At 39.2% G+C, this 72089-nt stretch overlaps 1 protein-coding gene and 1 long non-coding RNA gene across 2 annotated transcripts; one reads left to right on the forward strand and one right to left on the reverse strand.

The window, feature by feature from the left end:
• Positions 1-19173: 19173 nt before the first annotated feature.
• On the reverse strand, positions 19174-39731 carry LOC127621146 (neuropeptide Y receptor type 1-like). Its single transcript, XM_052094634.1, has 2 exons — positions 39623-39731; positions 19174-21835 (listed from the first exon to the last, which is right to left on the reverse strand). Exon 2 carries the CDS (start codon positions 21621-21623, stop codon positions 20463-20465), a length of 1161 nt encoding a protein of 386 aa, XP_051950594.1. The 5' UTR covers positions 21624-21835; positions 39623-39731; the 3' UTR covers positions 19174-20462.
• A 7916-nt stretch (positions 39732-47647) lies between these two features.
• On the forward strand, positions 47648-52130 carry LOC127621258 (uncharacterized). The gene is made up of 3 exons (XR_007967839.1): positions 47648-48731; positions 51078-51157; positions 51353-52130. It is a non-coding gene; the product is annotated as an uncharacterized LOC127621258 (long non-coding RNA).
• The last annotated feature ends 19959 nt before the right edge of the window (positions 52131-72089 follow it).

Here is a 72089-nt window from a genome sequence, read left to right on the forward strand (position 1 = left end):
ATAAGCAGCAGCTTAGCAGTGTTTTGTACACTAGGTGGCGCAGTAGGATATATAATATTTGACTAATAAACGTAAGCTAGTTTCCCTTAACTTCAAACGATGTTGCATAATGGCTAATAACAACAACAATAATAATAATAATAATAATAATAATAATAATAATAATAATAAAAGTCAAACAAACATTTTATTTTTCCAACAAAAACTTTTCTCACAAAAAATTTGAAAGGACTTTAAGGATAAAGCAACATATATACTATTCAAAATAAAGAGGGAAAAGTATTTGAACTCTTTCTGCTTGTCAAATGTAATTGGATGTGGACTTGATAATCCATTGTGATGAACCACACCTATATGAGCTTGAGGGGAAGTGAATTCATACATCCAGTAAAAATCTCATTGACACCAGTTTTTAAAGGTGCAGACAGTAATTATTTCCTCATTAAAAATGCTTAACTCCTAAAGATATGAATTGTAGTTTTGCAATATATGTAGTTAATCATGAGCACTCACATTGAAATAAAGACTCCAGTCATATCGGTAATCATATAAAAGCTCCCTAATTGAGAGGGTCCGCACATGGGGGCTGCCATGTTAGAATCACATGACCAGCCGGATACTACTCACTTATTCTCAGTAACCGTCCTGTTATTTCACACTTTCACTCATTGATTAAAGTAATCATGGTTGACAGTGAATATTACATTTCTGCAATGAATTTGAATTTGATTGATTTTAAATGATGCAGCATCCAAGCTGCTAGGTGTCAGTGTAAGTCATAGATGACACAAAGACAAAAATTACAGAGTGCACCTTTAAAGTATGAAAAAAGTTTCAAGGCCTACACTGTGATAAAAGGTCTAGCATAATTTGTTTGGTTTGATATTTTGTTATCTAATTAAATGTTTGCATTAAATTGCATGCATTCTTTAAGCTATGTACTTTTTGGCCTGCTTGCAAACTGTGGAAACTATTATAACTTAGCAGTAACTAGTTTAGAGATTGGCATTGTTACCAGTATAAAAGTAAACAAATGTCCATTATCGAAAATGAAATTGAAAGCAATGCAGTATCACATCTATAATAAAATGTCACACTAGTGTGGCTAATGCTATCTATTGAACTACCACACTAAGAGAGACCTGACTAACTACTGGTCCAATAAAATATCTTACCTGTCCAGCAAGAAAAACTCCATCTCTGGGTCGGTTTTAAATACATTGAGATCTCGGAGTTGTGGCCACCTCTGAAAAGCCGATCTGATGTTGTTTCGGTTTTTATTACAGGCAGTGTCTTTTTCCATTTTTGTTGTAAACTCTTCACAGTTTGAGATTTCTTTATTTTGAAAATGAGTGATTCCCTAGAGGGTTGTCTTTTTGACAGCTCCATGATCAATTGATCTACAAGTTTTCAGCTTCGCACTACTACCACACATATCACCACACATTCATGCGCTGTAATAGCTGGATCTTCTTTTCTTTGTGGAAATGACGTAAACACGCACAGACGAATGATGGAAGTATGCAAAATCCGTCCATTTAGCTCTAAAATATAAATAATTATTATAGGCTTACCATAGTGAATTGGGGTAAGGCAAAAACTTGGTATAGAAGATGAATTGAAGACGGACTTGCTCATTAATGAAACATTTCTAACAGAAAAATCTTACATAGTGTCGCTTTAAAGTGGCTAAATTGCCCAGATCTTTTGAGGCCACTGCATCTGTATATCTTAATATAGTCTGTCTATAAATGTCTGATGTGACAAATGTATTTACATATAGTCAGAAAATCAAAGTAGCTTATACTGTATGTTTACTATTTCACAACCTCACAGTTCATAATTAAGATCACATTACTGTACATTAAAGGAATACTTTGGGTTCAATACAAGTTAAGCTGAATAAACAGCATTTGTGACAATGTTGCTAACCACAAAAAATAATTTCGACTTATCCCTCCTTTTGTTTAATAAAAAGCAAAAATGAAGGTTAAAGTGAGGCACTTGCAATGGAAGTGAATGGGGCAAATTCCTGGAGGGTTTAAAGGCAGAAATATGAAGCTTATCATTTTATAAAAGCACTTGCATTAATTCTTCTGTTAAAATTATTATTTATTTTTATTTTTTTGAGCTGTAAAGTTGTTAAATTGTTATTTCTATGGTAATTTTAGGGTTTGTTGGCATTACACCATGTAAAATTGGCTATAACTTTACACAGAAAATGTTAGTAAGCGATCATATAACTCCAAAAACATGTTTACACTCATATTGTCATGTGTATTTTGTTGATTCATGTTTTTCATGTCTTTTATTTTGAAAAGTTTAGTTCCTGTTTCCTGGTCATGTGATGTACTGTTTTCCCTCCATGTTCATGTGTCTTGTTTTCATTGGTTTATTGGTTGATTATCTTGTTTACAGTTCTGTTTGTTCACTTGTTTATGTTCTCGCATGTCCATGTATTTAAACCCTAATGTTTTCATTGTCCTTTGTCAAGTATTGAGTGTGATTGTAACTTTGTTGGATAGTTCATGCCATGCCATGCCATGCCATGCCAAGTCAAGTCCATGTTCATGTATTGTTCACATGTGGATTTACGTAGGGGAGTCATCCCCTGAAGAGTTATGTAGAGGACTTCTGCAATCTGGCCAGCCGGGTGGATTTAAATGATGCCGCTCTCAAAGACTGTTTCCAGTTTGGATTAAGTGAGCTATTCTCAAATGTAATGCCTGGTAGTCGCAGTTCCCTCAGTCTGGTCCAGTATATCGAACTTGCCCTGCAGATTACGGTTCTACGTTCCCTGTGGGGGAGGCGAATGCTGAGCCAGAGTTCCACATCATGGCCGCCGAACTAGCGCCATCTTTTGCTCCGGTCCCGGAGTCTGTCCATACATGCCTGAGCCTGCTCCATGCCACTTCACAGCCACATCTGAGCAGTTGGACCTCAAGATGTTTCCTGCCCTTGGACCCACCCATAGTTCTGCTGAGCAGGCAAGGGGAACTTTCAACCCTCCGAGCCCGCCTGGATCCTCCGAGCCTTGGACTCCGCCTTGGCCTGTCAGTCCCTCGGCTCCACTGCGGTCCTTCAGCCTGTCGGCTTTGCCTGGGTCCCTCGTCCCTCTGGCTTCTCCTTGGTCTGTCGGTCACCTTGCTCCGCCTTGCCTCTCCGATCCTCTGGCTGCACCTCGTCCCTCCAATTCGTCAGCTCCACTGAGGACCTCCTTCCCTACGGCTCCACCTTAGTCCTCAGTCCCACCAGCTCCGCCTCAGTCTTCCAATCCCCCAGCTCCGCCTTGCTCCTCGAGCCTCCAGCGCCGCCTTAGCCCTTCGAGTCTTCGGCTACTCTCCAGCTATCCAGTTCTCTATGGCTCTGCCCTTGGAGTCTCTCATGGCTCCGCCTTACATGGCTCCACACCTCAAACCTCTCATGGCTCAACCCCCATGGGCTCCACCCTGATCCCATGCTCCACGCCCTGCCAAGGCATGCCTCAATACCCCCCCCCACCCCACCCCCCACCCCCAGCTCCCTAAAATTATGCTATGTTTTATGTGTTTTGGTCATGTGTTGGGGTGTTGGGAGCTGCCCCTTATTGGGGGGAAATCAGGGGTATTTTGTTGATTCATGTTTTTCATGTCTTTTATTTTGAAAAGTTTAGATCCTGTTTCCTGGTCATGTGATGTCCTGTTTTCCCTCCATGTTTATGTGTCTTGTTTTCATTGATTTATTGGTTGATTATCTTGTTTAGAGTTCTGTTTGTTCATTGGTTTATGTTCTCGCATGTCCATGTATTTAAACCCTCTCCTTTGTCCTTTGTCAAGTATCGTGTGTGTGTGTGTGTGTGTGTGTGTGTGTGTGTGTGTGTGTGTGTGTGTGTGTGTGTGTGTGTGTGTGTGTGTGTGTGTGTGTGTGAGCGTGTATTTATCACTTTGTGGGGACCAAATGTCCCCATAAGGATAGTAAAACCCGAAATGTTTGACCTTGTGGGGACATTTTGTCGGTCCCTATGAGGAAAACAGCTTATAAATCATACTAAATTATGTTTTTTGAAAATGTAAAAATGCAGAAAGTTTTCTGTGAGGTTTAGGTTTAGCAGTAGGATTAGGTTTAGGGGATAGAATATAAAGTTTGTACAGTATAAAAACCATTATGTCTATGGAAAGTCCCCATAAAACATGGAAACACAACATGTGTGTGTGTGTGTGTGTGTGAGAGAGAGAGAGATTGTAACTTTGTTGAATAGTTCATGTCATCTAGTTTATGTCAAGTACATGTTTTGTTCATGTTTGGATTTACGGGTTTTGGGATTTCCCTACTGTAAATAAACTGCACCTGGATTCCTACATTTTCTTTGTCATTTTCAGAGCCAGCAGCAACGTTACAATGGGCTGTATGCAATGAATTATAAGAGTACAAATATGGACTTACATTAATTTGTACATTGTTAAATGTAAGACGCTCCTTTTATACACATGGAAAATGTGGTGCAGGAAGTGAATGTAAGCTGCGTTAAATTGTACTGTAAATTGTAGAGAATGCACTGTATGTATTATTAATAATTTTCATCTATTGTCACACAAATCATGGCTAGTATTAACAGTGATTGTATCGGCACACACTTCACTTCTACCTGTTGATTTTGATTTAAAAAAAATTATAATTATTCTTTGAAACGTATAAAAAAATCTAACCAAAAGTATTTCTAAATTAAAATTGCACTTCAAATGAAACAAAATTATCCATTCATTAATTATTAATTATATACAAAAATATAATCAAAATAACGACGTGGTCAAATCATATCAAATGCAAACATTTTAACCTTTCCCACTTCCTCCACCTTCCCTATTTGCAGTGACTTAAAACACTCTACAACAAGGTAGAAAAAAACCTACTTCTCCTGGAATGGTTTCAAACTTTTTCAAAATCCTTTTAAGGTTAAAGTTCTATTCCTGTCATGCTCTATCAGTCCAGCTCAGAAGATAATGTGACTTTAAATGTGCATTGTTGGATATAAATATCTAGATACGGTAAGGAGGAGGCTTTGGAATGGATTTAGTGTATGCTGCCAAGTCTTTTTGATTTTGGGGTCAAAGACTTTGGTACAGTTGTGCTTCCATTCTGCAAAATATATTTAGTTAGCATTAAATCAGTCAAACAAAGTCTGATAAAATTAATTCTGGACAACATCCCTACTAAGCACATCTAAAAAGTATTGTAAGGTCAGTTAAGGGGCATGAAACTTAAGAGTGATTTTAAAGACCGCATAATGTTCTCTCTGTAAACATGTGTCAAGAATATACACTCTATACAGTATGTGTTCATATGGTCACCTTATGTAATGTATTTTTCAAGATGATTATTCTTAACCCAAATAACACGAACATGAAGCCAAGGGAAAACTGGAAATTTCCCCACACATCTAGAGGACATGTTGTCAACAGAAGTTGCCTTATGCAAGACAAGTGGTTATCAGCCCTGTTTGTTTGCAGAGCAAGGTGGGACATTCTGGAAGTCAGCATTTTTACAAAAGGTGAGATTGTGGTCACCATGTCAGAATCAGTCAGCTGTAAACAGGATATTATCACTTGCTGCCTTATTTATTACACTTTGTCAAGTCGTCTATGTGTGCTCTATTTCAATTGTTCAATAATCAAACACATCTCTTGACAAGGTATTAGTAATAGCCAATCCGTAAACTGATTATTTATAAACATTTCAAAAGTATATGCGCTGGTGCTGGCAAAGACAAAGATGATGGAATGAAAAACCCAACAAAGTTACAATCACACACAATACTTGACAAAGGACAATGGTAAACATGAGGGTTTAAATACATGGACATGGGAGAACATAAACCAATGAACAAACAGAACTCTAAACAAAATAATCAACCAATAAATCAATGAAAACAAGACACATGAACATGGAGGGAAAACAGGACATCACATGACCAGGAAACAGGAACTAAACATTTCAAAATAAAAGAGATGAAAAACATGAATCGACAAAATACACATGACACTCATTTCACTACCAAATTCTTATGAACGTGTTGTCTTTTTTTATATATCACTGGTACTTGAGGGAATGGCCTATATAATAGGACACAGATGCTGGAATAACCAGAGAAGAAACTAAATTAAATTGCACTTGCTCCAATCCATTAGCACCTTGCGCATGGAATATCTCCAAACCCACTTGCGCCTAGACTTAGCGCTTGCTTGCATGAAAATACTAAAACTTCATGGCCATGCCCATTAACTTTGTGCTTATGACTTAAAACTTAAAATAGGACCCTAAATAGCAACTAACACCACCACAGCCTTTTCTTAAAGACCTGTTTTTCATTATGCACTGCTTTTTTATTGTATAGCATGTGATGAAAAAAGAGTGAATTTGACATTATTTGATCTAACATTGTAATTTTTTTAAATTACGCAGATTTATGTACAGTAACATGAGAATCCCTAAAATAATCAAATATTTTTAAGAAAACAGATGTGTTTATGAATTTCAGTTATGACTAACATAGCTTCCCTTACCTCCAAAGATCACAACTTTTCTTCAGTATCTCCACTGCTTTGAGAAAACACAGTTGTGTAAGAGCATCCCTTGTGCCAGTGGGTCGTCTGACAGAGCTGCACCAGTCCATGAATAAAGCATCAGGTGCTGATATGTTTTTTAGTAACTCTTTGAAATATATCAGATTGATAAATAATAAATGCATGTACTCAGGGAGAAGACGAGATAAGAAAAAGAACACAAAGAAGAGATATTAAAATTCACAAACACCAAATTGTCAGCAATGCAAACATCTACTTTCTCATCATAATTATTATATAATTGGCCATTATTGGCAATTATATTATAGGCTAGCAATAGATATACTATTCAAAGAAGTACTTGGACACTTGTCGATGCTGGTTGTCAAACCTTAATGGAACATGTTCATAGTTAATGTGATGAACTACACCGGTGATTACTCTGCTGGGACACCTGTGTAAACCTGAGTGGAACTGACTTCATACATCCAGTAAAAATCATCTTGGGGCCAGTTGGTTAAAAGTCATTTAAAAAAGTACTAAGTGGCTAAGTAAAGGGAAGCGTCATTTGTTTGAAGATCTCAGGGCAAATTTGTTTACAGATTTACAATCATGCGATTGGATGTTGCCTGAGAAGAAAAAATGTTTGAATATGAATAAAATGTATTACAGATGATTGGGTTTAAAACAGAATAGGTTTAATGGAGGTGGAGGAAGTTGCATTTACCTTCTACACTCAGATTGCTCTCATTTGCAGGAGATGGTGGAGTTGTTATCTTTGATTTCACCTCAGTAGAGTCCCTTCAGATCAAAGACCAAGGAAATGGTAGAGGAGGGTACATATCTTACCCTGCTCCTATCAGGGGTCTATTGGACAGAAAAATATGTCTCTTTATTTGTTCTGTATATATGTTTCTGTAAGATTCGGAAGAGATCGCAGATGTCAGAAATACTTATTTCAATATGAACTCAAAACATTTTTCATAAAATTCTTGCAAGGCCAAATTATCTGAGCTATACTATCCTCATATATTTGCAGCTATAGAGTTTTACTGTATGTCCAGACTGATCTCACAATGAAATTGGAAACAGTATGTTGACTTTTCTTTAGCTGAAATCCTAAATTTGAAACACTGCCCCCATTTGCCAAAGAAACAAGTGTTTTTGGAATCTTCAAAAGAGGGTGGGGTTACTTCAGTAGAGGGCACGGTTACTCCAAAACGGGGTGGAACCAACTCCAAAAGGGGGCATCACATCCGCTCACGATTAGGGTTAGGGAAAGGGTTAGGTTAGGGGCTCCCCGTATCTCTGCTGATTTAATCATGGTGTAATATCCATTGAGGTGCGCCAAAAGCGAGTTAGAAATTGAGTTGTTTTCAGCTGTACAGTCTTAAATACAGTGAAGATGAATGCATATTTTATTAACTCTACCACCAAACTCAAACCCCAAACCTAAACCTAACAATCAATGGAGTAAAAATTTAATATCAGTCTTCCGAGAGCATTCTAAAGATGGCCGACAGTGGAGTGACTTGCTAGAAAGACTTTGACATGGGTCTCCCACACTAATGCATTGCACTTGTGGCCGGTACTAGGGTGCTGGAACTCCCGTGTGATTTTATTGCTGTTTTAACAATCAACTGTCTTGACTATCTTTACTTCTTTCTCATCCGATGAATGTTTTTGGGAGTTGTTTTAAGGGGAAAAATCTCAGACAAATTGGCAACCCGGTATCATGACAAGTAGTAATAACAGTACAAGATGGCAAAATCGTAAGAAATTGAACGAGTTGGCTTGTACAAAATCATAAAATATAATAACGAATAACAATGTTTTTGTGAGTTTAACCTCTGAACCATACCTCAATATAAACATAAAGTCTAACCCCTTAATCAAACCCTAAACCTACCCATGACTGTTTTGTAACATGGTAGAAAGAAAACATTGGGTTTGGAATGAGACGAGGGAAGCATGTTACAGGTTATTGACATTCATCAGTCATTTGTAAATATGTTCACTGTTTCCTTTCTTAAAATAAAGTGTTGGATATGGGTTTTTTCATACCTTGAATATTGCTATGGACATCAATGTTTTGCATATGCATGTTGCACATTTTCTGTTTTCTGATTGCAGTCATGAAGTGGTGAGAAGGGAAAACCTGTGATGAATATTTTATAAGGTATGCTCATTCAGTTCAGTTTCTGTGCATGACAGCTGTGAGGAGTCCTGTGCTCTTAAAATCATCTTTTCTGTCAAACAGAATGACATGCAGGAGAAGATGATAGTAGTACATCACATTCATTGTGGGTTCGCACAGCAGGAGGGATCTTAAAGTTTAGTATCTAGCTAAGAGACTTCCTCATCAAAGTCTAGCATGAATCTAACAACCTTTTCATAGTAGAAACCCTCTCTAAACCTTCTCGTAATGAGAGAGTTGAAGTATTCCAGCATATGCTTAAATACATTCCACAATAAAATTCAATAATGTATATTGATTCATTGTTTTCTTCAAACACGCACATGCAAATCTCCCTCTATGGGATGTAATATGATCGATTCCTTAAATCAGAGGGTTGTTATCTGTCAAGGGAGTTTTATGTGATTGCAATACAAGACATATAATTTGGAAGCGTATCTCAGAAATCATTATTGAAATCATGTTCATTGCTTGTATTGGCTCACGTATCAGACTGAAAGACAATAACTGATGATGTATGGTGGTTAATGCTGTGTGCCTAATCCTGATGTTCATGACTTTTCTTAACCATTAAAGTGATAGAAAGTCAGTGTTTCAGTTGAAAAGAAACATACAGATAACATTTTTCCTTAACATTTTATTAATCTTGAGCAGATTTCAATGACAGGCCATTTGCTTTTCAAGGTTCACTTGATGGGACAATGGGGGAATGAATTCTCTCATAATTTACTCACCTTTATGCCATCCCAGATGTGTATGACTTTTTTTTCTCCAAAAATCACATATAGGCATCATAAAAGTAATCCATACCACTCTTTAGTTTTTCACACATATGTATCGATTCACTTCAGAAATCGGCGGGAGTCTAATGGATTACTTTGATGCTGACTATGTGTGCTTTTTGGACAAACATTGGTGTCCACTCACTTGCATTGGATGAAGCTAAAATCCTGGGATACTTTCCTAAAAATCTTAAATCCTGTTCTGATGAAGAAAGAAGGTCATATACATCTTGGATGGCCTGAGGGTGAGTAAATTATCAGCCAATTTTCATTTCTGGATGAACTATTCCTTTAAGGCAACTGTGGCAAGAAACACAAAACTCCATAAGCTGTTAGTTAATGGAGAAAAATAACCTTGGGGTAAACCAGGCTCACTGTGGGGGCCAGTTCCCCTCTGGCTAAACAGCATGAATATAATGCCAATATTAGTTATTTATGTGTTGTACAAGTCAAGATTTAATATAATTAAACAAAGTAAGTGTTAGGGGCCAATGTAGAAACAAAATGGTTTTGTATTAACTGTAAGATAAGTGACTAAAGTCTTAGAATTTACATTCTTAATAATAAAGTACAACTTTAATATCAAACTTAACTCAAATATAACATAAAATGCAAATCACACACACAGCTTCGTGCATCTCTCTCTCCATCTCTCTCTCTCTCTCTCTCTCTCTCTCTCTCTCTCTCGAACTGACGTCCTAAACAAAGCTGAAATCCAATATGACGGCTATGTCAATAACTTCAAACCTCATTTGTTCTTCCAACATGATGTCATGACATTTGGTTACGAGACGTGATTAGCGCCATGTTGAATTTCAGCACTGTCATAAATGCTGGGTTGATGCAATGGGCGCTTTTTAGGTTGAAATATTTACTAGATTTTCAAACATTTGCCAGGTTAGACATTTATTGCCATGTTTGGAATAATTGTTTTCCATGACAGCCTATTGTTGGGATAAAATCTATTTCAGAAAAAACCCACCACTAAACGGCACGTAAACACGAAAGGAGCTTTGAATGATCGCTTAGATTCTGTCAAACGGATTGTCTAAGGCCACGTCCACACTAATAAGTTTTCATTTCAATACGCATTAATTTTGCAATGTTTACACAACAGAACAACATTTTCCTCCTGCATGAATGGAGACTTTCAGAAATACTCTCCATAACCGCATACCTTGAAAAACTATTTTATCAGATGAAAATTGCCTGTAGGTGTGAGTGACTGTGTGAATGTGTTTGTCCGTATGAGTCAGCCTTGTAATTGACTGGCCACCTGTCCAGGGTGTTTCCCTGCTTTTGGCTCAGGACAGCTGGGATAGGCTCCACGCTACATCGTGTCGCTACAAAAGTGTTTCTTTCCCATTCTTATCAATGACAATGTCTACACTGGAAGTGGCTGTTTGACAGTAAACTGATGCCTCATTCTATTGTTGAAAGCTGCAGAGCTGCTTAATCCACTTTATTACTCAAGCGCACAGCTGATTGGTCATTTTGAATATTCACTTTGACGCTTTCAGTGTAGACTGCGTCAAGACATTGCGTCAACGAACGTCCGGTGTAGACAGGGGCTGCTTTCCACTTCACTTTTAATAAGCACTCGCTTACTTCCCTAAACACTTCCAATTGAGGGAATCCCCACTGCCATTTTGGAAGTCCGTTCCACTCCATTAAGTGGCCGAGAGAAGTTTCTGTTGACAGACCCTCAACCCCTCAATTTTGACAAAGGGAGTTAGCCTACACAGATAAATGCCTCATACAGCTCCCTATTCCAAAATGCATATCTATTGTGCCATCACAGCAGATCGCGCTTTATAAACCTCCACCCCACATAACTTTAGTGATTGATCTAACTAAAAGCTGTTTACAGCTGCTAGTGAAGTTAGGGATAATTAAGCAGTTTAGAAGAGTTATATTGAGAGATAACCGCATAAAACTTGTAGCTACCTTAAACTGACACAGTCATAGCCTATGTTCATTTTGATCATTTAGCTCTTGCTCATTTAGATCTACTTGTTTGCAGTATTGTCAAGAATATCCATGTTCCCATGTTTGAAAAGACATGCAAAAGGTAAAGCTCAGGCAAGGTGCAAGCGCCACATTATAAATTGATGTGCCTCTGTAGACAATTTCAAAACACAGAGAAGATTTGTTTCTTCTCTCCGTACATACCAGCTCTTGGTTTCTTAATCTGATGACTATATTGGTATTTATGCTCTGTGCTTTACAATTGCTTTTCAAAGTAATTGCTTTAGCTTAGACTGCAGGCTCTCAGCTGTAATTAAATTGTCTATTTCAGAACATTTCATGGAAACCATTTAGCATACCATTCAATATTGTGGTAGAATATTTCTATAACAGATAAAAGAATACAAAATGACTTATGATATCTAAAAACTGATGGACGATATATGTTTCCTTTGGGCCACAGACAGAAGTGTCACATGCAACGAGAAGTGGTGATATTTAAAGGGATTCTTCTTCTACACTCAAAAATGAAAACGATGTCATTACACACTCTCATATAACTTTCTTCTGTGGAAATCTTTTTTTTTATTATTGTTTTGCAGAATGTCAAAGCAGCTCTTTTCCAGATTTTCAGTGGGTTACTACTCAAATTTGGGACTGTTTCTGCCATAATACTTTCCCATGGCTCCACTTTTCGTAGTTTGATAGCCCCTGATCCCTATCCACTTTCATTGTATGGAAGAGAGCATCTAGGAAATTTAGCTAAACTTCTCCTTTAGTGTTTTAAAGAAGTCAGAATGTCATAGGTGTTTGGAATAATATGAAGATTATTCCATTTTTTTTATTTTTGCATGAACTATCCCTTCAAGGGCATACATTTCCCTGTAATGTGTCCCTCATAGCAAATATAGCAAACAAGAAGACATATTTATCTGAAAGAATTACAGAGCCCAACAGAAATGACTGTGTTTATGTGAAGATGTCCAGGATTCTTGTGAAGTCAATACATGTTCTTGGTGACCCTCTTGAAACAGGAGCTTCACTGATGTGCCATAAAAAATATTTAATGTTTGGTGATAAATATGTCTAAATGTTCTATGTCTCTGAGTCCCCTTATGTGCTATAAACCCAGGAGCATGTGTTCTGGTGTTCGGTGGTTTATATTCCTCTCACATTATGCCAATTGGCCTTAAATGGATACAAAAGTGGATGTTTTTTGGCATTTGAATAAGGCATGAATTTCTCTGTAATGATTTGCTCATAAAAACAGGTGAGCACTGAATCTTAATGCAAAGGAAGTGGAAATGGGAGCATAAGGAAGGGCAGTGGGAGGGGAGAATCTCAGAACAAGGTGAGAAAACAGATTTGATAATAGTTATGGTGGATAAAGAGAGAGAGAAATGGACAGAGAAAAAATGTATGTGACAGAGGCTCATTAATACACTCATTTTGCCGTCTCTGTCCTGTCAAGCCTCTTTCTCCATTAGATTATTTGTATAATCTCAGCAGGGGTTTCATTCACACTCGTTAGAAGTGGAGTTAAAGGCTACTGCACTGGCATGTCACATCTTGCATGATGTAGTTTGTGTCTATGAAAGGTAATAAACATTTCATTGAAAGTGAAGTAGATGTATGAAACAGGATGGTTCATAGAGAAGAAGAAGAAGAAGAAGAAGAAGAAGGGAAGTATTATTTATTAGGTGCCTTTCCCAACCTCAAGGTCTCTTTAAAAGCAACACAATTCTAGGACATTTTGTCACAACTTTATATCATTGGAAATTAACATTTGAGTTGGGACTACATGAATTCTTTTTGTGGTGTTAATGTAGCATTGACGAAACTGGGCAGGGGATTTCCATTTTTGAATGGGACTCGATAGGGAGATTAAATGTCAAAATGAAGTGTTTTTGTGCAAGATGACTATAAAGTAATAACTTGTTAGTGTTTAAAGTTTTGTTATGTTGAGATTTATAAGAGTTTCTGTTATGTTGGAGTTTTGGGGATTTCCATTATGGTGAATAATGGAGCTTGAACTAACAACGAGGACAGGTTTCATTAATTGTTTGCTTCGTTGAACAAATGTTGTGCTAATTATATCAGTGTTACTAAACTACACACTGTAGTGATTCCAAACAGCATTTATATAGCATGCTAATATTCACTTTCACTAGTTAATACATAAAGAAATAAAATAGATATATTTGAGTTACACTGACATGTGTCATTTTGTTGGGTTTACCCAGTTCAACTACATTCTTTCTACACAAAGTGTTTGTGTTGAGATTACATGTTTAATTTTAAGTTAAGAAAGCTAATTTCCAACACATGGAACCACTGTCCACGATTTCATCAAGTTCAACAAAAGAGCTATTTAAACACACACACACACACACACACACACACACACACACACACACACACACACACACACACACACACATGTTGTGTTTCCATGTTTTATGGGGACTTTCCATAGACATAATGGTTTTTATACTGTACAAACTTTATATTCTATCCCCTAAACCTAACCCTACCCCTAAACCTAACCCTCACAGAAAACTTTCTGCATTTTTACATTTTCAAAAAACATAATTTAGTATGATTTAAATTTCGATTTCAAAAATTTCGGGTTTTACTATCCTTATGGGGACATTTGGTCCCCACAAAGTGATAAATACACGCTCACACATACACACACACACACACACACACACACACACACACACACAATAAAAAAGTACATGCATTCATCAGCTGAGATATTTCAAGCTCTCATTCATTTAATGTAGTTTAAATTAAAGTTATTTAACTGTTTTCCCAATCCAGTACATGCATACCTTCAATAAATGAATTATCCTATTTTCTACTCCTTGTGATTTTGGAATTTTTCATTGCTCAATGGGATTAAATTGGACTGTCAAAGTGCACATGCAGTTGCGGCTTGATAAAACAATTTTCTTTCTTTCATGTTTGTACTGTTTAATGAATGGTTTTCTGCTTTATAATTGTTTTACTGCATACTGTTTTGCTGAAAATCCTATAATATGATATTTAATGGGAAGTTCCTTGAAAAATGTCCTCTACATTGTTCAACATGTTTTAATTTAAATGAACTAGGTCATTTTTCCTGGGCAATAACAGTGGAAGGTTCAAAGTTTTTTAGGAAGACTTTAAAGGTATGTGACTACAAAAATTTACTTTCAAAAATAAACTATACTCACTAGAATGAATATTATATTGTTATATCACAACCTCTAGCCTATACAAACCCTGAACTGAGGGTTTACTGTCCTGAGGGTTTCAATCATCACGTTTATAATAATGTGTGAAAAGTTAAATCAGGCTGAAGATCAGATGGGTAAAATTACTACCACCAGTAATTGTACCCATCTTATATTTTGAACATGTTTGAGTGATTTGTTTGCCTCTTGTTCTTTTTCTCAAAGGCTGTGCTCTTCTAAATGTGAAGCAAATTCATCATTTCCAAAAACTCCATTAAAAGTGCTGTAAGCGATTTTTACGTAAGCGACAGTTTCACATGACCAAGCCGTTGAATTAGCCATGCCCCCTCATTACAAAACCCTGCCTCCAAAGATAATTTTGAGACCAAAACCAAGCAAAAGATCAGCATTGTTTGTTCCTGTGGCTGTCAAATTCAACAGTGGCACAATAGCGCCCTCAACTGACAAACATTAATCATAGCCTCAATGATCCGCTTCAAATACAACACTATGAGAACAAGCAAAATGATTGACAGGTGAAAGGATGACACAGTTTTGTTTACTGTTTACAAGGTGTACAGCAATCACAGAGAATGGTGAAATATCTCATGACACTTATTTCACTAATATCTTTGTAAAAGAATCGGGTTCTTGGGGTGAGAGAAGAGGAATCTCTCAGCGGGTTTGTGTGCGGGTCTCTCTCTTCCTCTACTGGTGTCTGGCTCGCTTTTAACTCCATCTCCACTCTCACTGCAATGACAAACAGCTGTTAGAGACAATCATTGACAGGTGATGATCCTTACCGTTCTCCATTCACAAGCAGGCTCTCGATCACGCCACCACTACCACAATCTTTAAGGGTGTAGGACCATTTTTACAGCACCTTTAAATTAGTAGTTTTAGGTACTCTTAGGAACTACGTACAGTGTATTTGCACCCCAAATTAGTCAAACAGTCTGAGAATGACTATAGAAATGCAAGACATGAAGATATTAATGTCATTTTTAATATACATTAAAGTACATTCAAGAATGAAGGAAACACATCAATACCAGTTCAATTGAAACTGTGGTCCTTTTTTATGTAAATCATTAACAAATATGCAATATAATTCAAATGTACAAATGATTACAAGTATGGTCTTCATTAGATGGTCTTTATTATATAGATGTCTTCCTAAAATATTAAATTAGAAATAAATGCATTACCCATTCTTGGCAAACAACAAATAATAATAATAAATAAATTAGTATCCATCTTTAAAAGTTTTAAAACCAAAACAACTAGATAGACTATCTTTTTGGGTTCATAAATATCTCTGGTTCCTTCTTTCCCAGTGATATCATAATGCTCTAATTTAGTTTTCATATCTCAAATCCATTAAACATAGCTAATAAAGCTATCCAAAGCTAACAATGTACATATAACTATTTTTAACTTTACTCTCTGTTTTGTTTAGTTACATAACCTTTTGTCTCATTATTTCAAGGTGAAACTGATAATAGGCCTACTTGCTTCCTATTAAGAAATGAAGCTATAATTAGTAAAATAATGCTATATTTTGTATATTCTATAAACTAGTTAATTTGTAGAAATGGTACATACACACACAATATATATATACACACACACACACACACACACACACACACACACACACACACACACACACAGTACTGTGCAAAGGTTTTATGCACAAAAATGTTGTATAGTGAGGATGTCTTCAAAAATAAGGACATAAATTGTTTTCATTTATCAATTAATGTCATACAAACTCCAGTAAACATAAAAAGCTAAATCAATATTCATTGTGACCACCAATGCCTTTAAAACAGCACTAGTTCTCCTACTTACACCTGGACACAGTTTTTCTTGGTTGTTGGCAGATAGGATGTTGCAAGCTTCATGGAGAATTCTCCACAGTTCTTCTATCTATAGTCTCGATTGCTTCTGTCTCTTTATGTAATCTCAGACTGACATGATGTTCAGTGGGGGTCTGTGGGGGCCATGACATCTGTTGCAGGGCTCCCTGTTCTTCTATTCTAATCTTTTCTATTTGCAAAAGTAATGTTTGGGAGTCTAACATTTATATTTCCTATTGACACACTAAAGCTGAAGATATAAATAACCATCTTAAGACAAATACTTTTGTGAAACATTGTATGTGCTTAAGACTTTTGCACAGTACTATATATATATACATATAATGTTTTATTTCTGAAAGTTATATGGCACATTCAAATGTCCGTTGTATTAAGTTACACAGTGTGAATGTTGAATAATATAAAGGCAGCGGTACACTTGTCATTTTGTCATGATTTAAACACAGAATGTATTGATTTTTTTTTTTTTTTTTTATCAAAACAGAGAAAAAGACCATATTAATCTCAGTAAGGTGTCCAGAAAATATATATACAAATTCTTCAATGTTCAGGTAAACAGCTTTATTGGGCCATTTATTTCAGCTGTTGACCTGGATGGAAGTTTGATATATGTGACTTTGTTTGTATGATATTGCAATTGCTTTATTGTCAGCCGTTCTGATATCAACTTTATGTAAACAGTTAGCTCACCTCAGGCACACACATTTTGGCCAAGAAAATATCTCAGAAAAAAAATAAAATAAAAAAATATTGATTCACATAAATACCTCAGGCCAATGAAAAAAGCCTATGAGAAATAGGCTTCCCAATATAGCTGGCTATCTAGTCAATAACTGGAGAAAATGACATTGGAAAGAGAGAGAGAGAGAGAGAGAGAGAGAGAGAGATAGGAAAATTACTGATCAGAGTAGAAGCTCCGAAATGTACCATAAATATCTTTGTAAATGGTGCCTGAATGTTTGAGCTTTTCCAGGTGAATGGCTGCAATGTTTTTATGGCAACACATCCATGTCTCTTTACATTCTCTCAATGCAACCACGCTTTTGAAAAACTCAGCCTAGTAGTTTCAACAGACATCTTCCCAAATCATCTAAAGCCAAATTCAGTCAGGCACTAGAAGAACATAGACCACTTTAGCAAAACATAATCAACACGATCAAATCAATAATATGTAAATGTAATTGAGTTTTAAAAGTGAAGCGTGTCATTTCTTCACCACTAGCGGCATGTAATTGCAAAAGTACAACCTGATTACACGGGAACTCGACGTGTTGCTACCGAATGTTCCGGTATACCCTGACATCGACCTCATTATATCGAGTTACAGGCAAGTGCAATATCCCCCATCAGAAATATTTGCATCAATTAAAATGTGTTTACATTTTCTTGTGGTGCTACTGATAGCGTGTTGTGCAAGGTCCTGGTCCCATTGAATTCGGGAAATCATTGTGTTTACATTAACCATGGAGAGTGAAATTTGTGTATAAAAAAAAAAAGTATATTTTGTTTTAGCTCCACTGTTGGTTAATTTCAGAATTGGGGTATGGGTTGGGGCGTATAGTTAATAATATAGGCATCCCTGTTGACTGTATTACATCCTTTACAACAATAAAAAAACTGTTTTGGCACCACTCTGTTGACATTTCACTCGGAAACTAAAGCTCACGTTCAACAACACTCCCAGCTTTGGCCACTGGGGGCCGTGATATCGATTTTTGTCTCATTTGCTCATTTGTCTTGTTTCTTTTATTCACTTTCACACAAATCATGAGTAAAACGGCAGATTATCAGTTCTTAAACACAAAATATTTGCCCTGTTCCTCACATTATGTTATCTTATGATATCAAAACACTTTTACTCCAGTGCATGACTTGTAAGGCGATACAATTTTTACATTTACTTTACATGACCAATTCTATTTTCTATTTACTAACTTAACTGATAGAAAATTGCACCGTTTTTCTGAATTTCGTTTTTCATGTCACATTTGCTTTCGTGACACTATCTGTTAGGTTTAGGTTAAAGGCTTGGGGGTACGGTAGTTTTTTTGTTGATTTAAAGCTTGACAGAGCATTAAACTTAACCTAATCCGATTGGGGGAACATTAAACTTGCTTTTAGCACCACACAGTGGACTTTTCAGCTCGGAAATTATGTGTAATGAATGTCCACATAAAGTAATTTAGCAAAAATGTTACCACAGTCACATTATTTTCATGAGATCATGCTAAAAAGCACATAAGATATTAGATCTTGATTTCTAGATCTTGAAGAAATGTAACAAAATTTGTGGGGTTTATTCTTAAAACATGTGCCATTGGACTAAGAAAAATTCCATTTGTTTCTGCTTTGAATTGTTTTTTTTGTTTTTTTTGTTTGGTTGTGTTTTTTACCCAAATGACCAAGTATAAAACTCTAACCTGAAGATTTTTTTCTGAAAACAAGAATTTTGCTTCTCATGTAAATGTAGGTTGTTTTTAAGAATGTTTAGATATTGTTGCTGGAAAATAAGACAAACATACTGAGTATGAAATTGATCCAGTAATATATTAATCATTGGTGATATGATGATGCTTTGGCCACATTTTTATTTTTTATTTTTCAAATACTACTTCATGCACATTATTGTTTTGAACCACAGTTTATAGCCATTCAGCCAAAGACACAGTGCATACTATGATATCGATTAACATTTAGAGCAGTGAAACAAATTACACCTGTCACAAAGAGCAACAAAACATGTAAATCATAGTACATATCAGTTTGAAGTAGCATTCATTATAATCACAATCAGTGACAGAACGTAGTGCTTTTAATGTAGTCCTAGTCCTGCTAAATATTATATATGTACACATTATACACAATGCTAGTTCTCCACTTTAAACAGTCCATTTCTGTTTCTATTACTAATATCCTTGGACAGGCCTAGCCTGAACAAAGACAATGAAGAACAAGGCCTCTAATAAGTATTCAACATCTAACTGAAATTGGTGTTCTGTGCATCATTCATGATTATACTGAGAATTCACTATATTGTTTTGAACAGTCCATTACATTAGTGCTCATTTTAGCTGTGAATAAAGTCAGCATAAAATCAAAATGGACCCTATTTACATTCTTAATTCACATTCCTGGTCTCAATTGTGCACAATTCGTGTATGACTTTGTAATTTTCATCAAAGTGTAATCACTTTGAAATTACCTTCCTTTTTAGCTGACGACACCTAGGCAGTGTGAAAAAATTTAGCCATTGTTTGAGGCTAGTGTTATTAATGCAGTTAATGCAGCCTTCCAAAACTCTTGCAAATAGTTAATGAAGCAATTTAATACGGGTATAATTGGGATACATCAAGATGGTCTTGAGGGAGAATTTGACTTTCAGCCTCCATGTCCCGTTCAAAAGCTTCCATAAATGATTGGTGCCGATGGTCTTCCATAATCAACTGCAAACTCGCATTCAGGTCCAGCTCCACTTTTCATGATCCAATACATATGTTCTTGTTGAATATCCATTTTCACATATTGCTCAAATAAAATTGGTTGAATGGACGTTCCATGTTGACATTTAAACATTTACCCACAGGAATTTGAAATGATGGAAAGGCTAATGCAGCTACAATACACCTTACCTTAATATGTTTAAACTGTGTTTAAAGATAAGTCACCATCTTTTAGCAGCACGAACCTGGAGAACATCACACATTGCCATTAGTCTGAATTAGGATATTGATCTCCAAGTTCAGTTACTAAAGATTTTGGAAGTCTTAAATTTGTACTTATTGCACAGATTGGCTGCTGGCATTCTCAATCCACCTTTGAATGCTAAATTAAAGCATAGCATGGTCGATGCCTTGTAGTACATTTGACAGAATTTAAACAATCTCTTTTTGTTCTAAACTGTTTTTCTTGTGTGGCTGATAGGCGTTGACGCTGACTGAGCCATTGCTAAGGGTGGACCCCTTTGTAACACCGGTACTGATGGTGGACAATGGGAAACTCTCATAACTCTCTGGAGGCCCCCAGCAGCGGCATCTGTATAAAAGCGATTTCAGCTCCTTCTGGAAGTTATTGTTTAGAAACCCATAGATCACAGGGTTAACGCAAGTCGACGCCATAGCTGTGAGGTGACAGGCTGAGAAAATGGCATCATGCTGGCACACTGGAATTGCCTCATGGTTCCAATCAAAAACTGTGTTAAAAACATTTAGTGGCAACCAGCACAGCGAAAATGCAGCTACAATTGAGGCTAGCATGGCGTTGACTCGCTTTGAGCCTTTGGCCTTCTTCTGGCTCCTGCCTTGCGTTCTTTCGACCATATCTTTGCGTCGACTGAGGCGCAGAAATATGCGGAAGTAGCAGAGTAGAATTAGTGCTAACGGTAAGCAGTACTGGAAAAGAAGTAGCGATGTGGTGTAAGCTAGCCGATTCCCCTCAGATGGCCACTGTTCTATACAGATGAAGTGATCACTAAAGGGGTTAAAGGGAAGACTAAGGTTGTGAAACGGCGAGTTTGTGAGGATGTTAAACGAAAGAAATGGAAGGGAAATAAAACAAGCTACAAGCCAGATAACCGCTACAGCCAGGTATGAGTGTCTGACGACAGGCTTCCATCCGGTTGGGTGGATGATGAGCTGGTGTCTTTCCAAAGCGATTAGTACCATGGAGAAGACTGAAACCGTCACGGACATGCACTGGACGAATGGTGTCACTTTGCACAGAGCTTCACCCAAAATCCATCGATCCATGAGGGTGTAGATAATGGTGACTGGCAAACATACCAAGCAAACGAGGATATCAGAACATGAGAGGTTTACGATGAAGATGTTGGTCACGTTACGCATCTCTTTCTGTCGTGTGATGACTAAGACCAGGCAAGTGTTGCCTACCAAGCCCACTGCTAGCATGGCGCTGTAAGCTACGATGAGGAAAGTGGTGCTGCTAAGGGAGGTTGGGCAGTCACCTTGTGCCCAAAGTGCATCTCCAAATAATGAAGCCTGGGAGATGTTGCTCAGACGAGACTTCTCCATGGCCATTAGGTGGTTTAAAGCAAATGGGTTGTTTTGCAGAAGTTCGTCTTTGCTGCTTTGTGAAAGTCTGGCTAGTTCTCACAGTCTCCAAGGAGGTGAAGAAATGAAGCAGAACTGTCTAATATAAGATTGCTCCCCGCTAAGACCAATCTTTCCTCTTCAGTTCCCAAGTTGAGTCCTGTTTTCTTTCATAGTGCCGAACTGTTGATCTGTGAAACCTGTGGACAGAACAATAAAGATGGGCTCTTAAGATCAAAAGCAAAAACCAGAATGACTCCTATATGAAATCTCATTGCTAAATGAAATCAGAAAATAATAGAAAGCATACTGTCAGAAGCGTCATGCCCATTCAAACTTTTGAGCCAACTTGATTATAAATGTAACTTTCATTTTATAATTATGTTTATTGTAGGTAAATAATAATAATAAAAAACGAATCAATTCACATGTCTAAATTAGGTCCAGTTACAATAATAATTATACACAAGATCTTCGATATTGTTTTTAAATGTGCCACTAAAACACTGTTGTAGGAAATAGAGTCAAAAGTGCACAAAGGCAATTTCTTTTCCACCTTGTGAGGTTTTTTTTCCACTTTGCAGTTGATGACTTCCGTCATTTCAAATTCAAATGCAAATTTGCTTGGTTTATTTAATCAAAATAAAATATATAATATGAATTGCATGTGTTAACGCATTCATTCTGACAGCTCTAATATATATAAAGCATACAATTAATTACAAAGTTTAACCGGTTACATTTTCTTAATCGGGATTAACACATTTAATGTTAATACAGCATATACCAGCATAAACACTTGTTTGAAGGGCAGAACCTTTGTAATGTGTGGAAATTGTGTCCGCCCGGAGTCATTACACTTGCACACACACTACAACACACACAACAGCACTTGCCAATTAAGGAGAAAGGACCTCTTAATGCTATTTGATGTACAAAACAAGCCCAAAAGGCCTTGTGATAGAAAAGTATTTTTAGCCTATGTAAGGCACATTTTAACTTCCACAGAAAACGTAGAATGAGGCGTTTTTGTCTGCTAGCGCTTTTCATGTGGTGTTTAAAGCACCTCTTGATGCTGGCGTTGACGCCCTGATGCAAATCACGATTGCTGTGGCAACTTGGATAGCCACAGTCTAACGGCATATTAAAAACCTACGGGGAGACTCTTTTTTCAATTAGACAAAACTTCCAATTAGACTTTGGGAAACATTTAATGTTTCTTGAGTTGGTGCTATTTTAGTGTATTTCTGTCATTATACTGTGAAAAGCTTTGTTCAGAAAATGTTAATAAAGCATTATATTGTTACATATTGTTTTGTTTCCATTCTTAAGATGTAAATAAATACATTTTGACATATGTTTACCCAAACTCCCAGGAGGGACCCAGTTGCGGCATCCTCCACCATATGCTCCGTCGTCAACGTTACCGGGACGGTACGCTTTTAAACAGGTTCAGCGGGAGATGCTGTTATAAACACAGAGTAGGTGTGCAAAGGATAAACCCATCTGTGTAGCATATGGTGATTGACTTCGAACGTAGATCGATTTCTGCTTTGCCGAATATTTCCCAAATCCTCAGTACAGTTTGAGGATAAAATCTCCATTCGCTCGATATCACCCCTTAGCGTGACAGTAGGTCCATGCCGTAATTCAGGCAGCCTGGGACATAATAATTATTATTATTTTGGGCTTTTGAAACCTATCGTTCACTCTTTGAATAGGAAATAAATAGGCCGCATCTTTTGGTATTAAGCGTGTGGTGTAATCTGCTTCCAGGGAAGTTCCAATCATTAAAATGTTATGGTTGCAACACCTAAATTGCCTAAATAGGCTGTCATAGGGTGGTGACCACACATTGGCTGTCATACAGTATGATGGTCCATCTTTCTTTGATAGTGGAATTTTATTTTTTTCATTTCATGTTGCCAATTAACGCTAGGCCAATCTTATACCAGAGGATCTGTAGCTTATGTCTTATTAATACATGTTTCCAAAAGCCCAGGAATCTCCAGTGAAAATGGCAGACAAGGGGCAATTACTTTAAGGTTACATCATTAGTGAACATGGTTGCAGCCAATGAATTAAGAATAGCTTTAAAGCATAGGCACATTCATTCAAGCATATATGTGTGCACATAGTTTTATCTTGAGGGGATGTCACTTTAGTACAGCTGTTGAGCTGTGAGTTCTTACAGAGTTTTTGGATGGTTAAGTGTATGGATTTGTGGGTATGTTCCCTTGCGACCCAGTAAACTTGACATTGCATAGCTACACATGTGCGGATTGCCTTCTTACACTACCTAGTTGAAAACTCTCTACAAAAACGGCAATATTCTTATATTGCTATGGTGTTTGAGCCCCGCCTGTTTTGCTGTGAAACTGCCCACTATAAAAACAGGTGCAGAGACACCATTTCCTCTTCAAGACAGCAATCGTCTCTTGCCTAGAAGCCCTCTAACTTCGTTGTCAACATACTTCATGGCAGATTCATAAATGAATCTGGCTCGTGTATGTTGACAACTAAGTTACGCCCACAGCGATTGGTTTGCGTCGATAGGTCTGAAGGATGCGTAGTTTCATATCCAAATTGTTCAACATCACAGGATGTTTTTGAGATTCACACTCAAGGGAACAATGTATCAATGTATCAATTTAAAGTCCTTTACTTCGGACTGTCTCACACATTCACGAAGTGCATCGATACATTTCTCGCCCTTCTGAGACTGAGCGGCATACGCATCTTGAACTACCTCGACGATTGGCTGTTACTGGCACAATCAAAGGCTCCGTTATGTCAACACAAAGACTTACTGCTTCAGCATCAGAACAGCTTGGGCCTCAATGTAAACTGGGTGAAGAGCACGCTCTCCCCCAGCCAGCGAATCTCCTTTTTGGGAGTCTACCTCGACTCCACGAGTGGCCGTGGACACCTCACAAGTGTGCGCGTTCAGGCCATTCTACGGTGTAGAATGTCTCAGTTCAAACTGGGGAGAACACTTCCTCTGAATCTGTTTCAGAAAGCATTGGGATTTATGGCGGCAACATCCGTCATCATCCCATTAGGTCTCTTACACATGAGACCTCTTCAGTGCTGGCTGAAGTGCCGCGTGCCACAACATTCTTGGCGCAAAGGTCACATGCGCATCACTATATCCTGCCACTGTATAGCTGCTTTAGCACCATGGACAGCTCCTGCGTTTTACCAGCGAGTTGTCGTGCTGGGACAAGTTGCCTGATGGAAAGTGGTGACTATGTTTGGGGGCAGTGTGCGATGGATGTCCGACATTCGGCACCTGGACATGTGCGAGGATAGCGTGGCACATCAACTGCCTAGAGCTATCGGCTGTAATTCTAGTCTTAAAGGCTTGGTCCTGGTTCGCTGAGACAACGGGGCAGTTTTGGTATTTATAGGCACCAAGGCAGAAGTCATTCACCACCACTGTTGAGACTGACGTGTCACCTCATCCTATGGAGTGAGCATCATCTCCTCTCCCTGAGTGACTGCGAACAGTACTTTGTTCGCAGTCACTTAAGCATCTGCATATAATACATGACTACTTCCTATATAAACTTGCTGGAGTACTAAAGGGTATAGAGGTAAAAATGCACACATCCAAACCTAGAGAACTCATACTTCTCTGTGAAAAACAAAGCAGAGAACTTAATTAATATAGCACTCTTTATCTGTCCATCTCTTCTCCTCCATCCACTGGTTGTTTTTTGATAAGTGCTCTGTGGTTGTGCAGTAATAGCTACTGAGCCTGTGTCTCAGCATACTGGCAGGTCATAATTAGCCCTGTAAGTGTTTGAGAAGGTTAAACATGGGATGAGGATCTAATTATGAGCAAAATGCTGCTGCTTCAAAACAGTATGATTAACTCAATCCGGGTAATGCTTCATTAAATCTAGCACTAATGAGAAAATAAATATAAGCATAAATCCTTTCAATTTGAGCCTCTACCTTTCTCTGATTTGAGAAAATGGAGAGCAAACTGATGTAATCTGCAGTTGTTCAGTATCTCTTATGCAATGTGAGCATTTAAAATAACTAATGACAACAAAAATAATGACTGTTTTCAAATGGATATACAGTACTTCCCCCTGTATGCCATTGGTCGAACAGACAGTCCCGCCCTAAAATCATGGTATTGGTTGAGTCAATGTTGCTGTGTCTGGCTGGTCATGATGTTCTCAAACATAAAGAGTTTTGACATTCCAAACGTTTATACTATCCAGGGGCATCAACCAATAAATGGCTTACTTACATTTGTCTCTTTGTATTAGAGGAGTAGTTCAACCAAAAATGATTGATGAATGAAATTATTTCTGACAGTTCAAGCTTTCAAATTTCTTAAAAACATCTTCTGAAGCAGTGACATAGCTCTGGGTGTGCCCTCAGAAAAACAAGGTGTGCAAAAACAGAAGCACTATAAACCACTATAATGTGAACATTTACAAAACCAATAATTTAAATATATAACATCTTTATATTTACACCAAGCAGGGTTATAGAATGAAAAACTTAATAGCATAGGCATATAATAACCTACATTATAAACACATAGCCTAATCATCAAGAGTTAAGGTGTCTTACAGTACCTTTCCAAGTCTAAATATTCCATAATTTGATATGCCTATATCATAATGGGGAGAAAAAGAACATTTAACTTATTTTGCTTGCTTGGATGCATGCAGTAATGAATAATGATGGCAGAACTTGGGAGCATGAACTTTCTTAAATACAGCACTTCTTTCCGCAGTCACGCGCTCCGTGTCTGCTGTGAGAGCATGCATGTAATTTGAGCAGCCTGATCTCGTGTAATTTTTTGTGACAATGGCAAAATTTTGCGCTTCATTACACGTTTGGCTGCAGTTTCCCAGTGAAATGTCCAGCGGGGGCGCCAATACAGGTTGCAATTATGTTTTAATCAGATGAGGTTTTTAAGGTGAAAATTAGATAAATGTTTTAATGAGTAAAATGTACCTCCCTAACCTAAAATTTTTACTTAAATCTAATCAATAGTGTTCAAAAAGATAAACGAGAGGTGAAGCGTTCTTTCTTTTTGAGGAAGTTAGAATAAGGGTGTAAATGTAGGTGGGTCATGTGTTAAAATGTATCTTTTTCAAATGATGCGTTAGAGTTGAAGTGTTTTGATATAATAACATAGCAGGGTGTGTGTAGAGTGGTGGTGGCATAGTGGGCTAAAGCACTAAACCGTTAAGCAGAAGGTTGTCGCTTCGATCACCAGAGTCACCACCATTGTGTGCTTGAGCAAGGCACTTAACTCCAGGTTGCTCCGGGGGGATTGTCCCTGTAATAAGTGCATTGTAAGTTGCTTTGGATAAAAGTGTCTGCCAAATGCATAAATGTAAACGTCTGTAATAGAGTTAAAAATATGTGTTAATAAAGTCATAGAAAGCTATAGTACCCATGATTTGTGTGAAAGACAATAAAAAGCAAATTTTTTGTAGTGCCTCTATTGTTAATTTCACCAGGAAACTGAAACTGTGATGACCTCTGTAAAACATATGGTATTATTATAGTCCTTCTAATCGATTATTAAAATTTTAAAGGAGATTTGTCGAATTTTCATTTTCACATTAATGCATTTTTATACACTATGCGCTATTAAGTGCCAAAAGCAAAAATCGCCTGTAAAAGGGTCCATATCAGAATGAAAGGAGGACACATGGAAATGGGCTTCTCCTGGCACAGGAAAGATTTTTAATTAGCAACTTCTACACTTACAGCTTCTCAAAACTCATTAGCTTCACTGGTACGTAGTTTCACAAACTCATTAGCTTCAAAGAGATGATCACTCATAAACTCATCAGCTTCACAGACATTATGGACTTCCTTGTGCCAGGCTCTCTCTCTCCGGACGGATGCTTGACTACTCCCCTGCTGCCACATATCCCCACTGCCTGACTCAGGCCGGAGACACACCCGGCCTTTCTACCACACCCCTACTTAAACGGCTGAAGAGCCAGTTACAAACGGGTGATCCACGTGTTGGAGTTTTTCATGTGGGCGTGATCGGAGCAGAGGGTGAAGGCCTGCCCCAACAGGTAGTACCGGAGAGTGAGAACTGCCCACTTGATGGCGAGACACTCCTTTTCTACGGTGCTGTACTAAGTCTACCTCAACAAGAGCTTGCAGCTAATGTACAGCACCGGGAGCTCCTCCCCCTCCACCACCTGCGAGAGTACGGCCCCCAGCCCTCTCTCTGAAGCATCCGTCTGCAAGACAAAAGGGAGAGAGAAATCGGGTGAATGTAAACGTGGCCCCCCACAAAGCGTGGCTTTAATCTGCTTAAATGCCTGTTCACACTGCTCTGTCCACTGGACCGGGTCTGGAGCTCCCTTTTTAGTGAGATCAGTCAGCAGGCTGGTGACATCCGAATAATTAGCCACGAATCTCCTATAGTAGCCAGGCAACCCCAGGAACTGTCTCACCCCCTTTTTGGTTTTGGGCCTCGAGCAGATTGCAATTGCCATAGTCTTGTCAATTTGGGGACGCACCTGCTCATGGCCCAAGTGGAACTCCAGGTACCGTACCTCCACCCGCCCAATCGTGCACGTCTTGGGGTTTGCTGTGAGTCCTGCTCGTCGCAGTGATCTCAAAACCGCCCTCAGATCCTGCATGTCCCCCTGGCAATCATTGCTGTAAATGATGATGTCATCTAAATAGGCAGCAGCATAAGCCAAATACAGTCTAAGGATTCGGTCCATGACATGCTGAAACGTAGCCGGGGCCCCAAACAAACCGAAAGGAAGTGTCACAAATTGGTGTAATCCAAACGGTGTGGAGAAGTTGTTTTTTTTCATGGGAAATTGGTGTCAAGAGGATTTGCCAATAACCCTTTGTCAAATCCAGTGTCGAATAAAATCGAGCAGTACCCAACCGATCAAGCAACTCATCAACGCAAGGCATTGTGTACACATCAAATTTAGACACCGCGATGACTTTTCTATAATCCACACAGAACCGTAGAGACCCGTTTATCTTAGAAACAAGAACAACCAGGCTGGACCAATCGCTATGGGATTCCTCTATTAACCCCATATGGAGCATTGCATCCAATTCTTCCCGGATAATTTTTTTTTTGTGCTCTGGTAATCAGTAGGGATGTGCCTAACGCTACGTACCACCACCCCTGGCTCGGTCTCGATGTGGTGCTGGATGAGGTTTGTATGACCTGGGAAAACACATCTGTAAATTCCTGTGTCAACTTGGCAGGCACCACCCATATAGCAGATCAAATGGGGGAAACCCAGTGGAGGCTTGCGGGACCTCTCGTACTAGCATCCACATGCACGAACTTCTGAATCATGTTCCTAAGGGTTTTATTAAATTGCTCCACCAGGCCATCTGTTTGTGGATGATAAACGCTGGTGCGAATTGACTTAATGCCCAATGATTCATCCATTGATCACGCAGCTAGCCCCAGATCTCAGCGGTGCGCTCAAAGAGATCGTGGAATGATTCTGGGTTATATTCCACCCCCATCTTCAAGTGCGTGGGCGGGGGCATGTGGCTGTGGTTATCCGGGGACATGGCCAGGGCTCTCTCCTGGCTTACAGCTTCACAAACTCATTAGCTTCACATGTACGTAGTTTCACAAACTCATTAGCTTCACAGATATGAACACTCATAAACTCATCAGCTTCACAGACACCATGGACTTCCTTGTGCCAGACTCTCTCTCTCCAGGCGGATGTTTGACCATGCCCCCGCTGCCACAACGCCATTCCAGTTAGGTGTGGAAGCTGACGATTTGGATGGCATTGCACACCCGTGGCTATGGCACTGTTCTTAAGCATAAGATTTTTGCAAAGCTTTTTGTGGGAGACAAACCAAAAGTTAAGCATTTTATACTTTTATGGTGCTTTTTTGGTTGTTGTAGTTGTTGTTGTCCTTTTTGGATCTTGGTCACTATGAACTGTGGTTGTACAGCAAGAGCTGCATAAAGATTCTTGAAAAAATGGCATACAGGTTTGGAATTTGTTGAGTAAATAATGACAGAATTTTCATTTGTGGGGAAACTATCAATTTATGCTGTGAGAAACTAATCTGAGGAATTAGTTTAATATTGAAAATCTTTAACGCATCACCTGTAATAAGTCACTAAAACAAATCCCAAATGAACCTATCAACATATATAAGATCAACATGTTTTGGCATATTGTGTTGTGTGAATGTCATTATGTATGAAATGAAGAGAAAGAAAATACAGGAGAAAATATACCTGAATAAACTGCATCCCCCCGGGCTTTGATACAGCAGGAGATAGTAAATACATTCAGAGAGTATGTACTGCATTCAAACGAACAAACAAATGATATTTAACACCAGGTTACAGATGCGATTATTATTGCATACATAAAGCCTGAGGGTGCATCTGTCACGATCCTTGGTTGTCTGTTCCGCGTGTTCCGTGTCACCGTCACCATGTTCCATTGTGTCATTGTTCGCACCTGTTTATCGTTGGTAATCATCCTGCCCTTGTGTGTATATAAACCCTGCCCGTTCCTCCATTACCTGGTCGTTCGTTGAATGTTGTTGATGTTCGCTCCCATGCCTGTGTTCCCGTGTTCCCAGTTCCTGTGTTTTCGTGTTTTGTTTTCATTTTGCCCCTCATGGTAATTTTGTTTGTTCATGTCTGTTTGTTTCTATTCGTGTCAATAAACCCGCATTTGGATCCTCATCCCTTGTCTGCCTCCGTCCGCATTCATAACAGAATGAATGACCAAACATGGATCCAGCGGTTCTAAAAGCAAGCTGTCAGCTGCTCAGCCTAATGCAGGGAAACCGTCCGGTGGAAGACCACATCCGCGATTTTCTCGCGATTGCGGGTGCCACCGACTTCCCTGACTCCTCCCTGGTCGTGTTTTTCCGGGCGAACCTGAACAGCGGCTGGACGCTCCGCGCTTTCGTGGAGGAGACTCTGCTGGCCTGCGGTTCCTCGTTCACTGTGGGCGTCGTCGAGGAGGACCCCGTAGCTCCTCCCACAGTGGTAACCCTCCATTCGCCCGTGGTTTGTCCCTTCACATCTGCCAGCGAGCCAACCTTCATGCCTGCCTTGGTCAAGGAGCCAATGCTGCCAGCTTTGTCCGCCCGGAGGAGGAGGAGAAGAAAGGCTTCCGCTCCCCAGTTCACGCCTGCCCTGGTCAGCGAGCCAGCGCCTACGCCTGCCCCGGTCAGCGAGCCAGCGCCTACGCCTGCCACGGTCAGCGAGCCAGCGCCTGCAGCCCCTACCGTCAGCGAGCCAGCGCCTGCAGCCCCAGACGTCCCTGAGCCAGCGCCTGTAGCCTCGACCGTCCCAGAGCCAGTGCCTGTAGCCTCGACCGTCCCTGAGCCAGCGCCTGCAGCCTCAGACGTCAGTGAGCCAGCGCCAGTAGCCATGACCGTCCAAGAGCCAGCGCCTCCCGAGCCTTCCAAGGCTCCGCCTCTCGAGCCTCCCGAGCCTTCCAGGGCTCCTCCTCTTGAGCCTCCCAGGGCTCCGCCTCTCAAGTCTCTCGAGACTCCCAGGGCTCTGCCTCTCGAGCCTCCCAGGGCTCCGCCTCTCAAGCCTCCTAGGGCTCCACCTCTCAAGTCTCTCGAGCCTCCCAGGGCTCCGCCTCTAAAGCCTCCTACGGCGCCACCTCCCTCGGCTCCACCTCCAGAACCTTCCAGACCTCCGCCTCTAGAGCCTCCTACAGCGCCACCTCCATCGGCTCCGCCTCTAGAGCCTCCTACGGCGCCACCTCCATTGGCTCCGCCTCCAGAGCCTTCCAGGTCTCCGCCTCTAGAGCCTCCTACGGCGCCTCCTCCCACGGCTCCGCCTGCAACGGCTCCGCCTCCCACGGTTCGGCCTCCTGAACCTGTCCTTGCCCTGTGGCCACCTTCCAGGCCTCCTGAACCTGTCCTTGCCCTGTGGCCAGCTCCCAGGCCTCCTGAACCTGTCCCTGTCCTTGGGCCGCCTCCCAGGCCCCCTGAACCTGTCCCTGTCCTGTGGCCAGCTCCCAGGCCTCCTGAACCTGTCCCTGTCCTTTGGCCGCCTCCCAGGCCCCCTGAACCTGTCCCTGTCCTGTGGCCAGCTCCCAGGCCACCTGACCCAGTCCCCGTCTTGTGCTCCCCTTGGACTGTCTGTCCGCCCCTTGTGCCCCGTGGACTGCTCGCCTGCCCTCTGTGCCCCCTTGGACTGTCTGTCTGCCCCTTGTGCCCCCGTGGACTGCTTGCCTGCCCTCTGTGCCCCCTTGGACTGTCTGTCTGCCCCTTGCGCCCCCTTGGACGGCCCGTCTGCCCTCTGTGCCCCCTTGGTCTGCCTATCTGCCCCCTTGTCCCCCCTTGGATTGTCTGGTGTCCCCGTGTGCTCTCCGTGGTCTGCCAGTCCCCCCCTCATTCCTTGGACGATTCTGTTTTGTTTTTTTGTATGTTTTGTTTTGGATCGTCTGGAATCCGATCCTTTGAGGGGGGTGATCCCTGGTTGTCTGTTCCGCGTGTTCCGTGTCACCGTCACCATGTTCCATTGTGTCATTGTTCGCACCTGTTTATCGTTGGTAATCATCCTGCCCTTGTGTGTATATAAACCCTGCCCGTTCATCCATTACCTGGTCGTTCGTTGAATGTTGTTGATGTTCACTCCCATGCCTGTGTTCCCGTGTTCCCAGTTCCTATGTTTTCGTGTTTTGTTTTCATTTTGCCCCTCGTGGTAGTTTTGTTTGTTCATGTCTGTTTGTTTCCATTCGTGTCAATAAACCCGCATTTGGATCCTCATCCCTTGTCTGCCTCCGTCTGCATTCTTAACAGCATCTCAATCAGCTCCCTAGTTTTGTAGTCAGGACACTGTTCAGAGAGTCGGCCAGTTTTAGGGCTATCCTAGAGCGAATTCCAATTGGAATTGATTATCCCTATTATGCCCTACTCACTCCAAAAGACAGAGTTCTTGATGTGGCCACTCTGAAGGCAGCATGGCATTACTATATGAATGTACCCTTCGCTTGTGGAAAAGCCTTCCTTGAAAAAAAAAAGATTCTTACTTCCGTTTGGAAAGACCCTTCAAGTGTCACCCTTTATATTTATTTATTTATTTATGTCATTTATCTTTCTTAATAACACTGTACAAATTAATATATACAGGAACACCGGGGGAATGGCCTTAGCCCTCAGCTTCCGACCCAACAGGTCCCAGACATGCTCAATGGGATTGAGATCCGGGCTCTTCTCTGGCAATGGCAGAACACTGACATTCCTGTCTTGCAGGAAATCACACACAGAATGAGCAGTATGGCTGGTGGCATTGTCATGCTGGAGGGTCATGTTAAGATGAGCCTGCAGGAAGGGTACCACATGAGGGAGGAGGATGTCTTCCCTGTAATGCACAGCATTGAGATTGCCTGCAATGACAACAAGCTCAGTCCGGTGATGCTGTGACACAGCGGTTTTTACAAAATTATCTTTAAAATACAGTGTCCTGAAAAAGGGACGTTTCTGTTTTTATATCTTCAGAAGCGATATGACGAATGTGGATGAGAAACAGATCAATATATAAGTCCTTTCAAACATCCCTTCTATGTGTGTCTTATTCTTCTGTTTTTTGGCAATTCACATTTTTAGTGCATATTGCCACCTACTGGGCAGGGAGGAGAAAGACAAAAGGAAGGGATAAAGTCATTTGCACAACATCCCAGTAGGTGGTGGTATGCGTACAGAATGCTAATGGACAAAAACAAAAAAAAGATCTCTTGTTAAAAAAGGGACTTATCTCCCCCACACCTAGCATATCACTTCTGAAGATATGGATTTAACCACAGGAGTTGTATTGATTAATTCTATGTTGCCTTTGTCTGCTTTTTGGTGCTTTAAAATTCTGGTCACACTTCATTTGCATTGAATGGACCTAAAAATCTTCATTTGTGTTCTGCAGAAGAAAGAAAGTCATACACATCTGGGATGGAATGAACGATGAGAGAATTTTCATTTTTGGGTGAAATATGCTTTTAAAGCTGCACTACATGACGTTGTGCTCTCTAGCGACATCTGTGGTTGAAACCTAAAATTGCAAGCAATTTGCAGAAGAAAACTAAACGTGATTCGTGATTCGTGTTTCGCCACTGCTCTTCTAGTGGATGAATCTCATGATTTGAGCTTTGCCTGTGTGTAATCATGACTGGGAGATATTCACAGCTGGAGTCAAAGCGTGCAATTTTCATGTTGATCTTATGTTATACGATAAACATTTAATACTGAAATATTACTTGTTTTGATGAAGATAAACAATGCTTATATTCACATATATGAATTAATTAATTTTTCACTTACAGCGTTTTCTGACACTATATTTAAACCGCTTTTACATAGAGAACAGGGGACTCAATCACCCTCAATCACCACCAGTATATATTTATATAATTTTTTAAGTGTTTTAGCCACTATTTTATTGTTTGTATTGTACTACACTTAGCAATTTAAGAGGTGATACTCGTGATATGGCTGATATGAGTTCAATAGAAGACTATTATTTTTATATTATATTGTACAGCCTCAGTTGATAATGCAAGTGAACCGTAATACTACAATAGTATGTATATGCAATACACACAATAACACCGTAAACTAAAAACATAAAACGAGAATTCAATAATGATGGGGATCAAATCTACTTTATTAAACATGAAAATTATATACCTAAAATGAAATATAACAGTTACAAGAAGTCAATTTCAGAAGTCATAAATATTAGTAAACGTCAGAGTAACTTCACCCAACAACATAAACACATCGCGATCAGTTAAGACACAAGTATTGTTCAATTCATACAAGCAATATTAGCTTCCACAACCCTACTAGAAAACATATCCAACATTATAGCAGCTAAACAACTTCGCCAAACGGATAACAGATAAATATCCATCCAGATTGCTGTCCTGGACTTAGTGAGTGTGACTAACTGAACTGTAGTTTCTTTCTTCTAATTAACGGCTACTCACAATCTAAAAAAGTGCATTACCACATCAACTGTTTACATGGGAACGAGACAGCTGGCTCTTCTTTCCTATGTTAATGGTCATGACATAATTACGCAAAGTTGTATGTCATAAGCCAGCGTTTTCACACCAAATCGGACCCGACAGCTCAAAATACAAATAATATTTATAGGCTTACAGAAGTGAATCAGGGTAAGGTAAGAACATTGTTTTGAACACTGGTTGTTCAATCAATAATGGCAATTTGTATAGTGCAGCTTTAAAAACCTCATAAATTGTGTCGCAGGTAATTGAGTCATAAGTGTCCCAATTCTTGTTCACGATATAGCCTACTGATTCACGACATAGGGAGCTGGGGAGCTGATCGAGACATACCCCGAAATATTACATAAACACAATAATAATAATGGTTGCAATTGCCATTAATGAAGCAGACTGAAGTGTGTAATTTTCCCTGTGTTATTTTTGTCTATCAGCTTTATCTGCAAACACAACTATAAGTAAGTCTTTTAAAGGTTGATTTAAAGTGTAAACTGAGGGGCTATCAAAAGATTGCAGTATTCTGTCTGTTTGAGCATCCTGACCAGAACAACACAGCAACACTGACTCAACTACTGCTGTGAGTTTGGGGCAGACCTATCTTTTTGAAAAAAAAAAAGACAATACTTAAGAAAATAATTTTAACTTACTTTTGATTTGGTAAAAAAGGACTGGTGAGAGATTCATCATATAAGATGACACTATCAGCCACTTGTATTGATTAAGTCAAGAAACATCCATTTTAATAGAAATAATTTGTTTAGAGACATTCATATAGATCACACATGTTATTGAGGATAATTACAAGTGACAGCCAATAAATCACAGAGACGTTCTGCACACTTGGCTCATAAGTGGAAATAAAGCTCATTATTGCTAACCCAGCCACCCCATTTCTATATTCAATAGATATCCTCTCAACGGACACTGATTGTTTTCAATTAGAAGGTGAGACTTTTGCTAATGAATCTCATCCTGAGTGATAGTTTGTTAGAGTGAAGCAGATATAATCTGTTCAATATCTGTGACAGAGTACATAATGGCCATTATGGAGCGTGATCTCTGAAGAGGCAAGAGGGGTGTCTCAAATGCATGAACAGAATTTTCATTTTGGGGAAACTTTTCTTTTACTATAAATATTGAAAATATTACAGTACAGTACAGTATTGATAGTGTAAGGTAAATAGTGTCTATATGTCTTTTACTGTGCAAAGATTGAATAAATCTGGAACATGAATTTACATTTTCAGATGTCCACTACACACCACTGGCATATTTGATATGCGAGTGTCAGCTGTTCTGAATGGCCTAAACATGCTCTTTCATCCATTGCAAGCACTTCTGAATTAGAGGTGTCATCATTTGGGGTTTTACTAGCACAGTTTCTGATACCAGCAAAAAGCGACAGGCCTCTGTTGAGTGTAGACTTCTACATTTTTGCCAGAAATGCAGGTTTGAATTTTTAAGAGGCGGATAATAGTATCAGTGGTTTTATAGTCTAAATGTGGAAAACATGGTTCCCCCTGTCTCTTCTCACTCTTCACCCCAGGTTGGTGAATCAGCTGCTGCGGGTGTGGGCATAATGACTGGGCTGGCCTGTTGGCGTTCCAGAACCAATGCCCTGTGATGGAACTGGGAGCATTGGTCCGGGTCCCCGGATCCCTGTAGCTGTGTGTAATCAGGGGAAGTACATATCACGCTTTGGTGGATACTGGTTGTAATCAAACCACTATACACCAATGTTTGGTTCAAGATGAGGATTCCGGATGGCCCCTGGCCTGAGTCGGGCGGTGGGGGTGTGTGGCGTGGGCCTGGTTGAGTGTCCTTCAAGGGAGAGGGGAAGCGGCAAGGATTCATCCCTGGGTGACAATTAGGTGTAACAGCTGTTTCTTGTTGCAATTAGAGAGGTCCACACCAGAGCCCAGGGAGAGAGAGGGTGATGCACAGCAGTGCGGACCATTAGAGTGTTTGAAGAAAGCTATCTATAAGTCATTATTGTGTGTGAATACAGAGATGAACTTACTTGAACCTCGCTTCCTCCTTCCCATACTGTCCAGTCCTACAACAGTGACATTGATGCTTTTTGGTAATGTTTTACTTCTCTTGTGCACATATAGGCAACAGCATGAGCAAAAACCTCAAAGGTATCTCCCAAGGGAACTTTGTCTGAAAACTTGTTCTAGTTAGACTCATAGTATTCTGCATGGTGTGAAGTAAGATTTGGAATAGGAAGGAGAATCAGAATCAGCATACTTGGCAATAAAGATCATTCTGATTCTGATTCTCCTTCCTCTTCCAAATCTTACTTCACACCATTGTAAGAGAGAGAGAGAGAGAGAGAGAGACCAACAACCTGTTTGTACGTTGTACGGTAAATTATTGTTAAAATTATAGTAAAAACTAATAACTGGGCACTCCCAGAATTCTTTGCGTGACCCATTACATTTCATTATATTTTATGGGAAGAGTTTTGTTTCTTTTTATTTTTAATATCAGTCATGTACTTTGGCGTGTTCGGTGTTATATATTATGTAGTTTAATTAATGTTTATTGCATTATTTTAAATTAACCCTAGTGTTACCCTGATGGTGTTAAGTTTTGATCTCAGTACTGTTATGGTTAAGGTTAGGTTTAGGGATTGGGTTAGGAGAATATTCATGTAATTACAACTCTAATTACAAATACTGAGAGATACTCAATATAATGACTGACTGGGAATCTGTATAAACACTCAGCAGTACCATATTTGTTAAACAGTACAAAAAATATATAATGTGCTTATGTGTTTGTTGCTAGCAAAGAACACGCTGCAAGGTTCAATAGAGTTATTTGAATAGGTTACATTTAAATTAGGTTAACTAAATTTTTTCTTTTTCAGAATAAAAATAATAACAAAATAGCACTTCTCCCTGTTCACTAGCAAGTGTGAAGACAAGTAAATTAAAGCTTTTTGATGCCTGAGAGTTTGCTTTCTCACATGAATACATTGGGTTGTAAGGCATATTTGAAACAGCTATGAAGAGAAAAGGTAAAAAAATTATCATAATTTTAAATGTCTTACATGCATAACATTTATGTGGTGACAGTTACCACAAGCATGCCGTCTTTGGTGTATGTGTGTGTGTGTGTGTGTGTGCGCGTGTGTGCGTGCGTGCATGCATGCGTGCGTGTGTTTCAAAGCTTGTGTTAAGAGGTTGTCTCTTAAAGAGTTTTAACACGAGAATATATTTACATATTCCCAAAGTAATAAAAAACATGAATATGCATAGAAGCATGACAGCAGATACTGGTAAAGTCCACAGACATTCAACTTCTCCTTGCTGACTTAAGTTAGAACGAGAGGACATAAGGAACATTAACATAAATCGCCTTCTAATATTGACACAAATATGCATATCTGAAGAATGATCAATTACACAGAAAGAAATGTATGACAGCTGGGATGTTGTTTATTGAATATTCAGATTAATTATGAAATGTACTAGTAACCTTTGTTAAAAACACCACTTTGGATGCAGCTTTATCCAGGCTGCATGTGGACAATCTGTCAGCTCACTCTCACTATCTGTCACGTGTCATTAAGCAGAATAGAATAGAATAGAATAAACTGGAATAGAATAATAGAATGAGACAGAACAGACCAATAGAATGGAATAAGAAAAAGACATAAGCATAGAATAGAATAGATCAAAAGAATAGAAAAGAAAATTAGTCCTATAGAATAAAATAGAATAGAATAGAATAAACTAGAATAGAAGAATAGAATGAGACAGAACAGACCAATAGAATGGCATAGAGAAGAAAAAGACATAAGCATAGAATAGAATAGAACAAAAGAACAGAAAAGAAAATTAGTCCTATAGAATAAAATAGAATAGAATAAACTGGAATAGAAGAATAGAATGAGACAGAACAGACCAATAGTATGGCATAGAGAAGAAAAAGACATAAGCATAGAATAGAATAGATCAAAAGAATAGAAAAGAAAATAAGTCCTATAGAATAAAATAGAATAGAATAGAATAAACTATTATAGAAGAATAGAATGAGACAGAACAGCATAGAGAAGAAAAAGACATAAGCATAGAACAGAATAGAATAAAAAAGATCAAAAGAACAGAAAAGAACAATAGTCCTATAGAATAAAACAGAATAGAATAAACTGGAATAGAAGAATAGAATGAGACAGAACAGACCAACAGAATGGCATAGAGAAGAAAAAGACATAAGCATAGAATAGAATAGAATAGAATAGAATAGATCAAAATAAAATAAGTCCTATAGAATAAAATAGAATAGAATAAACTAGAATAGAAGAATGGAATGAGAAAGAACAGACCAATAGAATGGCATAGAGAAGAAAAAGACATAAGCATAGAATAGAATAGAATAGAATAGAATAGAATAGATAAAAATAAAATTAGTCCTATAGAATAAAATAGAATAGAATAAACTAGAATAGAAGAATAGAATGAGACAGAACAGACCAACAGAACGGCATAGAGAAGAAAAAGACATAGAATAGAATAGAATAGAATAGAATAGAATAGAATAGAATAGAATAGAATAGAACAGAATAGAATAGAAAAGATCAAAAGAAAATAATTTGACGCTTAATGAATAGAATAGAATAGATGAAAAGAACAATAGTCATATAGAATAGAATGGAATAGAATAGAATAGAACAGAATAGAATAGAATCAGCTATCTTCACCAAAACCTTACTGACAGTATACTGCACACTCCATCCGATCTTAACTGAAGACCATCGGCGTCTCCAACCACTAAAAAGTATTTAACATCTTTCAAACACCCTTTTCAGGCTCTCTGCATCCATCAATACAGGCAGCAAAATCCACATTGGCAGTACATGAGGGTTTTTTCCCTCAATAAATAAAAAGGTTCCATAAATTCCATTCAATAATATGTCATGTCATAAACTCTCTCACTGCTCATAGCGCATCGGTCTCGCTGTCTTACCATGTATTGCGTGTGCAAATCCTCTCCGCGATGGCATAGCTTGATACGTAGGTCTTAGAAGTACTATTCACTCCAGTGAGAGGAGTAACATGTGCTTTGAAGCGGTGAGGTTTATCAACCAGACCTGAAGCGCAAGAAGGAGGTGTCACATTTATCGAGTGCGCAGCGAGACTCGCACACACACACAGACTCGTAACGCAGCAGCGTATGAGGAATTTCATTCTCGTGCTCTGTAAAGATTGATTGCACTTCATTACTGTGTTGGGTCCCAGAGACCATGCTGAACGTGTAGCCTATAAATATTAAGCAAACAGTGATTGAAAAATGTGCCTATTATTTTCTGAGTATATTTTTTTAATATTTTCCTCTTAAAACCTAGACAGGCATTGCTCCTGTGTTTTTGTATGTGATCCCACTTTCTTTTTTTAAATACAATAATCAAATCTTTTGCATGTGCTCATGTTAATACCTCCCTCACCCTTAACATAAAAATGTTCTTTGGAAGTAAAAATAATTTCAATGAGTTCAAAAATGGGAAAAATCATTATGGACCTTATAAGGGGTTGGGTCTTTCATAAGGATGACTGAAAGTGCCAGTAGACGATCATAATATCTCCTTTTTGAGATGGAATTGACTATTGCTTGGAAGACCGAGCTGTGCTTTTCCAAGATTATACCAATGACTGATACAATTAAATATAGAATTAAGTACAATATTCATTAGTATATAAATTGTGTGACGAAAAACATTATTAAATCAAGAGTAACAGCTATAAATAATGTGCTTAGTTGACAATTTAAAAGCACAATATGAAAATATTATGGTAACACTTTACATCAATGTTCCATTTGTTAAGGGTTTATTAAGGGGTTCATTGATGTTCAGTTATAACAAAATGAATAAAAAAAACTTTAATGCAACAGTTGCCAAATTATGAGCATTTTAATGTTATAAATACTTAATAAAAACACTAACATTATTCAAACTTATATTAATCAAAACCATAAAATCCCCTAAATAATGAGAAAAAAATGGACTATTATAGACCCGTTTCCAGCTTGTATGGCCTTTTACAGGTCTAAACTGTCTAATAAGCTTTGTGATCGGATCACAAAAACACATACAAATGTGGTCAAAATCGCATTTGACCACTTCACATTTGCGACGTAAATGCGTCCTGTATGCGTCCCAGCAGCAGTGAAGCGCCACCCCTCGCCTGTCAATCAACCACTGCGCTAAAACAAGAGTTTAAAGGCTGCCGTTTACAAGTGGCTTTAAAAGGAAATAACCGTCCAATCGGTAAATTGTGAAAACATACACAATCACGAGAGCTTCAGGCATCTTCTTTAGTGTGTCTGATATCAACATGATTAACATGAACACCTGAAGCTCCTTAAATAAAGGTAATCCACTAAAATAACGTCATGTTGCGATTGTGCTTTGATTAAATTTCAACCGCATCTGAGAGACATTTACATACATTTATGCATTTGGCAGACGCTTTTATCCAAAGCGACTTACAGTGCAATTATTACAGGGACAATCCCCCCGGAGCAACCTGGAGTTAAGGGCCTTGCTCAAGGGCCCAACAGTGGCATCTTGGTGGTGCTGGGGCTTGAACCCCCAACCTTCTGGTCAGTAACCCTGAACCTCAACCACTGAGCCACCACTGCCCAGAAGAGAGAAACAGCATGCCATTTTTTTGCGCTTTCTTTGTCTTTTCTGACTCTTGCGCTTTATTATCACGCAGTAACACACTGACATAGTGAGTGATTTATGTTGTCATCAAACAGAGACCCTCCCCTCCAAATCAAACACAAGAGGTCACAGGAGATGCTTTTAAGTGACCAGGTGTAAACAGTGATGTGTCTCACCTGACCGCATGTGACTGGATCACCTGAGACGCATCTTAATGCAAGGTGGAAATGGGGTCAAAGTTTCCGAAGAGTTCTGTATATCAACAAACACTTTATTGACTGGTCTAAAATTTCATAAAGCTGACATTATATTATTATTATTATTATTACTACTACTACTGTTATTATTATTACTACTACTACTGTTATTATTATCTACTGCTACTACTACTACTATTGTTATTATTATTACTACTACTACTATTGTTATTATTATTACTACTACTACTACTACTATTGTTTTTATTATTATTACTACTGTTAAGAAGACACAGCCAATAAGCGCGCTCTCCTCTGCGTGACGTCAGCCATGCAGCCAGTGTGTGCCCGCTGAAGAGAGATGAGCATTAAGTTTCCTGAGGCTGAAACATTAGCAAAACTTTTTCCATAAAGTGGACATTCCCTTTAGTGAGTCATTGAAAATACGTAAGTGCGATTTTCTGTACTTTACTAGGTGACTCTATATTTGTGTTAGTCAATTGATTGTATGACTTATTGGTTTATTATTGTTAGCTTGTTTACTCGCACGAGCAGTATAGTATTCGTGTGTACAAGTTAATGTTTTGTATTGCCGCCTTAATAAGTTTAATTCTTCATTCAGTAGTTTTTAGGGATGTTCGTAGGTAATACATTTATAGTATGTAGTATTGTACATGTGTGGATTGTTGATTACATGTCGTTCGTCTCATTTACCGTGCCATTTAATAACGCAGCAAATATAATGACCTTTCACCTACTTTATTCGGTGCGCTTCATGCGCCACCTGGTGGCACTACATAGTATTGCAATAATGTATATTTCAGTATATGTTATATACTTCAAGAATATGATTGTTTCTTGCAAATGGTGAAAGGTTATCGTGATTGTTGTCTACTCATTGTTATATTTGTTATTTAAAGACCACTTCTACATAAATGTCCACTATATGAGACTGTTGAACAATAAATGCCCTGTGGTCTGACTGTGCTGTCATGTCTGAATAATTTCATACAATTCTGTAAACTGAATCCTGACTCAGATGTCCTGACCGACACACTAGTGCGAACACGCACCCACCTGAACTAGTGCACATGATAGTATAATTGCCCTTTTTACATTGGTCCTTCGAGCCGGATAGAGTGTTTACACTAGACTAAGGATGTCAAACCCCCAGAATATAGAATATCAGATCCAAGGTGCACGGCCTAGACGTTCAGTTCGTCAGCCAGCATACCTCCAAGACTTCAAGGTTCAGTATCCACCGAACGCTCAAGTTACGGTACCTTTCATACAGATAGCACAGCAGACACATGGGCGAGAAGATAAACAGTGGGACGATACCTCCTTTGATCGTCTGCAAACTACCCGAGATTACAGCTCTGAAGAGGGAGCCGAAAGTGGATCACCTGATTCTTTAGAGGTAACAGGTCCACAAAGAGAGTCATGGTTTCTCAGTAGAGACCAGTGGAGTGCACAAGATGACCACACCCCGTTCCTTACCTCTGGATCTTCACAAGACAGTGCATGACATTGTTCCTTACCTCTGGATCTTCACAAGACAGTGCATGACATTGAAAAGGAGAACAGAGAGCTTCGTCAATCTCAATTATCAATGAAGGAGGAGATCAGACGACTGACAGAAATTATGCAAGACATGTTAACGAGGAGCCAGTCAAGTCAGAGGTCATCTCACACTGCTAAACAACAGTATCTATCCCAAACAATTCCAGTGCCCTCACCTAGAACTATTTACAGGGAGTCAGAAACACCTGCACATAAACCATCAACCAGTGCTCATCCAATACTAGCACCACGTAGAATTCCTACTCCAAAGAGTACAAACCCTTACAGTACAGACAGTAATGTCCATCATATTACTCCTCCAGTTCAACATCAGAACGATGACACCCTTTCTACTGGTAGAGTAGCAGCCCAGGTTACCTCCAGTAGGCCTGACCCCTACAGACATTACCTGAGTCAACAACAGCCAGAGATGGATAGATCAGCCCCTACTCCCTCACTGCCCGATGCGCATTATTCCATGCAGCCCTACTGGTTACCGTCAAACCCACCGAGGTGGCAGATGAATGTGAATAGACAGGAGACAACCTACAGAGGTCCTCAGCCAACTATACCTGATTTTTCCCGTCGAGACCCAGGTGAATTTGCCCGCCTAAAGTTAGCCTTGAGTAATTTGTTGCCAGAGGACGCAACTGAACTCTTTAAGTACCAGGTTCTAGTTGACCACTTGAAGTTAATGGAAGCCCGCCTGATAGCAGACTCATTCTTGAATTCCCTTACTCCCTATTCAGACAGTATGGCAGCACTCACTGAGAGGTTTGGGCGACCTCACCAACTCGCTCTAAATAGAATAGCTACTGTTATGGGCTCCCAGGATGTCCAGTCTGGAGATACTGCAGGCTTTGAACGCTTTGCTCTACAAATCCAGGCACTGGTAGGTCTCCTGAAGACACTGGGTGCAGAAGGAGAAGTTGAATTACGAAGTGGATCTCATGTTGCTCGACTCCTCACTAAACTACCTCCAGAGTTGCGGTCATCCTTTAGAAGGCACATGAGTTACGAACCGGGTACTGTGTACACACTTATTGACTTTGCTAAGTGGTTCAAGTTCGAGTCATGGTGTCAAGACCATGAAAGCATTGATGGAGACAAAGCTCACAGAGTCAGACAAAGAACAGACTTCCGTAGGGACTCCAAGGTGAAATATCAAGCAACCACAATACTCCATGGTACAGATCAATCATTATTACCGGTGTAGCCGCAGTCAGCTAAGAGCACAAATCAAAGCAACGCCTTCTGCCCTTACTGTGATGGGAAAAACCATTACCTGAGCCAGTGTACGTCCTTCCAAGCACTTTCCAAAGACCAAGTGACTGACTGGATAAAATCGAATAATAGATGTTGGAAGTGTGGACGCTCCCATCGAGCTGCGCATTGCACTCTGAAGAAGCCATGTCGTCTGTGCAATGGAAGGCACTTACAAATCCTCCACGATGTGAATGTTAAGCCAATGAAGGAAGGCACCTGCCTTGTCAGCTCTACTAATACACCACTGTACATGGACAGGCCTGAAGGGTCTAATCGAGTCCTTCTTAAGGTCATTAGAGTTATCTTGCAACACAAGGGTCAGAGCTTAGACACATATGCCGTGCTTGACGACGGTTTAGAGCGCACAATCCTTCTGTCATCTGCAGCTCAAAGACTAGGTCTCACAGGGAAGTCAGAGGACTTAGCCTTGAGGACTATAAGGCAGGACATAACAACACTCCATGGCACAGCAGTTTCCTTCAGGATCTCTGAACCTAATAAGAGCTATCTCATCGAGAGAGCCTTTACAGCGGAACCCTTGAGCCTAGCAGAACATTCCTATCCGGTTGCAGCCCTTCAGCGGAAATACAGCCACTTGAGAGATCTACCACTTCAGCCCATTCACAAAGCCAGCCCAATGCTGTTGATCGGAGCAGACCATCCTCACCTAATAACCCCTATAGAACCAGTCCACCTTGGTCCACCAGGTGGTCCGGCAGCCATTAAGACACGTCTGGGTTGGACTCTGCAAGGTCCAGCACGAGTTCTTGAAGAGAAATTGAAGTCACAGCAGTGTCTGCATATCACCATTAAACCTTCAATGGTGGAGCTTTTCTAGAATGTTGAAAGACTCTGGCAGGCCGATGTCCTCCCCATTAGATCCGAAGGGCTGCTCACAAGGTCAAAACAAGATCAAGAAGCTCTTACCCTTCTACAGACTCAGACCAGGAGAGTACTGGTTGATGGAGTTAGACGATATGCTACCCCACTCCTTCGCAAGAAAGACATGGCTCTTCTTCAAGCTTCTAAAGAGGCTGTACTACCAAACCTAAGGAGCATAGAGAAGCGTCTGGAAAGAGACACCATTAAAGCTGCTGCATATAAGGAAGAGATAAGGAAGCTGGAAGTCTCTGGCTATGCACGTAAACTTCCTCCTGAAGAAGTCAACACTGATGGTGAGTCATGGTTCATTCCTCACCATATGGTTCATCATAATGGAAAGAATCATGTGGTTTTCAACTGTTCCTTCCAGTTTAGAGGCTACAGCTTGAATGACTACTTACTGCCTGGACCAGCGTTAGGCCCCTCCTTATTAGGCATCCTGTTACGCTTTCGTGAGCGCAGAGTGGCAATAAGTGGTGACATCAAAGGGATGTTCCATCAGGTCCGCCTTCTTCCAGAAGATAAACATCTCCTCCGCTTTGTGTGGCGGGACCTTGATGGAACCAAACCTCCTGATGTCTACGAGTGGAAGGTGTTACCCTTTGGCACCACTTGTAGCCCGTGCTGTGCCATTTACGCCCTTCAACAGCACATCATGGACCACAGCAATCCCAATGATGATGTCAGAGTCACGGTAGAGAAACATTTCTATGTAGACAACTGCTTGCAGAGCCTACAGTCACCTGAGGAAGCAAAACAACTGGTGGATAAACTCCACCAAATCCTGGCCAGTGGTGGTTTTGATCTTCGTCAGTGGGCAAGTAATGTTCCAAGTGTGGTTGAGCACCTGCCAGCAGACGCACGATCCAACAGTACAGAATTGTGGCTGTCACAAGATTGGACTGACATACAGGAATCTACACTAGGTTTAAAGTGGTACTGCCAATTGGACACCCTTGGGTATAAACCCCGACCAGTGAAGCCTGGACCACGTACCCTTTGTTACATCTACAGAGTGCTCGCAACTCAGTACGACCCACTTGGTTTAGTCATCCCATTTACCACAAGAGCTAAAGTTTTGGTACAAAGGTTGTGGGATAAGCAGAGGGAATGGGATGATCCCAACCTACCTGGTGACCTTTTGAAATCCTGGAATGACTGGGAAGAAGAACTTCCTACCATAGCCAGCATTTCCCTGCCTCGTTGTTTTGTATCTTTAGACACTGACCAGTTCCAGGTTACCAGACAGATACACATCTTTTGTGATGCCTCTGAGCAGGCTTATGGGTCTGTCTCGTATCTGCGCACAGAAAATGATAGAGGTCAAGTCCAGCTTGCCTTCATCATGGCCAGATCTAAAGTTGCTCCTAAGCGAAGACATACCATACCTCGATTGGAGTTATGCGCAGCCCTGAATGGTGCTCAGCTAGCCAAACTGCTTAAGACTGAACTTACTGTGGAAATAAGTAGAGTGTTTATGTGGACAGATTCCACAATGGTACTCGCCTGGATCAACTCAGAATCATACCGAGTCAAGGTATTTGTCGGAACAAGGATAGCGGAGATCCAAGACCTCACAGTAGGGTGTACCTGGCGGTACGTGGACTCTGATAGGAATCCAGCAGATGACCTAACCCGGGGTAAAACCCTCAAAGACCTGTCAGTGACCAATAGATGGAGTCATGGGCCATCATTCCTCCTTGAACCTGAGTTAGCATGGCCAATAACTCCTAGTCTACAATCTCCGGAGGACAAAGCAGAGCACCGTAAGGGAATTTTTTGTGGCATTTCAACAGAAATTATTCTCCCAAGTATTCCCGATCCTGTTACTTACAGTTCCTGGAAGGAGCTAGTAGAGGCAACAGCCCAGAACCTCAAAGGAACAGAACAGCCCTCAGCGGCAGATTATCTAGCTGCAGAATTGCTCATCCTCCAAAAATCCCAGAGTGACAGTTTCCCTGATGAGTACATATTACTTAAAGCCGGGAAGCCTGTACAGTCAACCAGTCGGTTACTTACCCTTGCACCAGAATTCGACGAGTCCAGTCAGCTTGTCAGAGTTGGTGGTCGTCTGCGACGGGCTGAAGGACTGGAATCGTCAGTAATCCACCCCATAGTTCTACATCCTCATCATTTCAGCACTAAATTATTAATCCAGGACTACGATCGCAAGCTCTGCCACCCAGGACCCGAGAGAGTTTTTGCAGAGATGAGGAGAAACTTCTGGGTATTGAGAGGACGCGAAGCCATTCGCAAGCAGCAGCATCTATGCAAAGAGTGTCAAAAGTGGAAGAGCAAGCCAGTTATTCCCAAAATGGCAGATCTACCGCCAGCCCGCTTGAGACTACATAAGCCACCATTCTACAGTACTGGAATGGACTGTTTCGGGCCATTTCAAATTAAAATTGGCAGGCTGTGAGAAGAGGTGGGGAGTAATCTTTAAGTGCCTCACTACAAGAAGTGTACATCTGGATCTTCTCACTTCCATTAATACAGACTCATTCCTGATGGCCTTAAGGAGGTTTGTAGCTCGGCGTGGCACACCATTTTAATTAATCTCAGACCAGGGCACCAATTTCCGTGGAGGAGAAAGAGAGCTCCAAGAATCCTTTTCTTCTCTCAGCCCTCAACTACAACAACAGCTGGCCAAACAGAAAATGTCCTTCCGCTTCAACCCACCAAATGCTCCACACTTTGGCGGAGCCTGGGAAAGAGAGATTCGGTCAGTGAAAAATGCCCTACGCACCACCATTGGATCACAGGTTGTGACCGAAGAGGTGCTCCTGACAGTCCTCATTGAAGTTGAAGGCATTTTAAACAGTAAGCCACTAGGATATACCTCAAGTAACATAGCTGATGTTGATCCTGTTATGCCTAACTACCTCCTTATGGGGCGGCCAGATAGTTCCTTGCCACCAGTGGTCTATCCAGCCACTGAACTCATGGGGCGGCGGAGATGGAGGCAAAGTCAGGTATTGGCTGATCAGTTTTGGTCGAGCTTCATCCATCACTACTTACCTACACTACAGTCTCGTAACAGGTGGCTTTCTGAGGTTAAGAACATTTCTACTGGAGATGTAGTTATGGTTGTAGATCCACAGGTCCCATGTGCCTTGTGGTTAGTGGGCAAAGTTATGAAAACCTTCCCTGGTTCAGATGGATGTATTAGAGCAGCTGAGATCCAAATCAATGATAAGATCTACACCCGACTGGTTGCTCATTTGATTCCCCTTCCTTCTTTCTCAGACGAGGATTTATCTGTTCAGGACTTGGCCCCTACAAACTGATTAAGCCTACAAAGGAACAAATATGCTTAGCATATTTGGGGGCGGCAGTGTTAAGAAGACACAGCCAATAAGCGCGCTCTCCTCTGCGTGACGTCAGCCATGCAGCCAGTGTGTGCCCGCTGAAGAGAGATGAGCATTAAGTTTCCTGAGGCTGAAACATTAGCAAAACTTTTTCCATAAAGTGGACATTCCCTTTAGTGAGTCATTGAAAATACGTAAGTGCGATTTTCTGTACTTTACTATAGCTCTATATTTGTGTTAGTCAATTGATTGTATGACTTATTGGTTTATTATTGTTAGCTTGTTTACTCGCACGAGCAGTATAGTATTCGTGTGTACAAGTTAATGTTTTGTATTGCCGCCTTAATAAGTTTAATTCTTCATTCAGTAGTTTTTAGGGATGTTCGTAGGTAACATTTATAGTATGTAGTATTGTACATGTGTGGATTGTTGATTACATGTCGTTCGTCTCATTTACCGTGCCATTTAATAACGCAGCAAATATAATGACCTTTCACCTACTTTATTCGGTGCGCTTCATGTGCCACCTAGTGGCACTACATAGTATTGCAATAATGTATATTTCAGTATATGTTATATACTTCAAGAATATGATTGTTTCTTGCAAATGGTGAAAGGTTATCATGATTATTGTCTACTCATTGTTATATTTGTAATTTACAGACCACTTCTACATAAATATCCACTATATGAGACTGTTGAACAATAAATGCCCTGTGGTCTGACTGTGCTGTCATGTCTGAATAATTTCATACAATTCTGTAAACTGAATCCTGACTCAGATGTCCTGACCGACACACTAGTGTGAATACGCACCCACCTGAACTAGTGCACAGGATAGTATAATTGCCCTTTTTACAACTACTACTACTATTGGTATTATTACTACTACTATTACTACTGTTATTGTTATTATTATTACTACTACTACTATTACTATTGTTATTATTACTACTACTACTGTTATTATTATTACTACTGCTACTACTACTACTATTACTATTGTTATTATTATTATTACTACTACTACTACTACTGTTATTATTATTACTACTGCTACTTTTACTACTATTACTATTGCTATTATTACTACTACCACTACTACTACTACTACTACTATTGTTGTTATTATTATTATTACTACTATTGTTGTCATTAGTATTGCTACTGCTATTACTACTTCTACTATTGTTATTATAATTATTACTACTATTATTAATATGATTATTGTTATTATTATTATTACAACTGCTACTACTACTACTGTTATTATTATTATTATTGTAATAATAATAATAATAATAACAATATTAATAGTAGTAGCAGCAGTAGTAATAATAATAACAGCCGTACTACTACTACTGTTATTATTACTGCTACTACTGCTATTATTTTTATTATTATTACTACTGCTACTACTACTGCTACTATTACTATTGTTGTTATTATTATTACTACTACTACTACTGTTATTATTATTACTACTACTACTACTACTACTATTGTTATTATTATTACTGCTACTACTACTATTGTTATTATTATTACTGCTACTACTACTATTATTGTTATTATTATTAATACTGCTACTATTATTGTTATTATTATTACTATTATTATTACTACTACTATTGTTATTATTATTATTATTACTGCTACTACTACTATTATTGTTATTATTAATACTGCTACTATTATTGTTATTATTATTATTACTACTACTATTGTTATTATTATTACTGCTACTACTACTATTATTGTTAATACTGCTACTGCTACTATTATTGTTATTATTATTATTATTATTACTACTACTATTGTTATTATTATTACTGCTACTACTACTATTATTGTTATTATTGTTAATACTGCTACTATTATTGTTATTATTATTATTATTATTACTACTACTATTGTTATTATTATTACTGCTACTACTACTATTATTGTTATTATTGTTAATACTGCTACTATTATACCACATATACATGTGTGTATATGTGTGTGTGTGGTTTTTCTTTTTTATATGCTTGTGTCATTGGTCTCTTGTATAAGCTGCTATGTCTTGTTAATTTGTGTGTTTTGTTGAATAAAAAATAAATCAATCAATAAATAAAGGTTTCCGAATGGATTATTTTGCATGCTTTTTACATCTTAGATGTAACCTTTTTTACATGCAAGTTTACATACATGTAAAAAAAATAAAAAAAATGGCTCATTTTGTAGATAATTGCGTAAGCTAAAAGCAGATTTAAACTTTTGGCTACTTGGTGCTTACAGTTGCATTGATCGCCGCATATTTTACATCTTACAGAAATTATATTTTGCTTTTTGAACCTTTTGAAAATCTTTTGAACTGTGGTATTAGGGCAACAAAATAAACTGTAGGAGACTTGAGAAGAATCTCTCACTGAAGATCATTCTGGTAATTGATTATGATTATTGATAATTGGCTAGTGACCTCAATCTTTTTCCTCTTAATTAATCCTAGTCTTTCTTTGGATGGATTCATACATGTTTATATGTGTCTTATGTTTTAGAAATTGATTTCAAAGCAGCTCTCCTGATGTTGCCATCCTTGTTCAGGGAGAAACTTGAAAATGTAATCGTGCTTGAGGAGGTGCGTATATATGGACCTCTGTTTGTTTATACATTTTATGTATGTGATAATTAAAAAGTAAAAATAATAAAAAAACTGCATTTAGAGTTGTGCCACATTTATACAAGGTGAATATTAATTACTATTCAAGCATATATATTGTGTCTGTCCATAATTTGTTGAGTAAACTTAAGTAAAAAAATGTCTGTCATTTAGAATGAATCATCATCGCCACATTCAGCTTCAAGAGGTTACTAGAGATCTGCAGGGCTAGTGGTGTGGATGAAGGGGCTCTTGCTGCATTTTGTTCTTACTATGTCTTCAACCTGGCATATCCATCTCACTTAAAGAATACTCTGATGTTTCTTCAGCGGTATGTTCTGAAACTTGCTTTGGATGGTGACAAGCTTCTGCCTACTCATTAACCGCTTATAATAACATCTACCAAAAATGCCTCACCCATTCTGTTGTCCAAAATGTTCTCGGAGAACATTCACACTTGTTAAATTTATCCAACACATAGCTCTTGTTCATGCAAATGAGCACATTTTTCAGTAATTATTTTTCATACTGTGTGAAATTTAAGGAAGACTGGACTGTTCTCTGAGGATTCTGATTTGAACTTGCGACTCCAGGTGTGGTAGTCAGCGTCTTTACTTGCTGAGCTACCCAGGCCCCCAATGTAGCCTTTTTAATAAGCTGTAATTCAATATTAAACATTGGTTTTTATTTTCTGTATGCTTGAGATTGAATTTTGAATGTGACTTTATGGACTTGGATGAATTATATTACAATGTATGTGTTCTTCACATTTTAACATAACTCTTACAATGTTTTAATGTTTGTCACTTAATGCCCATTTTAAACGACTGCTTTATATTGTATTGTATTGTAATGTATGTAGTGTATTTGCTGTTTAATGTATGTTATAATACTTATTGATCCACACCTGCTGTTGAAAGATGTGCAAAGTTATGAACTTAATGTAGTTCTTATTGTAAATAAAATTGAATATCTGTAAACCTGTGTCAATAAGGTACTTTTTTTGCCACCTAAAGGATCAATATGGCTCTGTCACTGGGGTGGTACCCTAAAGATACAAAGTTGTACCTTTTAAAAAGGTCAATTTTGACACCCTCTATGTAGAGTGCACGATTGTACCTTAGGGTTCAAAATTACCTCTTAAATCATACAAAGTTATAAGGTACAAATTTGTTCCTCAATTAGAGGTACAAAAAAGGTCCCAGGTATCACCCCAGTGATTGGCAATTGTACCCTAAAAGGTTTGGTTTTGTTCTTTTCTTCTTTTGAGAGTGTACAGTCACATTCCTGAGAATGAGAGCTTTCATTTGATATATGACTTGTCAATTTAAGTGCTATGTGAAAGACTTTTATATTCACATTAGGCTAATATTTCTATATTATTACCTATAGGTTGCACGTCTTTGCGACGTGGATATTTTCAGCCCTTATTTTGTTATTTATGTATCCGAGGACTTTAAAATGTAAGTGTAAACTTATTTTTGCGATATAGTGGATAAAAGGGGTTTTAGGGGTTAAAAAAAGGATTATGTCCACTTTGTGTTTATATTAATTACTTTAGTATCTTGAATAACTTGTATTGCAACTTTCCTTGTCATGTTGTTAAAAGAATGTCGTGTCCCAACTTACCTAGTCCTAGTTGTCTAAAGTCTTCTTCAAAACACAGGTTCTTCAGGTCTTCAAGCTCATTCACAGAATAAATCACATAATAAAGCCTGATGACCATTAAACTATAATCTATGCTCTAAACTTTATGTACATAGGTTTCTAATGTTTGCTAATCTTTTCATATGTACCCACTTTACATAAGATACATTTTAATAGGGTAGTAGTGTTGAATAAATGTTATTAAGCATTTATAACAGTATATATATATATATATATATATATATAAGTAAAGTTTACTCCAAGGTGCTGGAAAAGAGGGTTCGGCCGATTGTCGAATCTCGGATTGAAGAGGAACATTGCGGTTTTCATCCTGGCCGTGGAACGACGGACCAGATCTTTACTCTCGCAAGGATCCTGGAGGGGGCCTGGGAGTATGCCCATCCGGTCTACATGTGTTTTGTGGATCTGGAGAAGGCGTATGACCGGGTCCTCTGGGAGAGAGGTGCTGCGGGAGTACGGGGTAGGAGGGTCCCTTCTTAGGGCGATCCAATCCCTGTACGTCCAAAGTCGAGTTCATAAATGTGGGGGTTGGTCTCCGCCAAGGCTGCGCTTTGTCACCAATCCTGTTTGTGATATTCATGGACAGGATATCGAGGCGTAGTCGAGGTGGGGAAGGTGTGCGGTTCGGTGGGCTGGGGATCTCATCGCTGCTTTTTGCAGATGATGTTGTCTTCATGTCATCATCGGTCCGTGACCTTCAGCTCTCACTGGATCGCTTCGCAGTCGAGTGTGAAGCGGCTGGGATGAGGATTAGCACCTCTAAATCTGAGGCCATGGTTCTCAGCAGGAAACCGATGGAGTGCGTACTCCAGGTAGGGAAGGAGGTATTGCCCCAAGTGAAGGAGTTCAAGTACCTCGGGGTCTTGTTCACGAGTGAGGGGACAATGGAGCGGGAGGTTTGCCAGAGAATCGGAGCAGCGGGGGCGGTATTGCACTCGCTCTATCGCACCGTTGTCACGAAAAGAGAGCTGAGCCGGAAGGCAAAGCTCTCGATCTACCGGTCAATTTTTGTTCCTACCCTCACCTATGTTCACGAAGGCTGGGTCACGACCGAAAGAACTAGGTCGCGAGTACATGCGGCCAAAATGGGCTTCCTCAGAAGGGTGGCGGGCTTCTCCCTTAGAGATAGGGTGAGGAGCTCAGTCATCCGTGAGGAGCTCGGAGTAGAGCCGCTGCTCCTTTGCGTCGAAAGGAGTCAGTTGAGGAGGTTTGGGCATCTGGTAAGGATGCCCCCTGGCCGCCTCCCTAGGGAGGTGTGTCAGGCACGTCCAGCTGGGAGGAGGCCTCGGGGAAGACCCAGGATTAGGTGGAGAGATTACATCTCCACACTGGCCTGGGAACGCCTCGGGGTCCCCCAGTCAGTGCTGGTTAATGTGGCTCGGGATAGGGAAGTTTGGGGCCCCCTGCTGGAGCAGCTTCCCCGTGACCCGACTTCGGATAAGCGGTTGAAGATGGATGGATGGATGGATGGATACATATATATAGATTAGTTCAAATGGCAATTGGCTCAAGTATTGCACAACAGACACTCATTTTATTCATGTTGTTTTATCCACATAGTAATATTTTATAATGCATTTGTAAATTAGTTATTGGTAATTAATGAATCCCTTTATAAACCATTAATAAAGTGAACATTAATGTAAAGTAATATTACCAATATGATTTATTTAATGGTTGACTGTGGGAGTTGATCATTGATACTGAAAACAATGGATGGCTTCATAACTGGTAAGGTTGTGCCTTTTTAACAACTCAGAAAACTCACCCTTGGACTTCAAATACAAATCTATTAAGTTGCTATAATAAATGTCATAACTGTCATACCTTATTATTTTAGTGCTTATCTACTGCAGTGCATGTGTACATCATATAATCTCTTCCTTCTGGTTTGACAGATCCGTAAACAACCACATTAAGATTAAATTAATTCTTGACCCTTCTAAACGTCAAGAAAATGTAATGCTCAGTCAATGGCATGCTCCCATTAGATATACAGTAGCTCTGTCATTAAACACACACTGTGTTTTCTGGAACAATCCATATCAGTTCTAGGGTGGCACTTCTTGTTCAAATGTTTAATCTGTCCTGTGGGTTTTATCTGGATTTAGCTGAGGCTTCCTGGTGCTCTTGTAAATTATATTTCCCAGCAGTGTTGTTTTTCCATTCACAGACCACCAAAAAAGTACTTTCACTGCACTCTTTGCCTGTTGTTTAATCTTTTATTTTTTAATTTTCAACCCGCAGATGTGAAGGTCAGTGACGTTTGCTTTAATGACTATGTGCCAGCAGCAGTGTAGATTCTGACAAGCTTCACTGAAACCATTGGTGGTAATTTTCCTCTGGGTTATAAAACTAATCTCACAGTTTTCAAATCCCTGCAACCTATCAGATATTCATTTATGTATTACCACCAATTTCAGATGCAAAGAAAAGAACCACAGCTGGCAAAATGGTGAGAAAATTGGTTTGTGTTTGCCATAACATTTTACAAATGTAAATGTAAGTAACAAGTCATAATTTAAAGGAATACTCCATGTTTCCACAGGCAATATTTGAAGTATACCTTGACTCGTACCTCAGTTTGTATCATATAAAAGAAAGAATGGGTGTAATAGGAATGGGACATCATTTCGAACAGCTCTGGCAAAAATGTATTATCAAAGAATCAGCTATATCCACAACATAAATGTAATATTACAACTTACATCTGCAGAGAAAGTGAAGCCAATTAAATGAATGCATAACTTACATTGTGGCTATGCCATTTCTTTAAAAACACGCATAATGTAACATAATATCCTAAATGATCTAAACGTGAGGAATTCACAACAGAGGCACTTTTAAAAGTAGTTAGTACCAGTGTTTTCATTATATGATATTATTACACAGCTCTCTGAAAAACTCTATTCTGATTGGTCAGTGGCGCCATCTAGCGGTCTGATATGCCTGAGTAACAACCGAAAATCCAGGGATAAATACATAGAAGATTGGTCATCCGGGAATTTGAAGTCATCTTTCCTACTTCTGGGATCACTGTGCGATCTTTAAAAGTAAGCTAATAAAATTATTTTAACTCGAATCAATGTTTCATGTCCATTTATTTATTTGGCAAATAGTCTTGTAATAAGGTGGATGATGAGGTTGATGGTCATTTTCACAAACTAAACACTGAGAACTTCAAAGCAAACAGAGGTGGAATTCAGCTGTTCATAGTAACATAATTTCAATGCATATCAGTTTTTATGTCATTTTTTTGTTTTCTTTCATTGGTTTGCTGCCATGTAATAAGCGGGATAATGTACAGTCAACCGGTTGATATTGCAAATTAAAACCCTTCAGTAGGATACAAGACTTCACTGCTTTGACCTGTCTGGGTTTATTTTGTGATAACATCCAACTGACTGTACATTATCCCATACATATAGCATGTTAGCGTTAGCATTAGTGCCACGAATGCATAATGTAAACAAAACAAATCAAACAGTATCTGCTGCATATATACATTACTATAAATCATTGTTGAGTGGTTAAACCTTATTGACTTTGCTGATTATTCAGTTCTTACTATAAATCATCCCAATAATGAATATTTCAGAGAAATACTGTCCTACATGAGATCTACTACCTTATGAGAAACTTACTTTGTGTTTTTCCCATTAAATATTTCTTTTCTAGAAAGAAATACACAATGTAATTATGATTATTTTGTTGCAGCGCAGTGACTTTTGTATTTATCAGATAAATATTTTAAAATATTTACTGTCTATTCATGCTGAGGAAACTTACGTTGCAATAACAAATTCTTTGTGCTATAATGTTAGCAATCTGACTGCTTAGTCAAGGACAAGTATTATTTCCTCTTGACAGCTTGTTGCTAAGAAGGTGAACAGTTTATATACTATTTCAGTATGTACATTAACCTTGAAGTCTGCCACATTTGACAAAAATAGTTATCTGTAATCACTTCACACCAACACACGCACACACGCACGCACGCACACACACACACACACACACACAAATCCAAAATCTCCCATGTGGCCACAACCTAAGTTTGTTCCTTTTATTATTTAGAAATGTGCACAATATAGGAAATGAGACTGATCCTGCAATGTTCCATGGTTGTAGAGATCTGTGTGGCACTTGTAGTGTGGGAGTGTTCGCATGGTCCCCACACTTATCCCATGGGAACGAGATTTCAGCGCAGCACCTAATTCACCACTCTCTCTCTGAGTCAGGCTGGACTGAACCCAAAAATGAGCTATTATCCAAGTATTAGACTATGCAGTGGTTGCCAAGACAGTTTGCGATTAATAAGCAAGACATACACCACAATAAAAAGCCCTTGTGTCAGCAATTCCTATATAGAGTTGCAAGAACAATTATGTGAACTCTGAGGAATTACCTGCATTTATGGATGAATTTTTCTCAAAATCAGGTTTGAACTTCATCTAAGTTGTAATGAACAAACAACCTGTTTCACTAATAACACACAAATTGTTTTGTACATAGTTAATGCATCGTTCAAACATTCACAGTGAAGTTTGGAAAAAGTATGTGAACCCCATAAGCTAATGACATCAACAAAAGCAAATTAGAGTCAAGAGTTGGCAAACCTGGCATCCAATTAATTAAATGAGATTGGAGGTGTTGGTTAGAGCAACTCTGACTTATAAAAAGCACTCAAAAATGTTGAGTTTGCTATTCAAAAGAATAATCTGCTGACATGGACCATGCCTTGCAAAAAAGAGATATCAGAAGACCTACGATCAAGAACTGTTGCTTTGCATATAACTGGAAAGGGTTACAAAGTTATCTCAAAGAGCTTAGATATTCATCTGTCCACAGTTAGACAAATTGTCTATAAATGGAGACGATTTAGTACTGTGGCTACTGTCCCTAGAAGTTGCCGTCCAGCCAAGAAGACTCAAAGGGCACATTGCAGAATGCTCAAAGATGTAAAAAAAGAACCCTAGTGTGTCTTTGAGGATTCTGCAATGTGCTCTTTGAGTCATCTTGGCTAGACGGCAGCTTCTAGGGCGAGTAGCCTTAGTACTAAATCATACATTTATCATCTCCATTTATAGATTTGTCTGCAGTTAGTCCAAAGCGAAGCTACCAGGTTACTGACTGGCACTAGGAAGAGGGAAACTTCATTGGTTACCACACTGCCGCCAAACGTTCAAACGTTTCCGCTCAAATACGCATTTCCCCCAGTGAGCCTTCTTGCACAGGTGCTGTGCAAGGTCAGGGAGGACGAGGAACAAGTCACCCTAGTGGCTCCTTACTGGCCCACCCGGGCCTGGTTCTCAGACCTCATACTCCTCGCGACAGCACCTCCCTGGCGAATTCCCCTGAGGAAGGACCTTCTTTCTCAGGGACGGGGCACGCTCTGGCATCCCCACCCAGACCTCTGGAACCTCCACGTCTGGCCCCTGGACGGGACGCGGAAGATCTAGCTGGTCATCCCGGCAACGTCGTTGAGCCGAGCCACTGTAGTGGCCGGACCATTTCCGGTTCCTCAGAAGATTCCTGAATGAACTCGACGTATTTCTCCAATTTTATACCTGTATGTCCGGGGCAGGGTATGCAAATACTGTCTGCCTAATTCCCATTGGCATTTTTTCATAGATCAGAGGCATATTCGGCACTCAAGAGAGACCCCTAGTGTCGCTTCTTTGACACAACGTCTCATACATATGTAGTACAAAGGAACTACATATCTTTAACTTCCAAAAAACATATTTATATAATTACATGAATTATCTTTTTTTCTCTGTGTATGGTAACTTACATTAAATTAATTAAAATAATTCATTAAAAATGTACTGTTGTATTGCACTCTTTTTTTGTATTTAACATTTTCAACTGTGCACATATACAGTATACGTGGTTTTAAAGGCACCTGTTAAAGGCTCCATCTCATGTGATATTCATAGACTCATAGACTGATAAGGCTCATTTCTCACTCCAGCACAGCCCTGGGCTGGTTACCTATGGAGAGAGACAGAAATACAGGAACACTGACAGTGAGACAATTTAGAAGCTGAACACACGCAGGGAGACAGAGTGAATACATTTAAGCAGAATTTATAGAGAGGGCTTATTCCTTGCATTTACCCAGAGACACTGAATCAAATACTATGTGGATGTAGACACACACACACACACAAACGTAAATTAAAACATAATGTTCCCCTATGGGCAAAGAGCACTGTGTGGGATATTATTCATAATAAATATTTCCAGATATACCACCTTCAAAATGGAGGAGGGGAGTATTTTAGAAAAGACATAAGTGCCTTGCACAAGTGTACCTAGCGTAACCTTTACATTTAGTGTATATGAAATGGTTGTGTACTTTAATTCACCAAAGTGGCATTTAACTGATCAAAAGGTATAGTCAGGACATTTCTGATGTAAAAACAGCACCATCACTATTTGAAAAAAGTCATTTTTTATCAACTCTTTCCAGCAGCCATCACTCAAACACCTTATCCTTGAGTAATCACAATAAATTGCTAATTTGGTACAAGAAAATGAGGATGGTGTAGTGGTCAAAAACACATAACTGGTAATCAGAACATCGCTGGTTTGATCCCCACAGCCTCCACCATTGTGTCCTTGAGCAAGGTACTTAACTCCAGGTTGCTCCGGGGAGATTGTCCCTGTAATAAGTGCACTGTAAGTCGCTTCGGATAAAAGCGTCTGCCAAATGCATAAATGTAAATGTTAATATCAAACACAGTAGAAAGCTATTTGGCTTGCTAAATGAAGCTTAACATTGTCTTTGTGTTTGTTTTTGAGTTGCTAAAGTATGCAATAGACATTGTCAATGGCATGCCTTAAGGTCAAAATTAGGTAATAAATGGCAAAAAAGAAACCGCTTTCTCTAGAAACTCATCAGTCAATCATTGTTTTGAGGAATGAAGGCTATACAATGCTTGAAATTGCCAAAAACTGAAGACAAAGGTGTACACTACAGTCTTCAAAGACAAAGGATAACTGGCTCTAACAAGGACAGAAAGAGGTGTGGAAGGCCAGATGTACAACTCAACAAGAGGATAAGTACATCAGAGTCTCTAGTTTGAGAAATGGATGCCTCACATGTCCTCAGCTGACAGCTTCATTGAATTCTACACGCTCAACACCAGTTTCATGTACAACAGTAAAGAGAAGGGGTGCAGGCCTTATGGGAAGTATTGCAAGGAAAAATACACTTTTGAAACAGAAAAACAAAAAGAAAAGTTTAGAGTGTGATCAGTTGAATGCCACTTTGGTGAATAAAAGTAACAATTTCTTTCCATAAGAGCAAAATCTGTACATTATTTCAAACTTTTGACCCGCCAGTGTATAAATATTTTTCCCAAAATCACACCAATGCTCTGTAGAGGGCTATAAATTAACAAGTTAGGACAAAGCATTTGATGTTCTATAAACAATAATGAATGTATAACAAAACATATGTTTTTTTTTACTGGGTGAATCACAGGAAAATATGTTCAGGTCACTTTTCATTGTTACATTCATTTCATGACAATTAAGCACGCTTGCCACCAAATTCTCATTACAGCATTGCAATGTTTTACTTTAAAAAAAAAATGTAATTCCCTTTATTCTCAATGATTATTCTCATTAGATTCTCAGTACTGTAATATAATGATTTTTCAGTACAACAAATACTACCATGAATAATGTCTTTAAAATGTAAACAATATATAATTAATTTCTTCATATTACTGTAATAAGATTGAGATTGCTTGCATTACGGTACAGAGATTTGATGTGTAATTTACTTAATTTCCTTGAAAATAGAGGTCGTGTGATGCCATGCAAGGGTCAGACGTGTGAACAGTGAGCTCTGTGCACTTTGCTAGTTTTTCATTCTTTCTGTGTCATAAACTGATACACCCTGATCCATAACTGTCCTGTGAGGTCAATATGTCAAAGAATTTAAAATCATCAGGCTCTGGAGACATTAAAAGACACTTACGTGCTCAAGCTGATACCCTTGACAGGGCCGCAGTCCAGGGAATCGGTTTGGACGGTGCGGCGGAGAGATTCATCGTCAACTGTCCAGCATGTCGGTGATGCTGGCAAAGGTCATAGCAGACTTGGAGGATCTTGCTGTAACACATCGATTGATCACTTGCTTGGAGACAAAATTCACTGAGTTGGTTACAAGAATGGGGGACGTCGAGAAACGGATAGATTATCTGGAGTCATCGGAGAGGGAATTAGCTGCTAATCCGCTAGCAACCATAGTAGATTTGGAACGTGCTTGGGAAAAACTGGAAGACCTTGAGAATCGTAGCCATTGAAACAACGTCCGAATTGTTGGAATTCCTGAGAATGAAGAATGCTGAGATATGGTGAAATTCCTAGACGAGCTCTTCCAGAGTCTGCATGACAAAACAGGCCAAAAGCTGGAAATCGTTTTTTGAATGACACTCCTTCAAGAAACGTTTACATCGATGCAGGGCTGCTTTGGTCTGAAGTTCCCAGCCAGGTTGAGAATAGATGCTAAGGATGGCCATAAAGTGTTTACTTGTCCCCAACATGCGATATCCTTCATAAAGCATGTGGAATGAAGGAGTCATTGTGTGGTACACGCTTTACAGCCTAGTGGACCTGACTCACTGACATTCACTTGACCATCCGAGGAAACTGGGTGCATTGACATTGGAAGGATTAGGTCACCTGCTGCACTCATGATCAGCCGGCACACTGAGCATTCGTTTGACTGTCCGAGGAAACTGAACAGTTTTTGTGTGTGTGTGTGTGTGTGTGTGTGTGTGTGTGTGTGTGTGTGTGTGTGTGTGTGTGAGCGTGTATTTATCACTTTGTGGGGACCAAATGTCCCCATAAGGATAGTAAAACCCGAAATTTTTGACCTTGTGGGGACATTTTGTCGGTCCCCATGAGGAAAACAGCTTATAAATCATACTAAATTATGTTTTCTGAAAATGTAAAACTGCAGAAAGTTTTCTGTGAGGTTTAGGTTTAGGGGTAGGGTTAGGTTTAGGAGATAGAATATAAAGTTTGTACAGTATAAAAACCATTATGTCTATGGAAAGTCCCCATAAAACATGGAAACACAACATGTATGTGTGTGTGTGTGTGTGTGTGTGTGTGTGTGTGTGTGTGTGTGCTTGTGGCTGGAGCTTGTTTTATGGAGGAACAAAGCTTCGAGACAGTTTTGTGAATGAATCTACACGTTCTTTATGTTTATTCTGCCTGTTGGCTGGAGTTTGTTTTATTGATTTTCTTCTGTTATGTTAACTGTTAACTATATTATCTGTTAAAGCTAACTAGGATTTGTAACAGAACTACTGTTTTTAATATCTGTATCAGGAAATACTTAGGCTTATATGAAATTTGAAAAACAACAATATGCTTTGAAATATAATTTATGACAATGTTAAAATGCATGCAATCCACATATAGATATTCTCCATTATCATTATGTCACATTATGTCCACTATGTTACTAGCATTGTTATATATCCATTTATGTTTTGTCAACTACCTGTCTATGAAGGTAGGTACAAAAAGGTCCCAGTTATCCAATGAGTACAAAAACATAATGATGTGTGGGACAATGGTAAGGAGATTCACAAAACCATTTTAAACCCAACTCATTCCTATAATGACATGTCTAAATTTGGCTCTGAAGCATTAGCCCAGCTAATGAAACTCTGTGTTAAGATATTGTAAAGAGATAATGTAGATTGCTTGGGTGACAATGTTTTTAGAGTTCCCCTGTAACATACAGTAGTTACAATGAGGGCTGTAGCAACCATTATAACCATTATGTCCCCACCATCATTATTACCCTATATTTGAGAAAAAAAAATAAAAACAAAAACTAACCCTAAGGCCTGTTTTATGCCACACATATAAGGAGTGCATAAACAGCACTATAGCATAATGCAACAGCGGCTCATGGCAGTGTTTCTGTTGCATAATAGCTGCAGCCCTTTATAGAAAATAATGTCTGGGTTACTACATTGAGTATTTTTAGACTGATCTCACAGTGAATTGGGAAACAGTAGGTTGACTTTCTTGAGTTAAAGTTTGTCCAACCTGAGCTCATGAAAAGTCATACATAATTTACGAGTTGGCTATTTCATATGGTCTCGCATGATGTTGTTCGCATAAACTCGTACGAATTCATCATGTGCAAATTCCTGGATATTTAATGCGGAAGTAAGAATGTGTTCTGCGCACGAGGCGTTAAGGTCATACTTATTAATATAAAGCCTAACCAGGGCTGGACTGGTAATCTGTCATATCGTGCATTTTCCCGGTGGGCCGACGCACTTTTGGGCAGATCAGGGGCGGAATGAGAATCGAGAGTTCCTCGGTTTGAAAAGATGTACGAATCCTGAGGATTTCGCCATGAGAGTGTGTTGGTTGGTCTGTGCTTACCAAAATTCGAAACGCTGCCCCGTGTGGACGAAGGGGGAAGTGTTTTTGAGCAAATAAACACATGTGAGCTTCAGTTTCTGGGTAAAATGCCCGAAGAGGGACACCAAAATCAAGTTGTTTTTAGCATTAAAGGATGTAGTCCGTTCTACCGTAAAGAGGAATGCATATTTTATTGAAGGGATAGTTCACTCAAAAATGTAAATTCTCTCATTTACTCACCCTCATGCCATCCCAGATGTTACACTACTGAACACAAATGAAGATTTTAGAATTAGAATCAGAATCAGCTTTATTGCCAAGTATGCTTACACATACAAGTGATAGAACACAAAATAAATAATTATACATATACGTACATACACTCACCTTCATACATACCCACATACACACGTAGTGCAAATCTAATACAATCTGTTATATAAAGAACAAAAACCTGTATATTATGTACAGAGCAATGTAGGTAATGGCAGAAGTGGATAAGTTGGATAATCCATCCATCCATCCATCATCAACCGCTTATCCTGTGTACAGGGTCGCGGGGGGCTGGAGCCTATCCCAGCTAACATTGGGCGAAAGGCGGGGGACACCCTGGACAGGTCACCAGTCCATCACAGGGCCACACATAGACAGACATACACTCACACTCACCTCCACATCCACACCTAGGGCAATTTTTTTTTGGAGACACCAATTAACCTAGCCTGCATGTCTTTTGGATGGTGGGAGGAAGCCGGAGTAAGTTGGATAATATAAATTTAAATTAAAATTAAACTGTGTATTGCACATAATTATTGCTCAATGGGGCAATTTAATTGTTCATTAGATGGATAGCCTGAGGGAAAAAACTGATCCTGTGCCTGACAGTTCTGGTGCTCAGTGCCGGCCAGAAGGCAACAGTTCAAAAAGGTAGTGGGCGGGGTGCGTGGGGTCCAGAGTGATTTTACCAGCCTTTTTCCTCACTCTGGAAGTGTACAGTTCTTGAAGGGGGGGCAGAGGGCAACCAATAATCCTCTCAGCAGACCGAACTGTCCTTTGTAGTCTTCTGATGTCTGATTTCGTAGCTGCACCAAACCAGACAGTTATTGAAGTGCAGAGGATTTAGAAGATTATTTCAGCTCTGAAGTACCTCACAATGCAAGTGAATGGTGGCCAGAACTTTGAAAGTCCAAAAAGCATTCAAAGGCAGCATAAAAGTAAATCTCCACTTTCACATTCTTCTACTTTTGTTTTTGGTGATTTGCATTCTTCGTGTATATCACTACCTTCTAGCAGGGAGGAGAATTTATACTAAAAAAACAAAAAATTATAAAAAAAGTTAAATATTGATCTGTTTCTTACCCACACCTATCATATCGCTTCTGAAGACGTGTATTTAACCACTGGAGTCGAATGGAATACTTTTATGTTGCCTCTATGTTGATTCTCAAACACAATTATTTCCTGGTTTCAACGTGGGATGAGAACCCAGGTCTCCCACACGGCTGGCACATTGCACCTCCAGTTCTTCTTTCTTTGCATATAGGAGAAGGTAATCACATTTAAACCAATGTAAAAATGTCTAATGGGAGATGCCACTTGTCAGTTACTATGCATAAAGGGGCCGATGTCAGAGTACTGGAACATTTGGGTGACTTCCTGAGTGATCATATTTTCAAGTATGGAATATGGCATAAATGTATTTACTTTCATTTTCTCACCTTCAGGAAGAGCTCAACCATAATGCATTGTTGGAAATAAAATGGCAGTCTTTAAAGTAACCAATAATATGCTAAAGCAACACTACATTAGATTTTGTCTCCAAGACACCCTTACTGGGAAGTGCTCCACAAATTGCTCTATTAATAAACATTTGTGTATTTTTCTTCTACATCATGGTTTATTTATTTTTTACTGCAAGTTAATTAGTTGTTGTTAACCCATCAACATTATCTAACATAGGTTTGCTGAGTATTGAGAAAATGTTGACATATGGCAACTCAGCACTAATGTATTTTCTCATTGTGAAATTCTATAAAGAATATTGGAATCGATATTATTACATTTATTAATTTATTTGGAAATTTTTGCCAACAAGAACTGCATTCATGGAAAAACAACACATTCATGATTTGTGTTTCTTCTTTTTAGACAAAAATGAACACGAAAATGTCGGGAAAGGCAATGGAAAGGGCAAGAAGTGGGCACAGTTCTTTATTAAGAATGATATTGAAGAACAAATGATAATTATTATTCACTCAGTTTTGGTATTTAGGTGTTAAAATGTTATAAATGCATCAATTAAATATGTTCATTTAATTTAAGGAGAAATTGATCGTTTTTCAGAAAAAATCGTTTTTGGACCATTTTCCATCTGGCAACATTTCCAAATGTATTATTATTATTAATTTATTTATATTTTTGTAATCAGACCTTTTTATGCCAGAAAATCAGATGGGATTTTTTTTCTCCATTGTTTGAGCATAATGTGGAGTATACAGGTTTAATAATAACCTTAAATTATACAGTGGTTATCGAAAGTGAGATATTATGAACTATAACAAGCTTCATAGTCATTCATAGAATGTTCATTTACACAAGCAGGGTTTACATCCAAATAACTGAATCTATTCTGAACGTAACCTGAACCCCAAAGTGTAGCTATGATGTGCTTAATGGTATGAATTCAGTCAGACTTACATTTTATCGTATATTCTGCAGAGTTCAGAGCCCCATGTGATACCTCTGGAAACTTGTTGAGTATGGGTGTGATATTACTTTTACAAGCAACCAGACTATCGATTTTCACCTGGCGGATGATAACACAGAAAGAAAGACAGACCTGAGCTAGAATATCATAGAGACTTGAGGTGGTTTTTTTTTTACTTGGGCCAGTAAGAAACCACCCAAAACATCCTAGCAAACACATAGCAAAGTTGCAGCAACCAGGATCAGAATTTAAGGGATGCCCGAAGCTAAAATATTTGCATTATCTGATTTACTGCAGTTCTTCATATTGGTAAATGGTCTGCACTTACATAGCACTTTTTTTTAACCTTCGAGGTTTCCAAAGCGCTTTACACTGTGTCCCAATCACCCATTCTTACACACACTCATACACCAATGGCGGCAGAGCTCATGTGGAGTCGTGTGGGCCGGGAATCGAACCGCCAACCCTGTGACTAGCAGCCCACCTGCTCTACCACCTGAGCCACTGCCATAAAGGATTCTTTATTACAGTGTCCTTGTTACAGTTTAATTACACAACTAATTACTGATTATTACTAATTAACAACATGTACTTACTATAGGTTGTTTTAGGGTTACTTGCTTGTAATTATGCATAATAGACTGTTATTACTATAGTTAATACTTGTAATATGTAACAAGGACACTGTGAATTAAAGTGTTATCAACAGAAAACCTTAGCAACCACATAGCAACTCCCTGGTACCTAGTAACCACTTGCACCACCCAAGCATCGAGGTGATGCACGAGCAAGTACGACAGACTATTTGCAATATAGTCAGACAAGAGAGGTTTGCAGCTCTTATATTCAAAGCCAATTATTCAAACATAATATAATTAAAGAGGAATTTCGGCAGCACATTCTCTCAGAAATATTCCCATCTTTGACAATTATTGAAGGTATGGTTTTTAGATTGAGCAGACATTCCTATACATTTAGATAATCTCATACTTGTGTGCTGAGACGAGACATATTGAATGCTGGCTTTTGTAGAGTACCACACAGTTACTGATATGCAAAGGAGACTCCTCATACATAAACAACGTTCTGCCAACAACATAGACTCATGTTATGTCAGTAGAAGCATAAATCAAAAGAAATCTCTGCCTCATAAAACTCTCATAGACTTCAGTATGAATACTCGGGTGCCCAACATTCACTCTGTGCCCTGGAGAACTGTAAATCTGCCACCAAATAATTTCTTTCTCCAAACAAGCCCAAATTTTCCACTTGAGTTCTCTCCCATTTTATTCCTTGTTGTTTTTCATATTCCCTTCATACATTTTTCCTATATGACCTTTACACGCTTTAGTTTGTGTACTACTATCAGGCTATTATATAAAAATTTTTCGAATGTAATTAATGTTGTTAGTCTTTAGCAAAGTCTTAGCCGGTCAGTCCACTGTCGGCCATCTTTAGAAAGCTCTCGGGAGGTTATTTCCAATCATGCAAGTGCAGCTCCTATCTACTTTAATGAAGACAGACCAAAATCTCAAATACGGTTGGTCAAGATTACGATCAAAGAACATATTTCAAATCAGCAATAAAATTTGACAATACTGGTATCATAAATTGTTATTCTTTACCTCATATAATGCAAATAGCTAATGTGCATGTGCATTCTAGAGTTGTTGAAAGGTGATGTCTGTATCTAAAAGGTGATTGGCTCTTTTAGCTGTAAGGTGGGACTTCCTTTCTACATCCATTGACCGTTGGGTGCTAGAGCTTATTCGTTTTGATAGTAGTGGCCCATGTCTGCTAAATAATCTCTGTCTTTAGTCATGTTTGACAGGATGTTTATTCTTAATTTGATCGTTACCAAGGCTGTCGATTTAACACAAAAATTTAAAGCGTTTTAACTATATAAAAAAAATTACGCAATTGATCATGCCTATGACCGTTCGTAAATTCAGTAAAAAGCCATTTTCCGACCAACGGAGCTTTAAAATATTGAAGAGCCACCTTCATGTTTGTCATGTTCACTGTTGTCTTTTTGTTTTTGTGCTTTTATGTTGAAGTTTAGTTTAGTTCCCTGTTTTTGTTTCCTGTTTGGTTTTTGTAGTCCTTTGTAGTTTCTTTTTATGATTGGTTTTCCCCTGATTGTTCCTCCTTCCCTGATTGTTTCCCCAGGTGTCCCTCATTCTCTTGTTTGTTCCTTTCTGTATTTAAACCCTGGTTGTTTGTTCAGTCTCTGTCGGTCATTGTTTGTGAATGTTGATGTTCTGACTGTTTTGATGTTTCCCTGTCCTGATGTTCGCTCTGCTGCCCGTCTTGTCATATTTATCCTGCCATGTTTATCCGTTCCGTGTTCCTTTGATGTCTCCCTGTTTTAGTTTTAGTTTCCCCTCGTGGATGTTTCATTTGTTCCAGTTTTGTCTTATTTTCACTTTTGTTCAATAAACCGCGTTTAGATCCCACTTCTTGTCTGCCCTCGTCTGCATCCCTAACAATGTTGTTGCAAGTGTCAGTCAGCAGAGGGCAGTAAGCAACTCCAGCTGTACAGGCAACGCACAACTGTACAAGCAACAAAACGACAACTGTTCAAAGCCTGCTCAATAGAGCAAAAGTCAGGGTTGGCAAGGCATGTTTTTTAAAGTTTCAAACTATATTTATGGCCAGACATGCTAAAAATCAGTGAAAGGTAACACAACCATAGTGAGACCTCCAAAAGCATTTTCTGACACATGTATACAAACGGAACACAAGAACGTGTCATGTAGGAACAGCCCAAGTCTACTTTGGACAGACTGATGAAGTAAATTGTAAAATGGATCACTGTAAACTGTAAGCCACTGATAGGTGTTCAATGATATTGAAATAAATCAAACAATATTTTGACTAATATACAACAGTTAGTTCATGTCCTCAAATCTGTTTGGTCGAGAGACATTCCATGAGTACTGATGTCTCACACCATCGGCACTCGGACACTTCACTGTTTGTATCACTCTGCTTGTGTTTGTGGTTCAAAACCAAAGTGTAAGAGCAGTGCAGATTTTAAAAGCAGCTAGATGTGTGCCCTTAAAATTTTTCTCTGTGACATTAAAGATTTTAGCCAGCAGGTGACAACAAAAGACAATTTTTATGTTTTTTGAGCCAGTAAAGTTATTGCACTTTTCCACTGCACGTTACAGTTCAACTCGCCTCAACTCTACTCGCTTTACATTTCTTAGCTTGCATTTCCATTGCAGTTTAGTGCCACCTCAACATGGGTGGGATTATGGGCTGATCGTCATTGTTGCACCACCTCTAATGCCGTGATATCATCTTAAACACTACACAAACTGACCAAAACAATAACATGACTGCTAGCTGTTAGCTACTAGCTCATTGTGCTGCATAAAGCAGTTGTTGCATGGTGATTTTACACAAGTGTGATAGTTAAATTGGCCTGGTTGTTTTAGAAGCAAGCTTCCAGTATCTGGTCAACTAAATAAAGTGAAGCTTTCAAGCAGAGTATAGAGTTAACGTAACAAAACATACCATCCTCCATCGTGGATCAACGCCAGTCCAGGGCGCTCTCCCTCCCATTGCTCGCCGGTTTAGATGGCGTCCATTTGGTCGAACCACTTCTACTTTTCCTTGATGGTTCTGTAGTCACTAAGTTTTTTTTTACTTTTCCCTGCACTGTTGGTAGGTCCGGTTGTAGCCGTGTGCTACAACCGGACACTTCCTTTCGCTCATCGCTAACGAGTGGACCGTCTGCATCTCGTTTATCGACCACAGCATGGTTTTGCGCACAGCCGGTTCTTCTTTCACAATTCGAAAGTCACGTGAACAAATGATACTGCTTTTGCTGTTGCTAACTTTAAAACTAACGGGTTGATTTTGCGTGTCGGAAATCCAGAGACGCTGGTAGTGACTATTCTCCCTGACCAATCAGTGATCTGCAGGATTTTGACATCACATTTAATATCGGCTCGGCTCACTTGGAACCTCGACCAAGGTGGTACTAAAAAAGTAACAGGTACCAGGTACTATCCACAGTGGAAAACCCCCAAAAAGCGAGCAGAGTGGAGATGCGCCGAGTTATATCGTGCAGCGGAAAAGCCCCATTAGATGTGCAATGAGTCAGCGCACATCAGTTAGCAATTAGTTTCTTTAAAGTCATTGTCTCTCACTCCATGATTGCTCAGATTACTACTACACATCAGCTTCAGCATTAAGTCATTTCACAGCTGAGAGACACAACAGACTGAGAAATCACACAAACTCAAGGCGCTTACCTTTTACCGGAGTTTCTAGATTGGAGAACATGTAAACATTCAACATGGTGGCGGAGAGAAGTTTCTATAGTGAATGACTCTTGCACATTGACTACCGTGAAATAGGGAGGAATACCCCCTGTTCCGTTGGCTATTTTTAAACAGAGTAAATAGGATGTATTTGACCAAAATGACATTATCTTCAGCAAGCTGACTAACACACTAAAGCAGCTCTGCTTGAGAGTTGCGACAGATGTAGGTAATTGCACACGCTATCTCTCTCTCTCTCTCTTTCTCTCAAACATACACACACACACACATCCTTGTTTCTCCAATTACTTGTTAGAAACAGCCCAAGCTGTGATACTAGTTCTAAAGTGAAATTTTTTAATTAGTAACGGAGGCTGTAATCCATTGTGCACGAAAGTAGTTCCATGCACAACTGCGTATTTTGTGACAGTCCTAAGTTTTTCTAAATTTTTTTATTTACTTGTTTGTTGAACTGTTGTATATCGGCAATATCAAACTTACAATCGTGCTGTATGGCCCTAAATCAGCACGGCTGTGATTACCTGGGGCACAAATCACAGCCGTGCTGATGTAGGGCCATACAGTGTAAAAGTGGAATGTCGAATGTAGTTTAAATTATGGGCTTATGAATTGGCAGTGAAGGTCTCTGCTGAAGACAATATTTATACATATATATTTTGAAAAATATGAAGTGAGTGCTGATTTTCAACTATGATAAACCAGACCAGAATGGCTTCAGTGACTCAATCGCAATCAAATGTTACTTAAGGCAGAAAAGATCAAGTATGTGTGTGCGTGCATGTTTATGTCTGTAATGTAGTAGTTTTTCATGCCAATTTTGTGAAAAATCACTCAGCATCTTTGGGGTTTTGATTTCAGAAGAATAGACTTTATTATCACACAATAAAGCCGAGTTGCCTACGGTGAAACCACAGTACCAACAACAACTAAAGCATCTCTGGTTTGGTTTTACTTAAATACATCTCCTCAAACAAGGTGGGGCTTACATGTATTATCCATCATGCTCTTCATTGACTCTGGTCTTGACCATATTAAGAAGTAACAGAATGTCCTTTGGAAGAGATCAATTCTCCCCTAAGTAATGCTATTTATGTTTCTGCACACAAAGTCAAATAGTCAAACCTATGTGAGCACACATTCATCACGTCACAGGCCTTTACACACAGTAAACTGCATGTTTGCTCCTCAGACATAACTGTGGTATAAAACAACAATTTAACTTGATAAAAAATATACTACATATTCCCTCCTCTGTGACTTTCTATAGTCACAAATTAACATATTTAAGCATGTACGTGCTCCTGGTTTGGTCTTGTTTTTGGTTGTCACAGTTATGTAGATTGCATTAAACAAAATATTCATCCTAATTTTAAGAGTTCTTGCTTGTAGTGTAGATGTCTTCAACCCAGATGCTTTGTGCATCGTAGAGGATCACCCTTTGGGGAGAGGTTAACCAGCACTTACACCCAGGGCGTGGTTCTTCATATCTTCTTATATATGCATTGAAGGAATCAATTTCCTCCCAATTTGGTCTTTCTGTCCATTCAGGGTAGTTGCCATTGCATTGGGCCATTCACATCAATCAAAGTCATCTGCTTTACTGTTGCTTGAATCCAAAATTATTTTACTAAGGATCACACAGAATCTTATTCCTTCCACAATGTTATTATCCAGACATTATATTAATTTTAGTTAATTGTGTACCCCATTTCTTTTGGCAATCAGGTCATGTTCATTTTAGTCACCACCATATATTCTTTTCCATTCTTCATTATTATTCAAATGTACATGAGTTCAATAACAGCATAAATAAAAATAATTTTCCTTC

This window comes from Xyrauchen texanus, chromosome 27 (assembly GCF_025860055.1).
Source record: "Xyrauchen texanus isolate HMW12.3.18 chromosome 27, RBS_HiC_50CHRs, whole genome shotgun sequence".
Taxonomy (NCBI): Eukaryota; Metazoa; Chordata; class Actinopteri; order Cypriniformes; family Catostomidae; genus Xyrauchen; species Xyrauchen texanus.

What these genes read in the sequence shown, in the direction of transcription:
- LOC127621146 (XM_052094634.1), bottom strand. Translation starts at nt 21,623, where the DNA reads ATGGCCATGGAGAAGTCTCGTCTGAGCAACATCTCCCAGGCTTCATTA.